The sequence below is a fragment of the Dipodomys spectabilis genome, unplaced genomic scaffold (genome assembly GCF_019054845.1).
Source record: "Dipodomys spectabilis isolate Male_0828 unplaced genomic scaffold, ASM1905484v1 ptg000102l, whole genome shotgun sequence".
Classification (NCBI taxonomy): domain Eukaryota; kingdom Metazoa; phylum Chordata; class Mammalia; order Rodentia; family Heteromyidae; genus Dipodomys; species Dipodomys spectabilis.
In genome coordinates, this window is record NW_024870779.1 from 339,030 (window position 1) to 411,118 (window position 72,089).

General features: G+C 42.4%; 1 protein-coding gene across 1 annotated transcript; it reads left to right on the forward strand.

The window, feature by feature from the left end:
- The first annotated feature begins 18,315 nt into the window (after window positions 1-18,315).
- On the forward strand, window positions 18,316-48,435 carry Hmgn3 (high mobility group nucleosomal binding domain 3). The gene is made up of 6 exons (XM_042687088.1): window positions 18,316-18,496; window positions 36,646-36,696; window positions 43,300-43,329; window positions 46,366-46,419; window positions 47,514-47,627; window positions 48,181-48,435. The coding sequence occupies exons 1-6, from the start codon at window positions 18,482-18,484 to the stop codon at window positions 48,217-48,219; spliced, it is 303 nt and encodes a 100-aa protein (XP_042543022.1). The 5' UTR covers window positions 18,316-18,481; the 3' UTR covers window positions 48,220-48,435.
- Window positions 48,436-72,089: the final 23,654 nt, after the last annotated feature.

Here is a 72,089-nt window from a genome sequence, read left to right on the forward strand (position 1 = left end):
AATTATTTGAAGTTCCCAAGTAGTATGCTAGACAGGTAGATTAGCACCACTAAACCATAAAGAGGAAGCAGGCTCTTTATTACCTAGTGACTTTAATCTGGAAAATGCTACTAAATTTTTTGTGTGGCAGTATCAGGGCTTGAACTCAGGGCCTGGTATTGTCCCATTGCTTTTTTCTCAAGGCTGATACTCTACCACTTTAGCTACAGCTCCACTTTTGGCTTTTTTGGTGGTTAATTGAGGATAAGCTCTTACATACTTTCCTGCCTGTGCTGGCTTCAAACTGGAATCCTCAGATCTCACATCCTGAAAAACTAAGATTACAGGCAGGAGCAACCAGCACCCAGCTTAATTCTATATTCTTAAAAATATTTATCAATGAGATTTTCAAGCAATTTATTTTAATATATAAGAAAAAAAATCAAGCTTACCATAACTGAGAACAATCGAAATACTGTCCACTAGATAAAATTGCTTCTGTTCTTTGTGATGTGTTTGTGTCATTATATGGCACGCAGTCATTAATATTGTTCCCAGTGCCCTGTGAAGAACTTCACATGTTTATCACAATTTCACCTATGACATCATAATCATTTCCAAACTCAAGCCATGAGAGAACTACAGCATGGAAAATATGTCAGGGTGACATGGGATATAGAGGACTCTTTAACATCCTCGCTGTAACTGTGCTAAGATGGACACCTAAGTTTGTTTTGCCAATGCCAGCTGACTCCTCCAATTTCATTCCCGGACTTCAAGGCTTTTCCCCACTGTTCTTCTGCTCACACCTGCTCTGCTCCAGCTCCAGAAGCTAGCCTCTCCCTTTCAAACTACCCAGATCTCTTTGGGTTGGCAATTTGAACTCAGTCTGACCCGTTAGTTATGATCCTACACTTCCTTAAGAAGTAATTTCCAGTGTTGGGGATTTAGCTCAGTGGAGGAGCACTTGTCTAGCAAGTGCAGGGCCCTGAGTTCAGTCCTCAGAAAAGCAAAACAAATAAAAATTAAAATTAAAAAAAGAAGAAAGAAAAGGAAAGAAAATCAAAAGAAAAATAACCTAAAGCAATTCTGAATAATTCTCTTTGTCTAGATGCCTAAGCCCCTGGGTAAATTGTCTCGAGATCCTCATCTGTGCCAGGCCTGGCTGGAATTCCTACCCCTGAGCCCATCCTAAGCTTGCGTTAGACACACAGGAATTAGAAATGTGACCTACCACATGGCCATAACAACAAATTCTATCTCTAAAGGTACTGGTTTCTCTTTGCACAGTTAGGCTTATTAGAAAACTAGTAAGAACATGGCATCCATATCTATGTCCTGGTAGTTTCTTCCTGATGGTCCTGGTTCTTCTTTGTTGTCCAAGGAAGCTCAGTTCCTTTTCCCTGTGACAGCATCTTGAGAGGGTGAGAAGTCCTCCTGACTTTTATCTCTAATGTTCCAGCTAGGTAGAAGCATTCCTCCAATAACCTGGTTTTTAGGTTTGGCTATTTTGGTTCTCCCTTTCTTAGAGCCTAATCTATTGGTGTAAATAATAGAGGAAGCTGATTTCAATGTCGATGGAACATGGCTAGAAATGTATAGAACAGAAAGCTGGAAGTACAGGATTGTTCTAAAGGGGGAATCAGCTCCTCAGATTCAAATTACTGCTGGGCAAAGTGAGCCCAGATTTGCCAGATCTTACCAGGTTTCTTCGAGAATCAGAATATCATCATGTGAAATTCTTGATTTTTTTCCTATTGACAATAATTTATTTTGGGGCTCTTACTCTGTCTCACTCCAGGATCAGGCAAAGATCTAGCTTGTAGCCATCCATTTGAAACATTTTTTAAGAAATACCTCAAGGACTTTAGGTTATCATCTGAACAGAGCAGAGAGATTCTAGACCACTGGTTCTCAACCCATGCAGGATGGGAAGATTTCTAAGGGCCACTGTGCACAAGGCCTATTCAAATATTGGAAAGGAGAAAATTGACAATGTGTAGTTTGTGGAAACTTAGGTTACTTTTATATGCCCTTCTCTGAGTTAAAAAAAAATTACTGGACACTAGTCCCTCCTGCTCCATAAGGAATATGCCCCCAAACCCTTGGGAGATACCTGAAACTATGGCTAGAATTGAGTCCCATGGGCTCAATAAAAACACATATCTGTGGCAAAGTAACAAAGTTTAATGTATAAATCAGGCAACATACAAGATAAGCAATAACAACGAATAATAAAATAGAAGAATTACTACACTACAGTATAATAACTGTCATAAGAATGCAGTCTCATTCTCAAAATATTGTGCTTTTCACCTTTTCACTTCAAAGAAGTACTTCATAGTTTCTCAGTGACAGACCCAAATTGCTAGCCTCATTACTTTGTGGTTTGAGGCCACAATTAAGTAAAATAAGTAAAGCTAGAAAGGGATAAAGAAGAGGTAAAAAGGGCAGACAACATGTAGTCCATCATGGTGCTTCTTCATCCTACAACGCTGTGGGTTCCCACTCAAACACTTCCTCCCACAATGCTCTGGGTTCTCTCTCAACCAATGGAAATAGCCAGGGAGGTACAAAGACATGCCATCACCCAATCAGAGCAAAGCCATGGGGAGAAGATACGGGAGGAGCCCCATATTATAATGTCAGCTTCCTGAGAGGACCTCATTGGATAACCAGCTTGGGGTGGGGGGGGGGCGGGCCTCTTTCTATGGAAAGTCTATCTTGCTGCTTTCCTTTTGCTTTCCAATCAACTCCTTCTATCTGCTTTGACCACTTTGTCACCTTTTTAATTCTTTAATGAGCAAAGAAAAGGAACACATGTCCTTAGATGCATCATAAGGGTTATGTGAGCACAAGCACTGATATCACAGCAACCTAATAACTGAGATAATAGGCAGGTGGAGTATACATTGATATGCTGGGTAAAGGATGAGATGTGTCTCAGGAAGAATAGAGCAAGATGGTGCAGGATTGCATCATGAGCCACATTCTATAATGGAGAACTCATAATTATTCATCTTTAGAAATTTCCATTTAATAATTTTGGCAACTAAAATCAGGAAGCCCAAAGTAGAATGAGAGGGCTTCTGTGTATATTTTCCCCCTTTTGGGGAGGGAAATGAGAGTGTGCTTGGATTTGAACTCAGAACTTGGTACTTGCTAGACAGGGACTCCACCACTGAGCCAAACTTCCAGCCCCTTTCACACTGGTTAGTTTTGAGGTAGGGTCTTACTTTTTGCCTAGGCCTGCACCTGGACCCCAATCCTCCTATTTTATACTTCCTACCATAGCTGGGATGACCTGTTCAAGCTACCACACGCAGCTACTTACTTGAGATGGAGTCATAAGAACTTCTGTTTGGGAGGAGGCAGGGATTTAGGGCTGGCCTAGAACTATATTTCTTCCAATCTCGGCCACCCATGTGACTGTATATAAAAACACTATATAAAAACAGGGGTTGAGAAGGAGGGGTTCTCAAAATTTTTTCCTATCTGACTTCAAACTGCAGTCCTGATCTCTGCTTCCTGAGTTGCTAGAATTATAGGTATAAACCACCACATTTGGCTTATATTTCTTATTCTTGACAAAGACTCTTTCTTGACAAAAAAATAGTCCATTTCTCTGACTCATCTGTTTGACTAGGCCTGAAGTCTCAATGTAGGTTGAGCAAAAGTCCATTTGTTTAGGGAAAATTCCCCATCTTTTCATCCTATCCTGTCCTAATAATTAATAATCCCATCAGGTGGGCTTAGCTAGAAGCCCTTCAATGTACCCTACCCTGTCCCTGCTCTTCACATATAATTTGTACCCCTTGCTTCCCCTTCACTGAAAACTCCATTGCAATAGTCTCCAAGCCTATTTTCCTACCGCTCACTATAAAGTCTCCCTTGCTTTTTTTTCTTTGGCATTCCAATCCTATTCATTTGTTCTAAGATTCCACTGCATATTGGGATCACCTGGGAAGTTTTAAATCTCTACTGATGAATGGGTCCTGAAACCAAGTCTCAGTGACCCAAGCAGAGTTCAGAAGTCCCACATGACGCCCAACCACTAATCCCCATCTACCAAATAGAGACACGATTGAGTGCAAAGAAAGATTTATTCCATGGAAACCATGGGAAGACAGCGCTTCTGGGTATCTTCAGCCATCTTCGGGGTATAGACATTGGCTTCAGGTTAGATGAGGAGAATTAGGGGTACATGAAGTGATTAAGGTCTACAAAGTTAAAACAGTCCCACATCAACAGATATGGCCTGATTGACCATTAGTGTCTCAGTTTTTGTCTTTGGAGCTGTTCTGGAGAATTGTTATCATTGGATTACTGAAACTGAGCAAGAACATGGAGGTCTCCTGAGTTTCTGGGCTGTTTTAAGATGATGAGAAGACATTGCTTGTGTGAGGTATAGCTCACCTTCCTTCTGCATAAGATGTTTGCCGGTGAATCTGGTCTTTTCCAGAGCCTGAGGTGATTGCAAAGGGACTGCAGGTAGGAATAGTTCAGGTCAAAGGCCACAGATAGCAAGTTATGGGACTTTCAGTTCATACTTTCAGCAAAAGCATCTCTAAGTTGGCTCTCGCATTCCCAACCCAGCTAGTTTGAATGAGTTGCTATGGAGTGTAGCCAGGGCAGAAGAAGTTGGGAAACTTCCCCCAAGGGATTCCGAAGCACAAGAAAGTGTGAGAATCCCCATCCTAGATATTGTACTCCAACAAAACCATCCCATGTTCCCCTTACCACTTTTTGACAGCCACTTCCTAAAGTGAGCTCATGCTAAGTTAATGTCAACTCATTCTTGTCTCTTTTCAGTGTACAATCTACCACTAAGCCAACTTGCCCCAAAGCATGAGTTATGCCATTAAAAATTTAATCTTTTTGACATTGTATCTTACTAAATAGAATGTAATGGCTCTAGTGAATCAGGACCTTTCTCCTATCTTCCTAACTACTTGGGAGACTGATTACTGAAGATTGTGGTTCAAAGCCAGCCTGAGCAAGAGTCCTTGAGACTCTTTTCTCCAATTAATGACTGAAATGCTGGAAGTGGGACTATGGATCAAATGGTATAGTACCACTCTTGAGCAAAAAAGCTCAGGGACAATGTTCAAGCCCTGAGTTCAAGCCCTAGAACCAGCACACAGTCTCTCTCTCTCTCTCTCTCTCTCTCTCTCTCACACACACACACACACACAAAGTCAAACATCTTTTTGGAGGTATATCTAAGTGCTAAGTTCTATTCCTATCATGCACTGGGACCTGGGTTCATTCCCCAGAAACAAAATATATAAATACAAATAAAACATTTCTTTCTCACAGGTTGTTTACGTGCTGATATGATAGCTCTCATTTGAAAAAAAATTCCAGCACACTTTTCAAGCACTCAATATGGACACAGATAGGTAGTGGAAAGAGAAGTTCGAGGGCTTGTGATTATTATGCAAAATCCAGGTCAGCACAAGATCCAGGACTCATGAAGTCCTTCCCAGACCTGAGCAGAAGCTAGTGCCAAGGGTGATCTAAACAAACCTTTTTACTTTACAGTGTTAGCCCATTGCAGGTATTTTATTATAGTAACAGACATAGACTAATATACAGTGGGATAGGACCTAAAGGAAGATCACAGACAACCAATGGCCCAGAGCTTTTTAAGAACTGGGAAATCTATAAGCAAGAGAAATGAAACCTGGAACTCTTAGCTCCTCGCTATGCAGTGATGTATTTAAACATCCTTAATTTGAATGGGCAAGAATGGTCCTCAGAGAGCTCCCACAGAGCAGCCCCCTCTGCCAGGACTGGCTGCATCCTTCTCTCTGAGGCTCCATGATTGTCTGGGTTGTGTTTTGGTAACCGTATTGCTTTGTTTTTAAATTGCTGATTGTTGCTAGGCGATTTCCCTCAGACTCTCTCCTGGTTGCTATGTTTCACATACTCTGAGATTTCCATTTGTGGCTAAATGGTCACATTTCTTTTTTTGAGATCAGCCTCTGGAATAGAACAGGGTCTCAGGAGAAGCTGAGCTGCAACCACACACGTATCTGCCGCGGCAGGAAAGGCGCTTGGCAGGAATTGTCTTATCTGTGCCAGAGTCATCCCTGGTGTCTGTCTGCTCCCTCAAAAAAGAAAAAAATAATCCACAAAACAAAACATCTCACTTTCTCACTATTCAACACTTCTTGAAGGTTTATTCCACTGAGAATGGACCTATAAACTACAAAAAGAAAAAGTCTACTAATCTCAAAATTAGAACAAGAGATAAAGAGATAGAAGCTATTTTTAAGCTTTTATGAGATGTCTCTTTTTTGCTGTTTTTCTTTAATACCAGATACTTTGTGTCAATAGAAATCTTCTATTCAGACCAAGACTTTGAGGAATCTAGATTATTTTTCTTTTCCAAATGTTATAGTGAACTTCCTTTATCTAGAACTATTGGGAATGAGGGTACTCTAATTAATTGAATACCCCTAGTTAAGCAACCAAAACATATTGTTTAATGTAAGAAACAATTACTAATAGTCCATTTTCAAAGTTAAGTATGGGACCTGACCCTGAGTTCATAGTGCTATACCTAGGTAGTCCCTAAGCAAATAGGGTTTTAGAAGAAGGCTAGCTAGCAGGGGAAGGGTGGACAAGGATGAAATGAAAAAGTAAGGAAAAATTGTGTGTGCCAAAAAGCACATACCCAGAGAAGCCTTCCTGCCACAAGAGGAAGAGGTGGAGACAACAAAAGACCCCTTGTAAAATCCAACCAATCCCAAGAAGTGCATCTATTACAATTACCCAGTCAGTAGGAAACATCGACATTTAAGTGATATTGGAAAGATTGTACATACCATAGTGCTCAACCAATTGAGAAGTCGGGAGAGGGACCTACTCGCCAGGAGGATAAAATGCTTGCTGTGAGCACTCTTCATGCCTCTGCCCACCCAATCTTTCAAGGAAGACATTCATGTCTCCTTTTCACTACTTGCATCCATTCTTTGAGCTTGGATGGGTGAGTGTGTTCCTCACGTTTTCTCACAGTATTTCTCAACATTATTCTTGACATTGAGAAGAAATCAGAAAAAGAAGTAGAACACATACAAAAATTGGTTTAGAAATTAAGATGATAGTGAGCAACCAGAATGACCCTGGCCCTGGAGACTAGTGCAGCACCACTAGGTTGGTCTGGTGAAGAATGTTCCCTGGATAGATTCCATGAGGGTCTCCTGGGAGGGGCCCCTTCCTCCATCCATTTCCCTTGAGGAATGTCTTCCTTTGGCCTTGTCTGAGGTGAGCAGGGACCAATATGTCTGCCTGGGAGGTTAAACAGCCTACTTCTTTCCTATAGGCCAAAGTCTTTATGAGGCCAAAGGTCATTTTAAGTCAGGATACATAATGGCACATTCAATCTAGATTGGGGCCTATTCTAGCAGTGAAACTGTCTTGTGAACTACAAACTGGTGAACTTCTTACCTAACACTTTGTAGCATATTTCTTTGTCGTATATTTTGTTTTCTTGCCCTAAGTCCTCTCTGTTCTCAATTTCTCTCTCTACCTCCTGCCCAATGGTGGGGTCTCTGAGCCCATCAGTGAAAGAAAGCTACCCCATTTTAAGTTCTTTTGATTGATCTGATCCAATTGAAAGAAAAAGACAGGCAATACACACTAACCCATAACTATGATCCCTGCTAGAAAACGGGTTGTTTTGTTGTTGTTATTTTGGTTTTGTTTGTTGTTTTGATGTTAGTGAGTGTGTGTGTGTGTGTGTGTGTGTGCGCGCGCGCGCGCCTCTACTGGGTATGAACTCAGAGCCCAGATGCTGTGTCTTAGTTTTTTTTTTTTGCCCACTCCATCACTTGAGCCATAGATCCAAGAGTCCCACTCACATTCCTGTCCAGGCTGGTTTCAAACTGGGATCCTCAGATCTCAGCCTACCAAGTAGCTGGGATTAGAGCCATGAGCTCCTGCCTGGCACACACAGCAGTAGCTTTGCTGTTTGCCCAACACAGTTTGCGTTGGAAAGACTGTTGCTTTTTTCAACCTGAATTTGTAACTTTTAAGACTTTTTCATTTCTCCTCAGTACTGACCAATGCTTCTCTGAGCAAACCTCTTTAAATATCTTGTCAAATGCAGCTAGCAACAACTGACAAATGGTAATAATAATCTTTCTTCAACCTCTTCCCTAATGTCAGGATGCTACTTATCTTCCAATTTACTTCAGATAGAGTTGCACTATGGATTTCATTACTAGAAAATATAGATTTCTACACCTGTCTTTAGTAATAGTTTTCTGCTTCCCCCTGACCAAGTATTAAACCAAAGCCATGTATCTGGGGATTTTCTTTTATGATTAAAGCTATACCCCACTCCTAAGATTCTAGGTTCTGTTCTTTCAGGTTAAGCTAGGTGATACTGTGGTTTCAAATGCCCAAATCTCAGCAGTTTCAGTGAAAGGCACTCTATCACTCATGGGGAATGTCCACTGCAGAGATCCTCAAGGTTTCTGTTCACTCCAGCCAGGCACACAGGCAATGTGTGCACCAGCATCTGCTTCCACACCGGAGCTTCCGAGGGAAGGCAGAATTCATTTCAGCTGCAGGTACTTGGTAGATGCTCAAACAGAAGCCATTCCTCTGCATAGGATGCCACCCACTCAGCTCATGGTAAGGAGAAAGAGCCACAAGGATGCAATGGCTAATGGGAGAGTTGAGAGAACTAAAGAAACAAACTCTAGGTTGTAAGGCATCGAAACTAAAGAATCAGACTAGGTTGCAGAAAAATCTCCCAAAGTCACACCCAGAACCACATCATTCATAGAACCTGTTAAGCTGGCCACTCGTGGCTCACTTCTGTAATCCTAGCTACTTAGATGGTTGCAGTGTGGAGGAGGATGGTAGTTTGAAGCAAGCTCAGGCAGAATAGGGTACCAGATTTCATTTCCAAAACCAGCAAAAAGCAGAGATGGGAGTGTGGTTTCAAGGGATTGGGTACTAGATGAGTGAGAAAACTGAGCAAGTGCAAGTTCTTGAGTTTCAATGCAGTACCAACTCCCCCTACCCCCCCACCCCCAATAGGAAGCTCTTCTTCAGCCAAGAATCCATTAGCTATCAGAACAAGAGATGTGACAATGTGACAATGAAAACACTTTCTCAGACACCAAGTCACTGCTTCACCCTCTGCCTGTAGAGTGGAGGAAGAGAGAACTGCCACCCAGAATGCAGAGAGAGCCAGGCACCAGAGGCTCATGCCTTGTAATCCTAGCTACTCAGGAGACAGAGATCCAAGGACTGAAGTTCAAAGCCAGCTTGGGGCAGAAAAGTCCATGAGCGTTTGAACTCCAGTTAAGCACCCAAAATAGCCAGAAGTGGAGCTGTGGCTCAAGTGGGAGATTGCCAAGCTTGAGCAAAAAAATCTCAGGGAGAGCATCCAGGCCCTGGGTTCAAGCCCCTGGATTGGCACAAAACAAAACAAAACAAACACACAGAGCAGGTGCCCAGGGGTAGCCTGCATGGATGTTGCTATAGAAAAACAATAAGTAGAATAACCATAAATAAATAGAATAACAATAAAGGGAATAACAATAAAAATATTTGATTTAAAAAAAAGAAAAACAAAAACAGCCAGGCCCTGGTGGTTCATGACTGTAATCCTAGCAACTCAGGTGGTTGAGATCTGAGACTGGTGGTTCAAAGAAAGCCCAGGCAGGAAAGTCCATGAGACTCTTATCTCCAATGAACCACCAGAAAACTAGAAGTGCCACTGTGGCTCAAGTGATAGAGCGATAGTCTTGAGCTGAAGAGCTAAGGGATAGTGCGCAGGCCCAGAGTTCAAGACCCACAACCAACCAAGGAAAAAAAAAAAGAAAGTAAAAGAAAAACAAGAAATAGCATATACAATGGACATAGCAAAAGTGTGGCCTTCCCCAACTTCCCACTCTGATTTCATGCTAGTGTGTTCTGTTCACCCCAAAGCCCAGCTTCCATGGATATGCCAGCATCTGCACGACAACACAAGTAAGTTGAACAACTATCCAACATTGCTGCTCCTTAAACACACAGCAAAGGGGCATGCCGCAGGCTACCATGCTATATGGCAATGTGATAAATGCTTTGAATTGGGTTCATTTTTAATCCCTGTGGATTTTGAAGTCATTTTAAGAACGTCACATGAAGTATTCGTCATCAGGCTTTCAGGGATTCAGGAAAAGGAAAATATTTCTTGGGCTATCTTGTAACCGAAAGGGAAATAGACCATATTAGCTATACACAAAAGATGTCGAGTATCAGGTTTAGACACTTAAGACTCCCAGAGTTTAGTAGCTGGGCATCCCCAGTTTCCCTATCATAAAGCAATGTATTAGTGTTGTATTCAATTGTCCTGCACAGAGGACCCCTACAGCACTTCGATCAAACAGAGTGCATACAAGAAGAGGCTCTCACTTGGCGCTGCATTCTCACAACTGCAATCTTAGCTACTCAAGAGGCTGAGATCTGAGGATCACATTTTGAAGCCAGCCTGGGCAAGAAGGCCTGTGAGACTCCTATCCACTGAACCACCTACAATCTGGAAGTGGAAGTGGGGCTCAATTTAGAGCAGCAACCTTGAGTGGAAAAGCTAAGAGACAGAGACTAGGCCCTGAGTTCAAGCCTCAGAGCCAGTATCTCTCTCCCCTCCCTCCTACACACACACACACACACACACACACACACACACACACACACACACACACACACACACACACATCAGGCTGGGACAGATTCACACCATGTTCCTTCGTCCATATCTTGTGTCCTTCATTTCTGTGGCTAACATGGCTCTCTTCTACTTTTAGACACTGTGGCAACTTCTATTTTGTAATGGACAGAGGTGGGTGTAGATATTTACACCCCTCCCTCTTGACTTCCACAGACAGCTAAGTAGTACAACTTGCCATTTAGCAGCCACTATCCTCAGAGAAGCAGGGGACTAAGGCATTTGTTTTGGCCAGGATCTATGTCAAATCAGAATTCTGTAGGAAAGGAAGTTTAGGGTGGATATTGAACACATAACTAAATATATATGCTTCTGATTGAAACAACAACAACTATTTTCCTCATAGTATAAGGAAATCAAAGTTCAAAGAGGTCATGTGATCATTGCTCAATGATAGGAGATTTGAATTTACACCTGTAAATTGACTTTATGAATGATTAAAAACTTTTTTTAAACTGACAAAGAGATGAAACAGACTTTTTTTCCTTCCAATTCTGGAGAAGTCAAATAGATGAGAGAATTCTAATGTGAATAATATGTTTTCATGCTTAAACAAAACCAAAACAAAAGCCATGCTTAATAATAGTACCCTTGAGATTGTGCCATGTTTTCAGGCTACTTTTCCCTGGCTGGGTGAAAATGTCTACAGCCTTGTGGGTAGAGTTCATAGTGACCTGGCACTCATTTTATTGCCTCTATTAACTCTCAGCTAGTGCTTTTGATTCAGAATAGTCATCAATCAACCTAACTTGAAAATTATCTCCAATTGTTCAATGATCGTTTCCAGAACAGTTCATTTGGTCTCTCGTATTCCTCCGCTAGAATGTGTTCATGTCCATTAAGAAAGGAGAAATGGCAGATCTGCCCTGAAAAGGTATGACTGCTGAGAACAGTGACATCCATGGCTCCCAGTGGCGCCTCTTCAAACTCTCAGGGATGCTGAGATTGGACAAAACACAGGAGCCAGAGCCCAGTTGACAGAAGGGTGTGTGTGTGTCTGACAGTGGCTGGCAATGATGGTTGTCTAGCGGAATGTGGAGCTTAGCCTGAGAGCCACCCCATTGATTTTTGGCACCTGGTGGCTTTGTTCCCTAGGGGGATGGGAGCCATCCTTGCTGTGTCCTCATGGTGAACCTCCGGTGATTGCCCACTGCTCATTTTCCCCCTTTTGGATCTGGCAGGCTCTTAGCAATCTGGCGGAAAAAGTTGACTCCAAGAATGTAACCCAATCCTTGATGCTTGCTACTTAGCAGGCCTAATACATCCCCAAATAGTCATTTGTGGGCTACAAAGGACGAACTAATTACACTTGGTGAACTCAAGCAGCAGAGCAAGATGGAAAGGTAAACTAAACAGAGCTTGAACCTGAAGAACTGGTGGGCAGAAAAGCTGTGGAAAATACATTTGGGACAAAGAATCCGTTCTTGGATTAAATTTGATTAAGGTCTGAGAAAGCAAAAAGTGGGCTCCTGTTGGAAGGCCGCAGGAGACACCTCTTGCTGTTAATAGTTCCAAGGTACGCTTGTACAACTAACCCTTGGCATCTCAACACAGCGAAAGGCTGCAGCTTGCAGGATTTTGGCTAAGGTTCTCTACGTGGAAGTAGAGAGTCAAGAGCTGAGAGAGGGCTGGGAAGGTGGCTCAGTGGTAGAGCGCTTGCCTTGCATGCCTGAGGCCCTGGGTTCGATTCCTCAGCACCACATAAGCAAAAAGAAAAAAAGGCGGAAGTGGCGCTGTGGCTCAAGTGGTAGAGCGCTAGCCTTGAGCTGAAGAGCTGAGGGACAGCGCCTAGGCCCAGAGTTCAGGCCCCACGGCCGGACCCCCAAAAAAAAAAAAGAGCTGAGAGACAGGCCTCCTTGTTTAAGTAGCTAGGGATAAAAAAAAATGATGGGCTGGGAAGGTGGCTCAGTGGTAGAGCGCTTGCCTCCCATGCATGAGGCCCTGGGTTTGATTCCTCAGCACCACATAAGCAGAAAAAAGCCAGAAGTGGCGCTGTGGCTCAAGTGATAAAAGCGCTAGCCTTGAGCTGAAGAGCTGAGGGACAGTGCCCAGGCCCAGAGTTCAGCCCACATGACCAGATTCAAAAAAAAAAAAAAATGGTGGACATACTGGGTGTCAGTGGCTAACACCTGTCATCATAACTCCTCAGGAGGCTGAGATCTGAGAATCAAGGTTCAAAGCCAGCCTGGGCAGTAAAGTCTGTGAGACTCTTATCTCCAATTAACCACCAGAAAACCGGAAGTGGCACTGTGGCTCAAGTGGTAGAGCACTTGCCTTGAGCTGAAGAGCAGAGGGACAGCGACCAGGCCCAGAGTTCAAGCCCCCACAACTGACAAAAAAACAAAAACAAAACAGAGGACATAACACATGAGAGATAACATATGGTCCATCATGCCACTTCTTCCCATAATGCCCTGGGTACCCATTCAACCAATGAGAAGAACTGGGACAATACATACACATGCCATCAAGCAATCAGCAGGAAGCCTAAAGGAGGTCGTTTGGAGCCTGTACTGTAATACCCTCCTCCAAAAGGATTCTGTTGGACTCTCAGCTCTAAGACCCCTCTCTATAGAGTCTATACACTACATTTTACTTTTTATTTTTATTTTTGCTAGTACTGGGGCTTGAACTCTGGGCCTGGGCTCTATCTCTAAGCTTTTGTGCTCAAGGCTAGTGCTCTACCACTTGAGCCACAGCTCTATTTCCAGATTTTTCTGTGATTAATTGAAGATAAGAGTCTCCTGGCTGGGCAAAGGTGGCTCACACCTATAATCCTAGTTACTAAGGAGGCTGAGATCTGAGGATGGTGGTTCAAAGCCAGCCTGAGCAGCAAAGTCTGTGAGACTCTTATCTCCGTTTAACCACCAGAAAGCTGGAAGTGGCTCAAGTGGTAGAATGCTAGCCCTGAGTGAAGAAGTTCAGGGACAGTATCCATACCCTGAGTTCAAGCCACACTACCAACCAAAAAAAAATTTTCCTGCACTTTCCTGCCCTGGGTCAAACCGTAATCCTCAGATCTCAGCCCTTTGAGTAGCTAGGATTATAGGTGTAAGCCACAGGTGTTTGGCTGTATACTACATCTGATTTCAAATAAACTTGCTCTGGCTGCTTTAAGCATTTTCTTGCCTTTTAATTCTTTAATCAGCATAGAAACAAACACAGGCCCCTGTGATGGAATCTGAGCAATGGGTGGGAGGATGAAGGAGGTGGTGATCTAGGTATCTGCATGTGGATGTGGAAGCTTCTCAGTCACTCTTCAGGTTGCTTGCAACTAAGGATGAAGAAGAATGTGAAGTAAGGGCTCCAGCCCAGCCAACTTGGAATGGGGAGCTGGAGGAAAGTAAAGATCTATGGTAGGAATTTTGCCCACAGGTACTTGTTTCTGCTTTTGAAATGTGTTTTTAAAAAGTCAACATACATATTTCATACACACGTTTTATTTAGACATATCTATTTTACACATATCTCACAATCCAACTACAGTGGACCCTTTCTACCCATAGGCTCCACATCTGTAGATTCAACTACCATGAACCCAAAGTATCAGGAAAAAATATATTACATCTGGACTAAACATATATAGCTCTTCTCTTGATAGGATTCATAAAAGAACATGACATAACTATGAATTTTAGAACAGTTATAGTGCATTCTGTGAAAAGTGGGATCATTTAGAGTATACAGGAGGCATGTAAGTGAATAGTGCACAATTCATAAAGGGGTATCTACAGGTTACGCAGTGGGAGCTTCGGAAACCAGGGATGACTCTGCCAAAATGTAATAGAGATTTGCTGAGAGCAAAGATCTTGTCCAGAAATCTCAAATTCCAGGGCTGGGAAGGTGGCTCAGGGGTAGAGTGCTTGCCTTGCATGCCTGAGGCCCTGGGTTTGATTCCTCAGCACCACATAAGCAAAAAGAAAGAAGCCAGAAGTGGTGCTGAGGCTCAAGTGGTAGAGCGCTAGCCTTGAGCTGAAAAGCTGAGGGACAGCACCCAGGTCCAGAGTTCAGGCCCCATGACCGCACCCAAAAAAAAAAAAAAAAAAAAGAAATCTCAAATTCCAGTGTGGCCATAACAAAAGAAGGGTTGGAGTTGGGGTCTAAAAACATGCATTCATTATCAAGTAGCTCACATGGAGAAGCAGCTCTTGATTCTCACGTTCACTTTGTAACAACTCACCTTAGTCTCTTCCAAAGTTAGTATGCAAAAAAAAAATTAGCATTCAATCAAGTTAAAAATTTGATTGTAGCTACACATGAGGTAGAGATGGAAGGACTGTGGTCTGAGGTTAGGCCGAGTGAACAAAAGTCTTCAGATTCAAAACACAATCCAAACATGATAGCACACATTTGCAATCCTAGCTATAAAGGAGGTGTATGTAGAAATATTCAAATCCAGCCTCAGGGGAAGAATTGATTAAACACAAAATAAAGAATATGCTTTTGCTATCTCTTGTAATTTTTAATGTGTTGTTACACTCCTGAATATTCACTTTGGAACTCTTTGGCCTATATAAAGCACCATGACATAGTCTGGTATTAAGAGAGCAGAGACCAACAACATGTAAATTGAACATATGATAGATATTTCTCTAAACATTACTATCTCTTAGAGAGGAGTCAAAGAAGCCTCAGAGAGGGTAGAAGAGGCAGGGGGAGAGGGAGGTAAGCTGCAAAACGATCCTTTCCTTTCAGCTTTACCTTCAAGATTGGAAGATGCAGCACCTTTATTCCGGAAGAACAAACTGTGAGGGCCACAAAAATCCGTAAGACTTATCAGCACTGAGCAGTAGAAAAGCTGCTTTCATTTTCCCCCACCAAGACTAATAGCAAACATGTATGTCACATCACAACCCAGCACATTCATAGCACTCAAGTGTATATAGTACCCCCACTGCACACACAAATGTGTGTGAGCTCATTTGTAGATATATGGAAAATGGAAATGATTTGTAAACCACTACTGGCCATCACCATGTGAGATGCTGAGTTTCTATGCGCAGCTCTTTCTTTTCTTTCCCTTTCTTGTTTTCTCCTTTCTTTTTTCCCTTGATGACACTGTGCATGATTTTGCCTTTTTGTTTGGGAAGTTCTGGGGTCTGTTAGGATTCCAGTAATTTTTAGTGGGAAAGAACAAAGGATCTAGAGATGGAAAAAAAAAAAAAAAAGCTTGCTCACTAATTTCTTCCTCGGGTAGTAACTCTTTTAATATTGCCTGTCTTAGCATCCTTCAGAGAAGCTTTAACTACCTTAGTGGTTGGTGCTCAGTAGAATGTACTAACCAGATTTTCTAATTGTGGCATGGTGACCTGCATGTGGCATGTTCACTTCTGCTCAGGTGTGTTCATCTCTAACCAGAATTCTACTGATGGGTGAAATCATTCTCTTTGCAAAATCTAACCAGAATTCTACTGATGGGTGAAATCATTCTCTTTGCAAACTACTCTTACCTTCAGTGCTGCCAGCAGAGGTTTGAGCTGATTTCCCAGATCCTGAAAAAAACCAAGAGTAGAAGGGAAATATTAGATATAGATTGAGATGTTGAGATGTTATTTTCTTAGATGGTTCCCCAGAATACCAACTCAAAAGAAACTGGACAAGGCAAAGTTTACATTTGCAGAAAAGCACACCCCAGCCAAAACATCTAGCAAGCAAGCACACAGACCAGGCAGGCTGCCCCCTTTTTATCGCTAACCCCGAAGGCTCCACCCCTCTGCTCACATTGGCTGAGCTCAGGTTCACAATCTGCAGAAGGATGTGATTTAATTCACAGGATGTAACAAACATTCAAGGAACTTCTAACAGGATGTCTTAAGTGCAGCAGGAAAAGGATGTAACTGAAATGTAATTAACAAAGCCCAAGCCACCTGGCCAAAGCAGGAACCTTTCAGAAAAACAATTCTTACAAGATTAACAGAAAAGAAACAAATTACTTTCATAGAATAGAGGCTTTTCTCATAGAAAACACTCAATTCCCCATTCCTGCTCAGTCCCCATTCCTGCTCTGCTCAGTTCTGTGCAATCTACATCAAAAGAAAGATAACTATTTCTATTTTTCAACAGTTATTTTCAGAACTTGTAAAGGAACTAAGAGACCCAAATGACTCAATGTTTTGCATAATCAACTTTGTCTAGTCACCTAGCAAGCTTCAATTTCATCACAAGTATTTTATTATGTGCAATAAAAATAATCACGAGTTTGTTTGCTGTTGTGAACTGACCATTTGGCCTTGAGAAGCATAATGAAGTCAATTGTGTGTCACTTTTCATCACACAGAAGAAAACAATTCATCTTACCCTTGTCATCAAAATCTTTACATCTCCATAAAGTAAAACGGTTCAATGTAAATTGTTCTACTTAGCATCTTTATCATGTGTCTTATTAACAGTATCTTCCATGGCTTAAGGATACTGTCAGAGGGCTGGGAAGGTGGCTTAGTGGTAGAGTGCTTGCTTTGTATGCATGAAGCCCTGGGTTCGATTCCTCAGTACCACATAAACACAAAAAGCCAGAAGTGGTGCTGTAACTCAAGTGGTAGAGTGTTAGCCTTGAGCAAAAGCTTCAAGGACAGCACCCAGGTCCAAAGTCAAAGCTCCAGGACTGGCAAAAAAAAAGTCTTCCCAGACTTTGGGCTGGGAAGGTGGCTCAGTGGTAGAATGCTTACCTTGCATGAATGTGGCCCTGGGTTCGATTCCTCAGCACCACATATGCAGAAAAAGCTGGAAATGGCGCTGTGGCTCAAATGGTAGAGTGCTAGCCTTGAGCTAAGAATACTGTCAGATTCTTGGCAAATTAACTCTCTTCCAAGATACTTTCATGATTACTATTATTTTAATGGGTAAAATTACTAACCTCAGCGTTTTTGCAGCTCTAAAGTAATAGATTGACTTTTATCATAGTTCTTCTGAGTATAATCACATTGTCACCTAGTGAATGCCTGAGAGTAGGTATCTATCAATCACAAGTGGGGAAACAGACATTAATTTGAATAGATTCTCATTGACTAGACAGGACAACATAAGCATTAAAAATGACAATAATGATAGAATTAGGTGCTGTAGCTCACGTCTGTAATGCAAAATATTCAAGAGGCTGAGATCTGAGGATAGAGGTTCAAATCTGAGACACTTGTATCTCCAATTAACCACCAAAAAGCTGAAAATGGAGGTGTGGTACAATGCTAGCACAAAAGCTAAGGGAAGCACACAGGCCACTAGTTCAAGCGCCCCCCCCCACACACAAAATTAAGTATAAAGTACTTGCTACACATACATTCACATTAGAAAGTTAACGTGTCCATCCTTACTCTTTTATTTCCCTTCCAATGAAATTGCACTCTGCTCCCATTAATTGAAGAAAAAAAAAAAAAGGAGCTTAAAACAATGACACTGGGCGTCCAGAGGCGCCTAGTTGAACTGCGCATGCTCAGTCGCCAGGCAGATTTGTCCGCGGAGTGGAAATCACACCAGCGCGTACGGGGGCGGGACGGACATGGGCGTGGCCTCGTGGAATTTAGAACGGGGCCTCAGCCAATGGAGCCTCGCGTCCGGCGGCCGGAGCTCCTCATTGGAGGATCGGCCGGCGAGCGAGTGGAGGGCCGGGGGCGGGAGGGAGCCCTGGGGTGCGGGTCGGGAGGCCGGGCTGCGCGGTGCCACGTGCGGGAGGGAGCGGCGGACTGCACATCCAGGCGGCACCCGGCGGGGCGGCGGCGCCCGCGGACCCAGCCAGCGGCTTGTACTTTCCTCCCCCCCGACCACACAGTCATTATGCCGAAGAGAAAGGTAAGTCAGCCTAAAGGGAGAGTCGGGGAGAAGGCTGCTGCCCAGGCCTTCGGCGGTGCGCACGCACGGCTGGTGTGGTGGCGTGCGCGGGAGCAACTCGGGCCGGGCGCTCCCGGATGCCTGTTGCGGCCCTCGCCCGTCCCCGCTCCGTCCGTCCCCGCTCCGTCCGTCCCCGCGTCCGTCCCCGGCGTCACGCCCTCTCCGGCCGGCCGCTCCCGGTCCGGGGGCCCGTCCTCCCGGGATGGGGTCCGCGGCCTCCGCGGGGCCGGGTTCTCCGCCCCCTCCGCGGGAGGAGTTCCCTCCGCGCCAACTCCGGGCCCCGCGGGCGGCGGGGAGCGGGAAGGGGAGAGAAACGACGGGACGGGAGGCGGGCTAGCCGAGGTCGGGGTGACCCCGGAGCGGGGCCCGCGGGGGAGGGCGGGAGGGCCGCCCGGACCCCCACCCCGCGCCCACACCCTCCTCCCCGCGTCCGCCAGGCCGGGCCCGCGGCGCGGGGCCTGGAGCCAGCAGGGCGCCGAGGGCGCGAGCGGGGCCGGACCGGGGCCATTGCCTCTCCGGGGCCGGCGGGGAGGCCGCGGGGCGGGCGCTCAGGGCTCCTCCAGCCTCCGAACCCAGGGAGCCGGCTCGGAGTCTCTCCTTCCGCTCCCCTTCGGTGCTCCCGCGCGGGTACTGAGGACCGCGCGTGGGGTCCCAGATGTGGCTCAGGGTCGGGGTTTCGAGCAGGCAGTGACCCAGTCAGGGAAGGGTAGGGTCCCCAAGAAAATGGGGATCTCAAGTCAGCCAGGAGGAATATTCGATTGGAAGCCTTATTGCAAATAATAATATTCTCTTTCATCAGAGACATGGTGGTGATGATGGTGGTGATGATGGTGGTGGTGGTGTTTGATTACATTATTTAAAAATATTGGAGGTTTAAAAATTCAGTACCATTTGCCTTCTTACTAAGAATTGGGGGCAAACATACCTTCTCCACTTACTATTTTTTTAAAAAAGAAGGCATAGTAATTAAAGTAGTATTTTTAATGCTTAGTATTCAATGTGTTCCTACTCTGCACCATATGACTTGGAGTCTTTTATTCATGTCTCAGAATAGGTTGATCAAGGATGGAGTTCATAAGCACAAAAACTGTCTAAATATCACCGATCATTAGTTAATAGCCAAGAAGCCGATGTAGCATATCCCAGAATCCTCTCCCAACTAGTCTTTGCTCCTCTTCCCTTGTGGAGGTGGTTGAAATTTAAGAATTAGGAAATAGGAAGGTGCTGGTGGCCTGAGAAGATGAGACTTGAGCAAACTCAATATTTAAACTTAATTTCGAAAGCCCTATCATTTTTTCTAGGATGGTGGTTTTGGAACAAGGCTATTAAGGTGATGGCCTGATTTCCAGCGTTTTGTCTGAGGATACGTGGTGGGTTGGGAACTCTAGTGGAATCAGGAGACAGTAAGTGATCAAGGTGTGAGTTAGAAGACAACTAGTTCACGTTTTCATTCAGGTATGAATCTAGATGTAACACAACAATTAAAATGAGATATGAGCACAATAAAGGGGGAAGCTGGGAGAGAAACAGTGGGAAGAGAGAAAGGAGAAGATACTGAGAGGTAGCAGGAGCAGAGTGTACACACACAACATGAAAATAACAGTGAAATTTATTACATACTCTTGAAAAAGGGAAATCCAGACGCAGGTATTAAAAGGTATAATGAGGAGATGAATCTGCTTGAAATACATTCTATGCCTCTGAGAATGTCCTGTTGATGCCTCTTTATACCATTAACATATGCTAATAAAAATGAGTTACAGGGTGAGTTGGTGCTACTTCCCCTGCCCTAGGAATGGTTACCTGTGTAGATAAACAGCAAATTAGATGTGTGTTCCCTATGTGCCAATAAGTAGACCTTGGCTTTTGAGGGCCATGCTGAGAAAATGCGGCATCCTCTGACAAAATGTGCTTTTGTGGCTAGCTGAGAGGGGATGGTGATAGCTGTCTGGTACATCCCTGGAAGGCCCATGCTGCCTACCAAGAATCCTGGCCCTGGGGAACACCTAGGTACAGGCTCCTGTGTGTGCCCTTCAGGACTCCAGTCATTCTTCCAAGAAGGAACTCTTTAATTAATAGGAAGACTTTATGCTGGTATCTGAAGCCCAGGGACCTGGGGTTGTTCATCTGTCTTAGCTTTTGGAGTACTAAGAAACTACCAAAGCATTCATAGACGACTCCACAATGTTGTTTTCCTTGACTAAAGAACCACCCTTTGTGCATTATATACATTGCTTTCAAACTGCCACCCTTTAGCCCAGCACTGGTGGCTCACACCTGTAATCCCAGCTACTCAGGAGGCTGAGATATGAGGATCATGGTTCAAAGCCAGTCTGGGCATGAAAGCCCATGAGATTCTTCCTCCAGTGATCCATAAAAAAAGCCAAAAGTGGTAATATGCTAGCCTTGAGCAAAAAAGGTCAGGGATAGTGTCCAGGCCCTGGTTTCCTGCCCTAGCACTGTCGTGCATACATGCACACGCATACACTTCCCTTCATATCTTTTTTTTTCCCCCATCTTAGCTTTTTTGTCTCACCTTTGCCTGGAAATCAAGAAATACTATTAGTTTCTAAGTTCTACAGAGCAAAAAGTGATAACAAAGTCAGGGAGATGTGGAATCCTGGCCCTGTTTTAAGGCTGTCAGGCCCCCACAGCTTGTTCTGCAGCTGTGTGCATGCTGTGAAGTATGTAGACCTGCATCACAAAGGCTGTGGGAGAGACAAGGAAATGGTTTGAGGTTGGGATAGTCCTGAAGGGTGGGAAGAACTCCCGTGCACAAAGAGAAAATCAGTCATGTTCTGTTTTCAGGCATTTGAATATCTCTAATTATATCTCAACATGACTAAATGTGTTACACAACTTCAAGGTCATATCTTCCATATTAAAAACATTTTTATGTAAGATTATATATTTAGAACTGGTGATATGTATATGCATACACCCACAACTATTCATGTGTTATATCTGTGTGTGTGCTAGTTAAACCTGATTTTATGTCCAGTATTGAGACTTGAACTCAGGGCCTGGCACTCATGTGTCATTCTCTACTCAAGGTTGAAGATCCACCATTTGAGCCACACCTCCACTTCTGGCTTTTTTTTTTTTTTTTTTTGCTGGTTCATTGGAGATAGAAGTCTCATGAACTTTCACCTTCCTGAGTAGCTAGGATTAAAAGCATGAGCCACCAGTGTTTAGCTTAAATACAACAATTTTTTAAAAAAGGAACCCTGTGTTAGGTTTTGAAGCATGGTAGAACCTAGCATTGTTTTTGAGTTTGTAAAGGCTACAGTTGCGTCTCCTTGGCTATATACTGGGAAGGGAAGGAGCAAAAGAGCAGGAAAAGGATGAATGGCAGAACAGTGAGTGGCTGAGTTCTAAGCTGTTCTGGTCACATGACCGCTAGTGCCTGCAGTGGTCATGTTATCTAGTGATGATCTAGTGTTTCACAAAGAAGCAGAGGCCAGGGAGGCCTGCGATCATTGGCTTGGCCTGAGAGCATCAGCGAACTAGTTTCCCCATCCTTTGTACTGTTCCTGTCCTTATCCTTGAAGCATTGTGCTAAGAAGGGGAGCACTTGCGGAATGTGTGTGCTGGAGAGACACACACAGTACACACAGTGTTGAGAGGTATAGACACTCTGAAGCAGTGTAGATAAGAATTTGCTTTTCAATTTGAATTTTAAGCTTTGTATTTTTTAATCAGTTGTGGGGCTTGAACTCCTGCCTGAGCACTGGCACTGAGCTCTTTTTGCTTCAGGCTAGTGCTCTACCACCTGAGCTACAGCACCACTTCTGGTTTTCTGGTGGTTAATTGCAGGTAAGAGTCTTACAGACTTTCCTGCCTGTGGTTGGCTTCAAACTATGATCCTCAGATCTCAGCCTCCTGAGTCACGAGAATTACAGGTGTGAGTCACCAGTGCCCAGCTAATTTTAAACTTTTAGAAAATCATCTTCCAGTAATTGTAAAAAGGGGTAGGCATTAATTTTTTTTTTTTTTGTCGGTCGTGGGGCCTGAACGTGGGGCCTGGGTGCTGTCCCTGCACTTTTCAGCTTAAGGCTAGCGCTTTACCACTTGAGCCACAGCACCACTTCTGGCTTTTTCTGCTTATGTGGTGCTGAGGAATCGAACCCAGGGCCCCATGCATGCAAGGCAAGCACTCTACCACTGAGCCACCTTCCCAGCCCAGGCGTTAAATTTCTTTACCAGAAAAAGATTTACTGAAGATGATCTTAACTTACCATGAAGTCCGTGTATACGTAACTTCAGCCACATGCCCTGTGTGTCACTCCTGTAATCCTAGCTACTCAGAAAGCTGAGATCTGACAATTATATGTGAAGCCACCCGGGGCAGACAAACTGGAGATGGCCACTTAACCAGCAAAAAGTGGGAAGTAGAGCTTTGGCTCAAGTGGTAAAGAGTGCCAGCCGTGAGAGAAACAGCCAAGTGAGAGTGTAGGACCCTCACTGTATCATTCAGTGGTGTGCAATAAATTAGGAAGTTGTTCAGGTACTCCCACAGTGTAGTTTCAAAGCTTTGTGGAAACCTCAACCTCATGTTTATATCCAGCATCTACTACTGCATCTCTACCCCACAGCATACTGTTTTATTCTTAATTTTGTAGATTTGCCCTTTGGGAAATTTTACAAAAAAAAGTCTTGCTCAGTGTGTATTTTTTTGAGGTCCATATGGTAGCTTGTTATTACATTCTTGGTGTGTGTTTGTGTGTGTGTGCGCATGCATGTGTGTGCACACATGTGCTAACACTGGAGCTTGAACTCAGGACCTCAAACTCTTACTTGGATTTGTTGCTCAAGGCTGGCACTTTACCAGCTGAACCACAGCTCTACTTCTTCTTTTTGGTGGTTAATTGGGTACAAGAATCTCTCATACTTGTTTGCCTATGCTAGCAGTGAATTAGGATCCTCAGATCTCAGCCTCCTGAGTAGCTAGGATTACAGGTGTGAGCCACTGGCTCCCAGCAGTATTTAACATTTTAAAGAAACTTCCAGACTGTTTTCCCAGGCATATGAAAGTTGCTTCTTGCTCAAACCTAGTACTGTGGTGTATTTCTGCCTATAGACATTGGTGACTTTTATATATTTTACGTTTGTATTTCTTTAATAATGTTCTTGTGTTAGCGAGTTTCATGTGTATCTTAAGTTCGCTGCCCATTTTAAAGTTGGATTGTTGGCTTGTTACAGTGACGTGTGAGATGAGAGTCAAATGTATGAATTTTACACTCTTTTATTTTCCTTTGGTCCGAGACTGGGACTCAAACTCAGTACCCGAAGCTGTTGGTCAGTGGCTAGTGCTCTACCAAACTGAGCCCTGCTTCCAACCCATTTTTACATACTTTCTTTGCTAGTCTTGAGCTTTACTTTTTTTTTTCTTTTTCTTGGGAAAGCTGGTACTGGGATGTGAACTCTGGGCCTCATTCTCTTGCTCTGTTTTTCACTAAAGGCTGGAGCTCTACCACTTGAGCCATACCTCTACTTTGCTGGTTAATTGGAGATAAAGAGTGTCTCCACTTTGTCTGCCCTGGCTAGCTAGGGACTGTAATTCTCAAATCTCAGCCTCCTCGGTAGCTAGGATTATATGTGTGAGCCGTGGTGCCTAACTCATTTTTGTTTTCCTGGTACCTTTTGAACAATAAAATAATCCTTATCCACTCAGTGATAAACCTAACACCACAGATATCTTCTAGAAATTGTACAGTTTTAGTTGTTGTATTTAGATCTTTGACCCATTTTGAACTAATTTTGTGGGTGAGCTAAAATATTTAATTCCCCTTTTTAAAAATGTGAATACCCCCAGCACTATTTGCTTATATGACCCATCTTTTTGCTGGGTGCTGGTGGCTCACACCTGTAAGCCTAGCTCCTCAGGAGGTTGAGATCTGAGGATCATGGTTCAAAGCCAGCCAGGGCAAAGAAAGTCCATGAGACTCTTCAGTTAACCTCTCAAAACCTGAAGTAGAGCTGTGGCTCAGAGTGGCACAGTATTAGCCTTGAGCAAGAGCTCAGGGACAGCATGCAGGCCATGAGGTAATCCCCATGACCAACTCAGTTCATCATCAATGTAAAGCTTTATTTCTAGATTGTTCATTGTATAAAATTATATTAGGTGAAGTAAGCCAGGCCCAAAGAAACATAGGTCCCATGGTTTCCCTTATATTCCATTATCTACAAGTCTATCTTGATACCAGTACTAAACTATCTTGATCACACTGGCTTTGTAGTATAATCTTACATCTGGTGGTACCAGTCCTATGCTTTGTTCTTTCTTCTAGGAGACCCTTTATTTTAGAATCGGCTTCTGAATTTCTACCCCTTCCCACCCCCCCCAAAAAAAACCCTTCTATGATTTTGATAGGGATTGATTTGAATGTATAAACTACTTGAGAATTATCTTTGTAGCAATATTGAGTGTCACAGTCTGAATGTAAAAGGATCTGACATCCATAAATAATTGAGTTTAATTGAGTTATGCATTGCTATGGAACCTGTATTTGAATAAAACTCAAAAATGACAGGGCTGTACATGTTATTCTCTCCGTGTTAAGTAAGCATTTATCGAGTACCACCTTTGTGCAAGATTTTACCACCTTGGGAAATTGCATGTAAGTACTGTTTAGTTTTGTTTTCATCGCATTTTAGAGTGAATGAGATTATCCTCTGTTAAAAGAATGTCTGGTCTGACAGGATGGGTGAGCACAAGCGACAGTATTCATAAATCATGACAAACACAGTCGTGAACCATGAAGGAGGAACACTATGAGCTATAAGCATTCAAACATCTGGCCAAACTCTGTTCAAAGAAGAAATGTTGGTAAGCTGTTGTCTTGTTAAGAGCTAGGGATGATAGCTTTTTGATCTTTGTTGTTTTTTTAGTTTGTTTTGTTGTAAAGGTGATGCATAGAGGGGTAACAGTTATATAAGTCAAGATATTGAGTACATTTCTTTTTGAAAAGTATCACTCCCTCCCTCATTTTCTCCCACTTTTTTCCCTCCAGACCCTCTGCCCCCCAGATTGTATAGTTCATTTCTAATGTTGTATCTAGTGAGTGCCGTTGTTGAATTAGCTCACCCTTTGTCCCACCATTTCTGTGCTTTCCCTTCCCCTCCCCAAATCAGATAAACTTATACAAGACAAAGGGTACAGAAATCAAAACCAGTGACAGAAGGGAATAAATAAAAGAAAAAAGAAATAACTGCAAACAGTACAATAAAAAAATGTCATTTCCATTTCTTGACTAATTAGTTTTTTAAGTGTTGTTATCTGGAGCCATAATTCTAAGTTGATGCAGATTACTTGATTGTTTTTACACAGGTTATTATTCCTGTTCCTAATTCATTTTGATTTTGTTGTGTAATCCTTCTGATCTGACATGACATCTTTTTGAAGGCTTTGGTCTTTTATTCCCCATAACCCTTAATGGAAATGCTGTAGATGATTGTTGAAAAGTTAATCAATGAATTATTGTCAGGGTAAGAAAGTAATCAGTTGAAAAATAGCTCATACTTTCCCTTCTAGAGCCCCATATGTTTCTAGCATTCCTTGTATAGTAACTATATAGGGCAGTTTACTTAACCTTTCATGAGATTTGTGTTCCTAATTTCCAAAGACATGGTATCCTGAGCTGTAAATAATAAATATCCTACCTCATAGTCTTGTGGGAATTAAAATGAAATGGTAGTGTACATGCCCAAGCAAATGAAATGGTAGTGTACATGCCCAAGCATGGGCTGAGCAGCTGAAGAATGCCCATTGTTGTGATTAGGGTATTAATTATGAAGAGAACCATAATGTGTCAGAACTGGTGACGTAAGAGGCTCAATCCTAACTGCTCAGGAGGTAAGACCTGCAAATTGTGGTTTGACTGCAGTTAGCCAGATAAAAGCCAGAAATGGAGGTATAACTCAAGTAGTAGAGTGCCAGTCTTGAGTGGACAAAGCCTAGCAAGAGCTCAAGGTCCTGAGTTCAGGCCTAATTATTGGTGTGTGTGTATGTGTGTGTGTGCTTATACACACATGTACACACACACACACACACACACACACAGAACTACAATGAAATAGTAGGCTCTAATAAACTTCCAGATTCACTGGGTGCTGGTGACTCATGCTTATTATTCTAGCTACTCAGGAGGCTGAGATCTGAGGATCTTGGTTCAAAGCCAGCCCGGGCAGGAAAGTCTGTGAAACTCTTATCTCCAGTTAACCACCAGAAAAGGAAGTGGTGCAGTGGCTCAAAGTGGTAGAGCAGTAGCCTTGAGTGGAAAAAGCTCAGGGACAAGTCCTGTATTCAAGCCCAACGACTGATGAAAACAAACCTTTCAGCTTCATCTTGCAGGACAAATGGCACCTGCATTGGAGAGGAAGCAGGCAGATCCCACCCGGGACATCTGATGGATGATAGTTATAAAAGTCCTTGCTTGATAACAACATAACTGCATTGTTTTTAGAAGAACACAAACTTTAGTACGTTTTTCACATGGTTAATTTTTCTGAGAAAAGAAAGTTGAAAAATATCTCCATATAAAGATTAAACTGCTTTGGCAAATCAGTTCAATACTCTTCCTTTCCTTTATTCTCCCCCACCCCCACCCCCCCAAAAAAAACCCGCTGCTTTTTTTTAAGCCAAAGTTAAATAAATATTCCATTTCTCTGCTGGGTACAATTTGGAGGTGGTGACTAAAATAAATAGCATTTGAATTGTCCACTTTCCTACGATCTAGTATGTTGAAGTATGATGTTAGTCTCCTGAGTAATTGAAAAATCAGAGTTGAAAATAAACCAGATCAAAATGTTGAATACTTTTTTTCTTCCTGTTCATTTTGCTTTTTCAGTCAAATCAATCGTGGGTTGTTGGGGATGGTATTTATTAAATCCAGTAGTTGTCTATCTTTTTTTTTTTGTCTGTCAGTTATAGGGCTTGAACTCTGGGCCTGGGTATTGTCCCTCAGCTCATTAGCTCAAGGCTAGTGTTCTACTACTTGAGCCACAGTGCCACTTCTGGTTTTCTGGTGGTTAATTGGAGATTAGAGTCTCATGGGCATTCCTGCCCAGGCTGGCTTTGAACTGTGATCCTGAGATCTCAATCACTTGAGTAGCTAGGATTACAGGCATGAGCCATGGGCACCCGGCAGTCTTCTATCCTGTGGGCACATCTAGAAATAAAGCCATGTAAATGTGCCCAAGGCAAAGGCCTCCATCAGTCACACAGAAAGCAAACACTGTGCCTCTGTCCTCTGGTAGGAATGGGGAAGATGGTGAAGGGTTTCAAATTGGTCCCAAAGTTTAATATTTTAGGAGGAATTAGTGGCTGTAATCGAAATATCTGTATTATAATCTTCCAAATTTAAGTAGCACTAGTGAATGTGTATGAACCAGATCTGAGCTTTGTGTTTTCCACTCATTAGGCACCTACCTTACTTAAATAGAAATGTAGGAAATTATGAGGAATCAACATATATACAAGGTATTGTGCTGTAATTGTATGTTTTACTGTTTGTGGAAGCAACCCTGTATATAGATGAAGTGCTCTCTGTATGGGAACTCTGAATCAAGTCTTCGCATTGTTCTCTTCACATTGCATTAGTTGGATGAACTGCTGACCTTGCCTAAGGTCAAGATACATTATTTGCATTGTCTTATCCTATCATTTTTATATATAATCAGGATTCATGCTCTGTGATCAGGGACTTGTATTCTCTTCAAATTCGGTCTTGATTATTTTAACTCATGAAAAGAAATAGAAAATCTACACTTGGCTTTTCGTAGGTTTTCTCTATTTTCCCTTCTCTTTAGCTGTAATTTGTGATTTTTCACTTTTAGGCAATTAAATTCTGCGTTGTAGGCATTCTGAGGAGGAGGCATGGTTTATGTGGGAGATTATGTACCGGAGAGTTGAGGTGTTTGGAATGTGAAGCTTTGAAGCATTCTAGCTGGGCACTTGGTGGTACCTGCCTGTAATCCCAGAACTCTGCAGGCACAAGCAGGAAGTCCAGGAGTTCAAGGTCACACTAGGAAACATAGGAAAATGCTATTTCAAAGTCAACAACAGGAAGATTCCTTCCAAAGTTCCTTAGGTTTCCATGTGTGCTTTAAAAAAATTGCATTATTTTAACCTACTTTTCATTGCTCATTTTACCTCTCAATTACAAGGTTTAATTTTAAATTTCTTCTTTTAGTGGTCATTTGTAGAGCTCATCACAACTACCTGACTGTTTTTGCGAAAGTTATTGAGCATCACAATTGTATTTCGTTTTTGCTAGATGGTGATTCATATCTGGACAATAGAAAAATAAAGCCTAGTACTATGTCAGATCGCTTGATTTCTTTGAATTTGTAACATGAGAATATTAAGACTGGCTCGTTTTATCTCATGATACTGAGAAGATAGCAAATGCAACAGCAATTCAAAGGCACATTGAAAATCCAGGAGCCAGGGCCTCATGCTTGTAGCTGAGATATGAGGATCCCGGTTCAAAGCCAGCCTGGGCAGAGGAATCTGAGAGACTGTTACCTCCAGTTAATTAGCAGAAGGCCAGAAGTAGAGGACAAGGCCTTGAGTTCAAGCCTTAGTTCATGTGTGCGTGCATACACACAAACAAACACATACACACACACTAAAAAAAGTGCTATAAAATGAGTTCATGTTTTGTCTTTAGTTTTGAGTGATACCAAAAAAAAAAACAGCAACACAAAATTTACATCTATATCTATGCCCATTTAACAACTCAGAATAGTAAAAGTTACGTTTCTTACCATGTCTTTTTTTCCCTGGTTTGTTGTGGGGCTTGAAGTCTGGGCCTGGGCTCTTCAGCTCAAGGCTAGCTCTTTATCACTTTGAGCCACAGTGCCACTTCCAGTTTTCTGGTGGTTAATTGGAGAAAAGAGAGACCTTCCTACCTGGGCTGGCTTTGAACCGTGATCCTCAGATCTCAGCCTCCTGAGTAGCTAGGATGACAGGCGTGAGCCACCGGCGCCCTGCTTCATCACGTGTCGTTTTAGTTTGTTAATTCAGGAGGGTGCTAAGTGAGATGCTTCTGTAAGCACCCGTGGCCATCCTGTGTGCCTTGGCTAGGGCCACAGCAGAAGGTGTTTCTCAACCTGAAAGCTCTTTACTATCTGTACCCCACATCTGAGGCCCTTGGTGAACCCCAGCTGCTTGAATGCTGTGCTACGAATAGTCTGAACTTTCTTCAACTTATCAGGAAGATAGCCGCTGAGTCATCTGGACGTGTTCCTGTGTGCCTGGCCTTGACTCTGTGCTTCTAACATGGTGGAACACTGGTGTCTATCCTCTCAGGACTGCCGTGAGGAAAGCACTGGACCACATCCATGCAGACTCCAGCTATGTTGCTCCTGTCCTCTGCTCCCTTGCCTCCTCCTTTCCCCTGAGATGCAGCTGCAGTGATAAACACACTGGAGGCACCAAGGCCCAGCTCCTTCCTCTTGTACTGGTGAAGAAATTGAGGCCCAAAGTCAAGTGTGAACCACACAGGAATTTAGGCTCAGCTGGGTTTTTGTCTCCACAGTCCTATCTGTGCAGACGCATGTACATGGGAAAGGGCACAGAATAGTTCAAGCTATTTCTCTTGTCTCAAATACATTATTCATATATTATGAATTATCTATTACTCTAATAAAATTTCACTTGAGCGTGCCTTTTTTACTTTTATCTTTTAGGAAAAGGTGAAATTCTCTCTTCTCTTTGGTTATCTAGATGAAATACATTCCCTCTAAGTAACTCTCAAAAGAGAGTTCTTGTTTTGAGTTCATCTAAAGTCTTTGTGTGTATGTGTGTGTGCACATGTATGCATATGTGTGTGTGTGCACGTGTGTGGTGTGTGCCAGCACTGGGGTTTAAGTGCAGTATTTGTCACTTGGCTTTGTTACTCAGGGCTGACACTCTACCACTTGAGCCACAGCTCTACTTCTGCCGTGTTTGCTGGTTAATTGTTCACCCAGGTGGCGTCAAACCTTGATCCTCAGGTCTCAGCCTCCAACCCAAGTAGCCAGGATTACAGGCCTGAGCCACGGGTTCATCTTGGAGTGACTGTTATCCTGAAGAGCTGGAGAGTTGGAGCAGGCATGCTGGTTTTCAGTGATCTTAGACAATTTGGGTTCATACCTGGTGAAATTGTCGAGCCAAGCTGAGGAAGAAATAGTAGTCAAGAAATATGATACCAGCCGTCTTTGTTAATGCACTATGATCTGGCACATTCAGAGATTACTTAGAAAGACAATACAGGCACAGAATAACCAACAATAAATCAGAGCTGGAGGCACAGCTCAAATGGTAGATCAATGGCTGAGCAAGGAGGAGACCCTAAGTTCAGATCCCAGCACCCTCAGAATAAGACACTTCAGGGCTGGGCATGCTGGCTCACTTATATAATTCCAGATACTGAGGAGGTGGAGACTGAGAGAATTGTGGTTCAAGGCCAGCCTGGACAATAGTTAGCAAGACACCATCTCAACCAGTAAATCCAGAATAGTGGTGCATGCCTGTCACACCAGCTATGTAGGAGGCATACATGATAGATAGTTGTTCAGGAGGGCTGGGCATACACATAAGGCCTCATTTGAAGCCTAATCAAGGCAAAAAGGTTCTCCTGCTTAATTCAAGTGGTAGAGGGCCTACAGAGTAAGCACAAAGCTCTGACCAGTCCTACAAAAAAATGAATAAAAATTAAATACGCAGTGCAACACTGGAGGATTTGAAACATGGAACCCATAGGATGAATGAAAAGCACTGTAGATGTTAAACACAGTCTGTGTGGCTTTGAATAAAATTGCCAGTGTCTTTCATATGTCCTGGAAATATTTTCATCTCAAGGGAACTACCTGTTACTTTAAAAAAAAAAAAAAAAAACTCATAAGAATTTCATGGGCAATAACTTCATTTATGAGGAAAATTTAATCTTGTATGAATCAAGTGGTTATGTGTTAAATTGAGCTGAAAGGTGACAGAATTAGACAACTTTCAGTCTTTCTTGGTGAATTTATTTGAACTTTAGTGTCCAAATAACTGGCAAGCTCATCATTGGAATGATAGGTACATTTTTTTTTTTCTTTGAAGTCTAGGCTTGGGTTTTTTTTTTTTTTTTAAAGAAATTTGGAGTAGTAAAAATAAAACGATTGGCCAGCAAGTGGGAGAGAAATCACCTTGATGTAATAGATACTTTCCAGATAGAAGAAGCACTTGAGGGCCCCTCGCCCGGAGTTTTAGCATGCTGGCACAGATGACCGGGGCTGCAGATGGAATCTGTTTTATGACTGTTGGCAAGTGGTCACTTGAGTTTCCTAAGTGCTCTGGGCTTTCAGCAAATTCACTGAAGTTGTAAAGTTACAGCCCTGGTCGCCTGCACTCTTAGAAGTACAAGTCTGTCAGTGCCCGTGGCTGATGGCTGCAATCCTCCCTAGTCAGGAGGCTGAAATCTGAAGATACTGGTTCAAAGCCAGCCCAGGCAGACAAACCTGAGAGCTTCTTAACTCTGATTAGCCAGGAGAAATTCAGACCTGGAGATGGGGCTTAAGTGGTAGAGCACCAGACTTTAATAAAAAAAAAAAAAGCCAAAGGACAGTGTCTAGGTCCTGAGTTCATATCCTAGTACTAGCATAATAAAATATTCAAGTTAGCTTCTGTAGGAATAGATCAGTAAAGGATTTTGCCTCCGTGAGCCTTAGCATTCTAGTTGTTTGAACCCTGCTGTGTTCCCACCCTCCACACGGCCTGTATGCCTTGCCTGCATTCTAACCACGTAGCAATTACTCTGGTGTATCTGCCCAAGGCTAGCCCTCTACCATTTGAGCCACACCTCCACTTTCTGCTTTTTGGTAGTTAATTGGAAATAACAGACTTTTCTGCCTGGGCTGACTTTGAACTATCATCCTCAGATCTCAGCCTCCTGTATAGCTAGGATTGATGACAGGTATGAGCCACCAGCACCCGGCCAACTTGACATACCTTGATATACATCGGCTTGCATGGATGCCACATGTTTAGCTCAAGAAGGCTCAGTGGTAGAGTGATTGCCTCATATGTATGAGGCCCTGGGTTCGATTTCTCAGCACCACTTAAGCAGAAAAGGCTGGAAGTGGCGCTGTGGCTCAAGTGGTAGAGCACTTGCCTTGAGCTGAAATGCTGAGAGACAGCGTCCAGGCCGAGAGGTCAGGCCCCATGACCCAGGGAAAAAAAAAAAAGGAAAAAAGAAGGCATCTAACTCTCCTGATTCATTGGAAGACACTAGAATCTACACAACATCGGCTCCTTAGAACCATTAGGACCCCTTAGGGCCTGGAACAAACCCATTGGCCTCCATTGGGATGAACACAAACCTCAGTGGGCTGCCACCCTTCCCTCCACCCCAGGAGCCATCACACTCTGCTTCATCTCACCTTTCTGGGAGTGTATTGTCCAGCTCCAGTCACAGAACAGAGGTTCTGGCTTGTGTCTGGCCAGTTACCTGCTTGCTGTGGGATGGCCCTGGGTCAACCTCATTCAATTTAAAATAATCCTGCCAAAGCTCAAGTCCTCGCTTGGCCAGATCTGTGTTCTGAGCCAGCTGCTGGGGGCCAGTCTCTCCCCTGTGCCCTTGCCCTCTCTCTGTGGTGACCCTTGCCAACTTGCTGGCTCTCAGGTGCCACCCAGACTTAGCAGGTAGGTGTGTGGACATTTTTGTTGGGCCATTCTGGTTTTCATCCTGTTGCCTCACCCTCCATGTCAGCCCACCAGCGGGTTGAGCTGCATCTAAATCACCTGCCTTCCTTCCCGCCTTTATTTGTCCTTTATTCCTCAGATAAAACGCAGGACAGAAAATGGTGAACGTTCCTACCATTCCTCCTCCTTCCTGTCTTGACCTCCTCGCTGTAAGGGTTCCTGGGAAGGACCTTTGTGATGGGTCAGACTGCAATGGTAAATCCTCCCAAAGGTATACCTATTAAAACCTACACAGCCAAACCAGGGGACCACTTGGTAGACAATCTGATGGAAAGAAATGTGCCAGCCGTAAGACTGAGTATAATTCCATGTGTCATTCAGAAAACTCCTTAAGAGCTTGCATATTTTCTGTCATATAACATCAGTGGACTACTTCACAAGTTACGAGATTATTTCTGCAACCTTTCTCACTTGATCCTAAACAAAACCCTCTGATTTCATTATCACCTGTCATTCATGGATGGCTGAAGAGACAGATAGCCTGTGTGTGATCAAGCCACTGTCCTGTTTCATACGGCCGTTCATATCCTGCATGTTCTGCGCAGTTGTACATGACCCCAGAGGAACTGTGCATGAGCTCGCTAATGGAAAGCCACGTGGAGAGATTGCCAGAGAACTCAGCTGTGTCTACACTTGCAGTTCTTCACATTTGAAGTCATTGACATTTCCAAAAACTGTTTTTCCCTAATCTCCTTTCTCCTCTCTCTTCTTGAGGCTTGAACTCAGGGCCTACGCACTGTCTCTGAGCTTTTCTACTTAAGTCTAGTTAGCACTCCACCACTTTGAACCACAGCTCTATTTCTGGTTTTGGTGATTAATTGGAGATTAGAGTCCCATGGGACTTTTCCTTCATGGGCTGGCTTTGAACTTTGGTTCTCAGATCTCAGCCTCTGAGTACCTAGAATTACAGACAGGAACCACCAGCTCTCCCGCTCTTGCTCTCGTTCTCGCTCTCTCTCTCCACAAAAAAGTATATGCAGCACAAACATCATTAGTTGGGCATTTAAAGACTGATCTCTTGGTCATATTGCCTGTTGTGAACCCTTAGTTTAGAAAAGAATAGAAAAATGTCATTGCCACATCAACTTTTCTGAATAGCTGTGTGCTACTTCCTAAACTGCTTAGATCAGTCCCAGCCTCCTGACCAGAATGAATGAGACTGAGCATTCATAGTACACTCGAGAGTCATGGTAGAGAGTGGTGTGTGGGGAGCATTGAGTTGGGGTTTTTTTGTTTTGTTTTGTTTTTTCTGTCAGTCGTGGGGCCTGAACTCTGGGCCTGGGCACTGTCCCTCATCTCTTGAGCTCAAGGTTAGTGCTCTACCACTTGAGCCACAGTACCACTTCTGGGTTTTTTCTGCTGAGGAATCAAACCCGGGGCCTCATGCATGCAAGGCAAGCTCTCCACCACTGAGCCACCTTCCCAGTTCAGGAGCATTGAGTTTTATAACTGCAGAACTGAGTAAAGCCAACTAACCTGTGTGGGAATGGTCTTCACATGCTCAGCCTTGCTGAGATTGCGCTAACTCAACTGACAGACGGCAGAAGATGCATGATACGAGCATTCTTGTGCAAGAATGGGGCCAGCAAGAAAGCCCTCTTCCTTCAGAACAGAGAAGTTTCCATTCTGGAGGAGGAGACAGGTGATTTGGGAAGCAGGAGCTAATGTCATGTGGGTGGTTATGGAGAGAAGATAGTCCAAGGACTACAGAAGGCTCCTAGTGTCCTTTGCCTGGAAACGTTTTTATTTTTCACAGATTATAAACACTTAATACTTAAATCTTGCTTACTATGTTATTATCTAAGCCTTTTAAACCATAGCATCATACTATGTAGTCTTTCTTCTCTTTCCTTCTTTCCTCCTTTCCTCTTTCCTTATTTCCTTCCTTCTTCTTTCCCTTCTCTTTCCTTCCCTCCCTCCCTCGCTCCTTTCCTCCATCAGAGGTTTGTGTTCTTCCTTGGCTTTTTAACTCAAGGCTGGAGCTCTAGTACTTGAGCCATAATTCTACTTCAGCTTTTTGCTAGTTAATTAGAGATAAGAGTCTTCTAGATTTTTCTCTCCAGGTTGTCTCCAAACGGATCCTCAGTTCTCTGCTTCCATAGTAGCTAGAATTATTGGTGAGCCACCAGTGCTTAGCTTTTTAATGTAGGTTTTCTGTATCCAAATGGCCTATGTTTAATGTCATTGCATTGTTACAGCATTTAAATATTTTTGCATTTACTGAATTTGTGTCTAGTTATGTTCGAAGAGTTTGTCAAATCAGTACTTTGACAAAATTGGAATTGCTGTCTCATTGTCCTGTGCTGTGTGTCTTTACTCAAGTTGTTCTTTGAGAACAACTGCCCCCCTGAAAGAGTGAATTTTATAATCTTACACATTTTGCACTCATTTTCATCAGATGAGGCCTTGCTATATAGCTGTGTTACTTTGCTGAGCCAAGTGTGGTGCCAAATGTCATTTTGCTATTTGTATTTTCTTCTAATGGGAGCTCTGTTTGTACTCATGGCCCATTTGAGCCTTAGAGAAAGAGTATTGTATTCACCGTCATATCATAAAATGTGAGAGGGAGTTTCCTTTTCTAATTAGCATACTTGTTTTATCTTACATGCAGGAAGGAACATATTGGGATATGTGAAGTGTTTTACCAACCAAAAGTAGACTTTTCTTTGAAACATAAGGGAACATGTAACAGGCATTTTTCCCATAGCTGTGTGCAGCCTTTGTCTCCATCAGGTCTGAGCTGTCATGGGAGGGGACAGACAGCTGCCCAGGGGAAGGACCAACGTTGGGAAAGGCCTCAGCTGGGGGTCGCGTGCGCCTGGCTATCTCGCCACAGCAGGGCATGCTATAGAGATGCTGGGGCCGATGATGGAAAAATACCAATCTGTGACAAATACAGCAGATCAGATCAAAAAATGGGCTGGAAGCTTTGTGGTTGGCCTGGACTTCCTTGGCCGCCTCCTATCCTTGATCTTAAAGGACATAGTGATTCAAACAAGCAAACGGATCCAGATCAACTGGCTTTCGAGTGCCTGTGCTTTAGCTGATGGTTCATTTATGACAGATGAGCGAAAATTGCTTGGGGAGACGGGAGTGCGCTGTGAATAAGGGTTTACGGCCCCTTTTCCAGTCCTGTTTTAAAAGTAGAGCAACTATGTGTGTGTCTGTGTGTCTGTGTGTGTGTGTGTGTGTGTGTGTGTGTGTGTGTGTGTGTGCGCGCGCATTGTGTAACATACTTTCCTAAACTTACTTTTCCCTGTAGTCAATCTATTGGCTTCTCTGGTCCCAGGAGTTAAAATAAGCATTGTGTATTTTTCATTTTTTTATAGCATGTAATTTCCAATTTAAAGACAATCACTGAAATAATTTTCTTTTCTAGTCTCCAGAGAATGCAGAGGGCAAAGATGGACCCAAAGTAACCAAACGGGAGGTAAGTATACATATATATTATACACACACACACACACACACACACACACGCACACACGCACACACATATACACATCTGACATCTTCCATTTAATTCTGGAAAATGGCAGTGTTTAATACTATGGAGAACATTTCTGTGTGAGTGAATACTGTTGTAAATAAGATGGCTGAGACTGCATAAGCTGGATAAAGGGTTTTGTGTAGTCTCTCTTGCCTGGATATGATTCACTCAGTATATTGATGAGGTATTCCCGATTACTGCATTGTTTACCCATCCATCTGTTGGTCCTGCTGTCTGTTAGAGGGAATACTGAGAATTCCTTCTGGACAAGGAATGAGATAATAGGTAAATTCATCAAGGAGAACAGAGTGAGCGCCATTCATAGCAGGAAACTGAAAAGCTGTTGATCTCATAAATTTTCTGCTCCGGTAAGTGAATTATCAATTACTTTTTAGATGTATTGAGCTAAAAGGATCCGTCCATGTCTTAGGTAAAAAATAAATAAAACTATGAAAGGATATATAATACCTCAAAAAAACACAAAAGCTTTGTTTAAGTTAGGAAAACTCTTTAGGGCTTTCAGATAACTAATTAGGCAGTGATTCAAAATTAGGTAATGATTCAAAGACACTGATTAAAATACAGAAAGCTGCTGAAGGGGAAGCACCTCGCAGAGATGCTTGTATTTGACCCTTTGTAGTAGAATTACCAGCATCTGAAAGGAGACGGATGAGAAAGGAGGACATGAGATGCATTTGTATCTGTGATGACAGCCATTCCCTGCTGTAGAAACCTTTACAGTGCGTGGCAAACTACAGCTCTTACGCTTGAGCATATAAACAAAAAGGGGTCAAAGGACAGGCAAAACCAGCATCTAGTCTCTGGTTCTTTTGATTGGGTGATTCAGACTGTGGTTAATAATTCAGAGGCATTTGTCCTTCTACCTAAACCCTTGCACAGGATCTATACAAGGAAATTCATTGTGCTAAAGGGGAAAATCTTTACCAGAAGCTACAAAGAAGTAATTTAAAAGCAGAAACAAAACTGCCTGTTTCTACCATCTATGGACCAAGCATCCACTGTCTGACAGAATTTGGGATAAACATGAAGTTGGTAATCCAAAGTGTGTAATCACAGAGGTGCTAAAAACATCTGAAAGATGACAAGTGCTTACATAGCCTTAGAAAATGGCAAATGTGACTTTGAAGAGAGTTGGCTTAATATAACCTTAGAGGTTTAAAATTTGGACACGTACAGATTTGGGTTTCTCCTCAGGAACTGGTATTTAAATTGATTATATGCAGTAAAATTCAGCAACAGTAATCTTTTTTATTCCTCTACACTGAAAGCAAATCAAACTGGTTAGAAGAGACATAAGACAAACATATATATTATTTTAGCCTAAAGATTTTTCTACATTATAGTTTTAGGTTGTCACTGGTTTTACATTTTATTTCATCTTGTTTCTGTATTTTTTAAAATATTATTAGTAGCAAAAATCTTCTCTAGACAAGATCCTGTCATTTAAATCAACATCAGTTTAAAACTCACAATCATGTCTTGCGGTCATTGACCTTGTGAGAAGGTCAGTCTTTTGGCTGGTAGCTTAGGGTAAAAAAGCACTGTCAAAACTATATGGTGATTGATCCCTTCCCCCCCCCCCCCCCCCCCCATTGAATTGGGATTTATTTCAGGCTGAGTTTTCCAGTTCTGTCTCTGGGCTTACACAGCCTTGACGATGGTAAACAGATAGTGATTTCAGAGGTCTTTCCTCTTTTGAAAACCTTCCACCAGTGCTGAGTATTTGAATGGCAATGCTCAGTATATATTTCTGCAGAACACTTGGGTAATGAATGATTAACAATATATCACCATCATTATCCTCAGCAGTTGACCAAGCTCTTTCAATCCATTATTTTGTCTGATCTACACAATAATTTAAGGTCCAGTTCTCCTTGGAATTTTTTGTTTTCGTTCTTCTCCTTGTACTGGGGCCTTGTACATGCTAAGTTCATGTTCTACCATTAAGCAATAGACCAGTGCAGACTTTTCTTACCAAAAATCTATGAGCACCTACAATACGAGAAGGTTTACAGTGAAAAACATGCAAAAAGCCCTGTCTTCAGGGAACCTCCGTTGTGGTAAGGAAAAAGAAAATAATTGGATAAATAAAATAATAGGTGTGGGGCCTGAGCCACCAGCTAGGATCTTGTGATCCTAGCTACACAGGAGGCAGATGTCTGAGATTTGTAGCCATCTCAGGCAGGAAAGTCTGTGTGTAAGACTTTTCTCTACCCACCAAAACACTGGAAGTGAAGATGTGCCTCAAGTGGTGGTAGAGCTAAGGAACATCACCCAGGATCTGAGCTCAAGACCCCTACCAGTATAACAATAACAGAAAAGGGCATTTTCTATCAAGCAAAGATAAAGCAAGGGACAGAAATGGTGCACATCAGAGAATGGCTGTGACTTGATTACAGATAGGTAAGTGTTATTCCTATTTTAGCTAAGAACAAACAAAAGATCTCTGAAATAATATAATTTTGCTCAAGTGTGACAACTGTGAAGTAGCAGAATCCGGGAGAAATGTCCAGATCTCCTCATGCAAAATCCTGCTTCCATGTGCTTTTCCTGTACTTAGAAAAATCTGACAAAACCAATTTCTTGGTCTTTACCTTTGTTCATTGGAGGCTTAACAATATATATTTTTCCCTTCTTGCCAGATTTCAGAGGAAGACAAACTCTACTTCTCATCTGTTTTGACAATTAAAAGCAATTTGTCTTTTGGTTTTTACTTGGAAATACATGGTCAGGTTCAAAAGCAAAAACACAGCTCATAAAGATAAGCATACTTTCCAAGCTAGATGCCTAGTGGCTTAATGCCCATAATCCTTGCTACTGGGGAGGCTGAGAATGTAAGGAACGTGGTTTGAGGCTCGATTGGGCAGAACACTTCATAAGATCACTCACTTCCCACTCAAGTTGGGTGTGGTGGTGTGTACAGCTATGTGACAGCTGGAATGGGAAGATCACGGTGCCCAGCCAGCCCAAGCAGAGAAAGAGTATAGGATTCGGCCTTCACAGAGAGAAGCGACCATCAAAAGCCTAGAGTAGGTGATCATGGCTTAGGCATGTGCCCCAAAGCAAGACCCAGTCCTAAACATAACCAGTGACAAGCAGGGGCATGGCTCAGCTGTGTTGTGCCAGCTTAACCATTGGAGGCCCTGAGCTTAAACCCCAGTATCTCCCTACCCCTTCCCCCAATAAAAGACTTAATTCCAAATTCCAAGGAGATGGCCCAGATATTTTTAATGCTAGTTAGTGAAGTCCAGCATTTCTACTTGGATCCAGCTCTCCTTGAGAACTTTGTCCTTGTAAGATTAGACTTGTGTGCTGCTTTCACTACGTGCTAGGAGACAGAGAACCCATGCCTTTCTACTGGTGGCCTTCACCAGAATTGTGTCCGGCCTGGAGAGATGATAACAATCAGTAAATATTTCCTGAGATCATTCTAATGTCCCCAGCACCTTGGCAAACGCTTGCATCGCATGTATTGTGTGGGTCATTGTAATGGGATTTGTTGTTGTTAAAGCCTTTCTTCCCTCCTATGCTTTTTGGCCATTTTTCCTGAGGTTTCACACTGAATAAACAAATTAAGAGAAATTCTTACTTTTTTTTTTCTTATTCATCCCTAGCCAGGCTGAGTCTTAAATGGGTACTTGAGATGCTAGAGTTGTTTTAAAGAGGGGGGGAAAATAGCAGTCGTGTCTCTTTCATGTGCAATAAATATAGTCCAATCATTTATAGATTTTAAGGCTGTGGAAGCTGATGGAACTTTCCAGGAAGGCACCCACACTTGCATGCATAATTGGTCCTGCTGACTTAGTAAAATGTTAGTCTCAGCCTTGTCTGTATGCACTGAAAAAGAAAATATCTTATGGTGGTTATTACCGGATAGGAAATTTCAAGGTGTCTGGTTTTTTTCATAAGATGGTTTGACAGTAAAAATAGCCATTTGTAAAGGCTGGCTGGTTTGGATAACCTATAGAGAGAAGACTTGTTTTTGGTTTTTCATTAATTTCCTAAGGTTTCTAGTTTGATCTCTTGTCCCGGTCGAGCAAAGTGCATTCGATGGAACAGTTGGATGCTGTGTGGAGGAATGCTTTGATTGGAAAGGGTTTTCTGACGTCACTGAGCCTGTTGAGTTGCACGTTGGGTGGTCACGTGGGGAGGGAAGGACCAGAGCCAGAGTGTAGTAGTGGGTTTTTTCCCCCCACAGGGTTTTGCTTCACTTCCATGAGATTTTTTTTTTCCCCCCTAACAACAATTGACAGGCAGTGCTGAGTAATGGCTAACATAGTTGGTCTTTTCTCAGGGTTAAGCTAGAGACATTAGAAGAGGAACTAGTGTTTACTTCTTCCATTCATGTCAATATTGATTGAAGACCCCTGCTAGGCACTGGAGGTTCTGAACTAGAAGAGAAAGGCTAGCCCAGGAAAAGGGGAAATAGACATGAGCCAGGTAGGATGAACAGTAAAGCCAACATGGTGCGCTTAGGTTGACCACCAAGCAGGTGTGCGGCCACTCCTCTCTGCGGGCTGCCCTGTGAGCCGATGTGGGTGGTCGTTGAGCCCACACAGCAGCTCTAGAGCTGGATTCTGAGTGGTGATTGGCAGCTATTCTTTCTGTCCAACTCAGAAAGCGTCTTGATGAAGCACAGGATACTTGATGTCAGGTTTAAATGAGGATGTTGTATGTGTGCCAGTACTAGAGCTTGAATTCAGAGCCTGGGTACTGTCCCTTAGCTCTTTTACTTTAGGATGGCACTCTACCACCTGAGTCACAGCTCCACTTCTGGCTTTTTACTGGTCAGTTGATTAAAAAGTCTCAGGGAGTTTTCTGCCCAGATCTCAGCTTCCTGAGTAGCTGGGATTACAGGCGCCCATTTCCATGTTGCCTTTTCTTCAAGTGATGGTTGACTTTCGTGGGAAAGGCAGAGACTGGATCCTGATTCCTAGGGATTTGTGGGTGCCTCGTGGTGAATACATCATGACAACCACGGTGTTTCCTGCGGAGGCTCTGCCACATGCCCGCCTCCTTGGGGGCTGTTTCCAGCTGTGTGCCGACCAGTACCACCTCTTGCTGTGTGCAGTGGCTCTGTCCCAGCCAACCACGCAACCTGCGCCGTCCTCTCATCTCAGCATATTCCGTTAGCTGGCCTCAAGCCCAGCTCTGATCTTTCTTCAGAGACCCCAGGGTTCACATGCTCCATGGAGAATCAGGCCCTTCCTTTCTTTCTGTAGTTTAAAGGAAAATGAGTTTAGCTTCTCTGATGTTACTCAGCGAGAAAGTTCTTAGAAGTGGAGATGGCAAGACATAAGTCTTCCCAGTTGGGCCTGACAGACTCACCTAGACTGCCTTAAGTGTAGGTTCAAGATTTCCCATGATTCCTCAGCATCATGGCACATGCTCCAAGACCACACCTGCTGCCTGCTTGGCCCCCTTCAGGAAGTGATCTGAAGCATTAAAGCATCTGAAGCATTGAAGCATTAAGCATCGTGAGGCAAACCCTGCAGAAAGTAGCAAGAAATAGGGGGATAGCTTGAGTTCCCTAATTCAATAAGTGTTAGTGAGGATGGATGTGTTGAGCACTGTACTCTTTCTCTCGAGAGGAAGCAGCAGGTAAGACAGGAAAAGTATGGTGCTGGAACGGTTTTTAGTTTTTTTTTGAACGTTTGTGTTTTAAGAAAAAAAAGCAGTGTGGTTTTAGAATATGAATTCCTTTGAGAAGTCAACTTCTGCTGGATAATAAATGAAGTATCAATTCTGCGTGCGGTTGTGGAATTGTCTAGGATGGTCCAATTATTTTTACATTTTCGTGACAGTCATAATTGCTATTAACTGGTACTGTCCTTGAAGAAGTTTGCTGAAAAAAATATTAACCTAAATTCAGTATCAGTGTTTAATCTTTCGGTTTTCTGAAGTTTGAAATTAAAAGACTAGTGAACCTTTTACTCTAGTCAAATGATTGAACATACATGCTTTTAGTAGATAAGTGTTTTATTTTATTACAGGCTAAAAAAAGTCTCCCTTATTAACTGTGGGCGATTTATAGTGATTCTCCAGCCCAGCAGAAAGATAGGGAACTTACTCTGGTCTCTATGCAATTAATATAAATCTCTTTTATTAACTCACGGGCTGTAGCTTCATTTGAAGGAACAGGAGTCTAGATGGACACGGTTTCTCCAAGGTCCCGCAGTGGTCCTCCTGTCCATTATATCTTGAGATTCGATATTTAGGTTTAGGAGTCTACGGGAGATTTCTTCCTTTTCTTAGTCACTGAACCTTAATTGGGAAAGACTACTCATTTAAACAGAATGCCTTGTGTTACACATCTAGAAAATCTTTGCAAAGTCAGTAATCACAACTTTTCTCTGAGAGGATGGCCGGGTAAGGTCTGTTTTACTGTCGCTTAACGTGGACAGGCTGATGGGAATTAGACCTTAGATTCTTTTGACAAAGTAAGATATGTCACGATGGATTTAGAAAATCAACCTGGTTTTATATAAGTACATACATGTGTTTTTTCTTTCCATTTTGTAGCCCACAAGACGGTCTGCCAGGCTATCTGCAGTAAGTATCTCAGAGCCCCCGGAGTTTTACCTTGGGGGAGGGGAGGGTGCAGTATCCATTCCCTTGGTACAAAGCAGCAAAAGGATGATTAAGATGGCAGATGGCAATTTCCCTGGGGAATATTTTCTTGTTGACAATCACCTGGGGTCACATCTCCAATAGGCCTGACCCCTGTTGCTGAGCAGGTCACCTGATGAGGTGTCTGAGGAGCAGCAGCTGGCCCATGGCCAGGAGCACAAAGCCCAGGGCACTTAAGGTTCATTACCAGAGATCTTGACAGGAAAAACATCCATGAGGCAGAGTCCTCGTCTTCAAATGCTGCACCCATTTTCACGGCTCATACTGTTTATTCCAGGGCCAGAATGTTCCTAAAATTGTTACTCAGAGTGTCCTTCTACAGGCCATCTCCAGGAACGTGAGGAAGGTTAGAGGTGCTGGGGCAGGTGGGCGTGGCCTGGTCTCATACCTCCACCACTGGAAATGGAGGCTCTGTCACAGAGAGCGTTACAAAGGAAATGGTTCGATGAAAATCGAAGACACTGGTATATTAATACATCTGGACACAGAATATCAAGTATATGTGTCAATGAGAGTCAGAGAGAGAAAACAGCAATGAGGCTTCAACTCAGGGCCTCTTATTCTCAGCTTCTTGCTCACTGCTGACACTTAAATCAGAAAAATTTAGGAGCCAAAGCCAGAAGCCAGTGACTCATGTAATCCTAACTACTATTCAGGAGGCTGAGATCCTAGGATCCTGGCTTGAAGCTAGCCTGGGCAGGAAAGTCAGTGAGATTCTTATCTCCAGTAGACTACTCTGAAAAAGCTGGAAGTGGCACTGTCGCTCGAGTGGTAGAATGCTAGCTTTGAGCAAAAGAAGCTCAGGGCTTTTGCTCAGGGCAAATTTTTTTTTTAATTAATAAGTTGGGAACCATAAAAAGTTGTATCTAGAGAATAAACTTTAGAGTATTTAAGAATATTAATGAAAATATTCCATGTGTGTGTGTGTGTGTGTGTGTGTGTTGGTCATTGGGCCTGAACTCTGGGGCTTGGGCACTGTCACTCAGCTCTTCAGCTCAAGGCTAGTGCTACCACTTGAGCTACAGCACCACTTCCAACTTTCATGTGGTGCTGAGGAATTGAACCCAGGGCCTCATGCATACAAGGCAAGCACTCTACCACTGAGCCATCTTCTTAGCCCCCTTCCTTTCATTTTTTTTTTTGAAAAGTAATTTTTTTTCCTTTTTGCCAGTCCTGGGACCTGGACAATTGCTGTTCCTGAGCCTCTTGTGCTCAAAGCTAGCTATGATCCTCAGATCTTAGCCTCCTGAGTAGCTAAATTATAGGCGTGAGCCACTGGCACCCAGCTGAAAGTTGAAAGGGAATTTCTAACAGTCATTCTCCCAGAATTAAACTGTCTCCAATTTCACTTTATGCTCTGGATGAAAAAATCTAGACTCAGTGTGAAACCTGAGCCTCTTAGGGACATTGGAGGGTACCATGTATTTTTTTTTAATCTTTAAAACATTCTTTATTAGTCTATGTTACCATTAAATAGGAAGAAGAACTTATGCTATTGTTCTATAGGATGACTAGAGATAACAATAAAACACTGAATATTTTTTAAAGCTAGAAGAAAAGATTGCTATTGTTTTCACCATAGAGGAACTTGACAAGTGCTTTGTGATCTAAACATTACATAGTACACACTTGTGTTTTTCCCCCGTGGCTGGGGAGACCCCTGGCCATTGTTTTCTATTTAAAAACATGATTCTAGTGACAGGCAAGATTTAGAGTGCAGTATTTGCCCTACGAGCTCTATAAAGAACTGTGCTTTACACTGATCACCTTCCTCCACCCCCACGCAGGGGCCCCCTGCTCTCTGGCACACTGGCCAGGGCATCTGGGTTCTGTTCCCTGGGGGGTGGGAAGAGAACCACATAAGACAGGAAATGCTAGGTGGGAATACTGATGGCTCACACTTTGTAATTTAGCTACTTGGCAGGCTGAGAACAGAAAGATCATGGTTCAAGGCCAGCTTAGGCAGAAAAATGCTCAAGACACCTTCTGAACTCACAGCTAGACACATTGGCCTGTGCCTCTCACCCCACGCTGTGAGGGAGGCTGAGGCCATAGGATCCAGGTGCCAGGCCAGTGCAGGCAGAAAAAAGTCAAGAGACTCCCATCTTTGCTGAAGGGAACCTGGACATAGTTGTGCACACCTGTAGTCCTGGCTGCAGAAAGACACAGCAAAGGCAGAGCACAGCTCAGGCACACACTGGGAAGCAAGACCCTGATTTTGAATAAATAACCATTGAACCAGAGGGCTAGAAGTGTAGCTCAGTGGTATCATGGCTAACCTAGCAAGCGTGAGCCCTGAGTTCAAACACCAGTACTGTCATAAAGACAGGAGAAAATCAGAGAGCTTTTTGGCTAATAGTATTTATAAATGTTAAATGTCAGGAATCAACAGTGGATACATCACTATAATTGTGTTTTTTATAAGTTCTAGAGATAAAACCAGCCCATAATCTGGGCGGGGTAAACTACACATGCTGACATTGAAGAAAATAAAAGTCTAAAGATGGTAGGGTACAGAATTCAGGATCTACATCTAGAGAGGAAGGATTTACACCCCCTCCCCCCCCATTTGAGAGACACCACAGTGGGCCTTGCTGTGATTTCTAGATTGTTGGGAATGCGCACTGAGTCATGTGGCCAAGGCTCTGAGCCATTCCTCTTGTTTCTGGACTGGGATAAAAGGAAGAGCAGAGATACCAGAGACAGAAGTGTCTTATCTGTTTCCTGAGAGCTATTCTGGACCAGTGACTAATGAGTTTACTTTTCTGTCTCACCTGCCGTTCACTTGTGAACCCAAGATGAAAATAGCCGTGAAACACGGATGTCTTCATGCCGCTCCCCAGTGCTGAAAATAGTACGAGATCGTGTTTAAAATGAGCACCATCAGGAGTTGGAGCGGATGGTAGTGCTTTACAATCCTTTCCTGCTCTTTCTAATTCATTCATATCGTCTCTACAGAAACCTGCTCCGCCACCCAAACCTGAGCCTAAACCAAGGAAGACATCTGCTAAGGTAAAGGTGGGAATGCCCAGGCTCCCACCTTGGGGTTTTTAAAGCGATGAATAAATGATCATTCCACATCCCAAAAATCATCTCGAGAAAAAGTCATGTGTAATGATATAGGCTAAAGTGTATTGACTGCCACTCTTAGGGTAAGTCTCAAAGGACATAAAGCACAGTTCTGTGCCTTAGCAGGAATGGTTTCCCATTTGCTGAATGGGGATCAGAGCAGGTCAGGCTAAGGCCTCCCATGAGAACTTGGGCTGGCAGCTGCCTTAGAACTGGTAATCCGTGCTCTTGGTGCCCAACTAGCAGGGTACCAGCTGGCTGGGGGAGGAGCTTCCAGACTCCGGTACTGGATACCTGACGTTGTTCTACCCTGGTAGATCTACCCTTGTGACTGATTCATAAAGACAAGCCCTCTATGCCAGCCACTATTGCTCGCTTTTCACATAATCTTCACATTATCTCTATTGAGGTAAATAACACATACACTGATGTGTCAGCGAAGAAGCTATAAAGTACATAAATTACCAGGAATAGAACCCAAGTGAATTTTCCGTACTCTGCCTGTCAGAGCATGGTCTTGTTCTGCATTGTCTGTGAGTGTGTGTGTGGGAGAGAGAGAGAGGGAAAGTGTGTGTGTGTGTACACGCACATGCACACAGAGCTGACTTCCGTGGCTTAGTCTTAACAGGGTTGTTGTCTCGTCTGGTGAAGTGCGCTGGATGTACTGGAGTGGAAAGCGTCATGTCTCATGCATGAGAAGCTGCTCCTGCCCCCGTTCTCCCAAGCACTGCCTTGGACCAGCCGTGGCAGCTCCACTTCTCAACCCAGAAGAGAGGTGGTCCATGAAACAAATCCTTAGCGGGTGGTTAATAGGTTTCCCACAGAAGGGCAAGCCCAGTGGGCTTGCTTTCTTTGTCACCATGTCATAATCTCAGAGTTACTCCATGGAAGTCTGAACTGGGTTGGTTTTCCCCTGAAAATTACCATGGCCACCATCGGTCCATTTCACCAGGTGTCTGGATGGAGGCGAACTGATGTCCGCTCCCATCACTCCACATCTTCACGTGCTCTCTCCTTGTGCTTTCATCTCCCATCAGAAAGAACCTGGAGCAAAGACTAGCAGAGGAGCCAAAGGGAAGAAGGAGGAGAAGCAGGAAGTTGGAAAGGAAGCCGCTGCCCCATCTGAAAATGGTGAAACCAAAGCTAAAGAGGTACTTTCTGCAAACACCTCCCACTGACTGACTCCATGTCTGACTTGCTCGGTCCTGCAGCCTGTGATGACACACTCAGCATGTCTCTCTTTATTACCTGTAATGTAATTACAGATCCACATTTCTCGCTCAAGTGTTAATGTCTCATCCTCCAGAAGTCCCCCACCCAGCAACTTGTCGGTAAAGGGGCACGTTGAAACAGTGAGAGTTAAGGGTACAGTAGAAAACTTGGCACGTTTGCAGTGACTAGAATCAGATAGTGGTGTGGTGTATATTATTATTGTTGTTGTTGTTATTTACTATAAGCAATGGGACTTTACAGGTAAGGCTGCTGTGGTTGTTTGAAAAGCAGAAAGCAATAAATGTGGCCTAGCATTGGCATAATGTCTTCCCACCTTGTCTGTTCTTCACCCAGAGCTGAAATAGATTGTACAGAAGAGCTGCAAAAAAATGAATGGTTCTTGTGTGTCTGCACATGGTTGGACATTGCTTTGATTATAGTCATTTTCAAGTGCATTGGACTATATCACTCTCTTCTTTTTCTTTTCCACAGGCACAGAAAACTGAATCTATAGATAACGAAGGAGAATAAATTGCCATGGAAAATTGGGGGTGATTTTATTTACCTCTTGGGACAACTTTTAAAAGCTATTTTTACCAAGTATTTTGTAAATGCTAATTTTTTTAGGACTCTACTAGTTGGCAAATAGTATATATAAAGATGGATATTCGACCCTCTTGTAATCATGCTTTTTTGGAAATTTTCATCATTCTCAAGTAAAATAAATACCTATCTAATAATTGGAAATGTATGTTTAAAGTTGATCCATCATTCCATGCCCTCACTTTAAAAAACTTAGTCTTGTGCAACCTGTGGTGTTTTTACTGTGCATATTTGAATTTTTCATGCAGTTTTTCTAGAGCAATAATCAGTGGTGCTTTTGTACCTAGGTTTTATGTGATTTTAATGAGACATGGATAGTTGTAGCTACCTGCTGATTATTTGTGGTTTAAAATAAAAGATTTTCTTGTCTGCAAAATACTTGGCTGTTATCTTTACTTGATTTAGGAAGGATCTCATTTTCTTAGTGCAGATGACATAAAGAATTTCTATAGACTTAGCTGGGTGATAGTGGTTCATGCCTGTAATGCTCACACCTGTAATCCTAGCTACTAAGGAGGCTGAAATCTGAGGATCAGGTTTGGAACCAGCTTTAAGTCCATAAGGGACTCTTTATCTCCAAGTAACCAGCAAAAAGCGACAAATTGGAGGTGTGGCTCAAGTCGTAGAGCCACCAGCCATGAGTAAAAACTAAGGGACAGCACCCAGGCCCTGAGTTCAAGCCTCAGTACTGGAAAAAAGGATTTCTGCAGTCTGTTCCATGAAGATAAGTGAAATAGAATTGTTTCTTAATTTCCTGGCTTTCCACATTGTTGTTACTAGTTCAGTGAAACATCTGTGACAGTACAGAGGAAAGACATCCAACTCACAAAGAAGTGTTCAGCAATGGGTACCATATATAATAAAATGTAACAAGTCCTAGGAAAACAGGTTTGTTCAAGCAGAGCTAGTAACTTCAGGCTTGTCTTTGAAAATCTGCCACTTTGCACATAACACTCAGTCACATTTGTAGTAAAGGCCTTCTTACTCCCTGGAAGAAAGCTCCTCACCCCACACAGCCACCCTGCAGTCGTGTGCCAGCCTCAGAAGGAGTCTGTAAAGATATTATTAGCACTCTTTTTGAGGCTAGGAAATGGGAGTGTGGGTAATGTGTGACCTCCCAGAAGGGAGAAGGTCAGTTTTGAACCTTTTGAATGTTACACAATGTCCTTCTGTCTGCGAAAGAACTTGGCAGTGCTAGGATCAGATCTGGTACATAAAATTTGTTATTTGTGATAATCTGATAGCCGAGTCCCCAGGAAAGCTGAATTCTTTGAACTGTGTTTAGATGAAGATTCACATAGCTCAAGGTGGAGAATAAAGCTCCACCGTGCAGAGACTGCTGTCTGGAAGACTGTGGCCTGTTAGGAGTCTGAGATGTTTTTATGTTCTGGTTATATCCCTTGTCCAGCATCTAATTTAGGACTAAGAACTTAAGCCTGCTGTGTCACTGTCTCAAGTCTGCTGTTATCCTGTTGTAAATACTAACTGTACAATTGGCCCAGGCTGTCCTCTCCAGATGAAACATCATCTTTGGTTTCTCATTATGGAAGGTATCACGATGCTTCTTGCATTTTGGAGATGCTAAAATCACCTTGATCTCAGAAAAATATTGGGTGTCCTGTGAATACTTTCAGTTTTGTTTTTTTTTTAAAAAGGTTTAATATGCTGTCAATACGTAATGGAAAGACATTGCTGGCTAGTTTCCAATTCAGAAGTGGATGCTCATCTTTGCAAGCTTTTGGAAAACAAATCGCACAGCTGATCGACCTTTCATTTTTTTTTCAATACCTACCTTGTGGTTATTGTTGCACCTAGAAATATGTAAATTCGAACGAATGTATAAACAAATGATAGTATATAACACAAGAACTCAGAATCTCCCCTATTTGTATATCTGAGAGGTCATTACTGCACACTTAGTCCATATATGTGCACATATGCAAGCATACACAAATAACTTAGAGATGTTAATGTTTGCATTTGTCTAACAAGGTATAGTTGGCATAGATTTCTATGTTTTCCATATTTCAGTACTACCAATGAAACTAGTTAACCTGCTTACAGCTACAGCCCTGCCTGCTTGCAGCTTAGTTGAGTCACACTAACTTCTTCCTTCGACAGCATGAGAATGCCATTTCTCCCCACCTTTGACAGCACTTTTCATTTTGGCCACTTAACAAATATAAAATTGGTTCCACTGCTTTCATTGCAAATTCCACTAGAATGACTAGTAAATTGGCAATTGTTCTAATGTTTACTGGCCCTCTGAGTTTCTTCTACAAATTCTGGTTTTTGTCTAGTTTTCCTTTTGAAGAATCAGTCTGCTTTAAGTTTTTCATAACAGCCATCAATGCCATTACTTTACTGTGTGTGTACTGGTACTGGGGTTTGAACTCAAGGCCTTGCTCTCTCATCTTTTGGCTTTTATAAATCAAGGCTGGCACTCGACCACTTGAGCACCTGGCTCTTTGCTAGTTAATGGGAGGTAAGAGTCTCACAGATTTTTTTGTATGGTCTGGTTTCAAACCTTGATCCTCAGATCTCAGCTTCCCGAGTAGGATTACAGATGTGCACCGCTATCACCTGGCTTAGTGCCTTTTATTTCAGCCACAGTGAACTGTAGATCATTAATACATGTCTGTTACAGTGTATGAGTATGTTCATTATCGCATTGACCACACATGTGAATGCTGTAGTGCTGATAGTTTACCCTAAACACTTGGGAACCTCACATTGACCCGATCAATAAAATAAGGACACGCTGCCTGCAACCACATGAAAGACACAGATACCACCCACTGCCCACCTCTATCTCTTGCATAAGTGTATGGTATGTTAGACGCTTCTTCAAAGTACTTGCCTGCTGATCTACGGAGAAATTCTGGCCCTCCAAACCTACAGTGACAGTCACAGGGTGCCCCCCATGTCCCAGAGCTGAGCTACATGGATGGTGATGTGCACACTTGGAAGTTTTTCCTGGAGGTGCTCAGTGGTTTCCGGTACACATGGTACCAGAATTTCCAATTTTAAATTCTGTGCTAATGGAATCTGAGCCAAAAGTCACAACTACCTTGTTCTAAGACTATATCAACCACCCCATAAACTCCAGTGTATGTTTATATAATACATCTGAAATGAGACATGAAATGAAGGTTTCTTTCTGTCCCCTAAATTTACGGGACTTTCCTCTTGGCTACCAGACAAATGTCCCTTGGGTTGCCAACTGAAAAAGCTTGGCAAGCCTTTGCAAGGCTCAGCACTTGAGAAAGTGGCTGCTCCTTGCTTTTTCCTCCAACATGAATTCCAAATGTGTGTCGTTTCCTATGAGTTGATTCAGCATATTGATGTTTAAATATCAGAATAATAATGGCTAATAATAGGCAGGACTTAATGCTTTTTAATAAGCCCTTCAGATAAATTACCAATTTTGGAGGCAATTGTTTAATAATTATTTTGGCCAGGCATCAGTGGCTCATGCCTATAATCCTAGCTACTCAGGAAGCTGAGATCTGATGATAGCAGTTTTAAGCCAGCATGGGCAGGAAAGTACAAGACGTTTATCTCCACTAAACTACTAAAAAAAAAGCTGGAAGTGAGCTGTGTCTCAAGTGGTAGAGTGCAAGCCTTGAGCAAAAAAGCTCAAGGGACAACACTCAGGCCCTAGTTTAAATCCCCAGACCAACACACAAAAAATCATTTTGTTAGTCTATTCCTAATGCAACAAGCTCAAATTTTCACCGTCAAGTAGTGACTGGCCCACTTTTACAGTGACAACACTCAGGCCCTAGTTCAAGTCCCAGGACCAACACACAAATCATTTTATTACTCTATTCCTAGTGCAACAAGCTCAAATTTTCACCATCAAGTAGAAAGTGGCCCACTTTAAACTGCATGATACACCCTTCCCTTCCCCTCATGGGAGAAGAAATCCTTTGAGAGTTCTTTTTACAAATCTTTATATGTAAAGTTTCATGGCTTTAAGCTGGACGATTCCTGTGATGTGACACAGAGATGCAAGAGACTAAATCAAAGGTAAGTTGGACAACATCAAAATTGAAAACAGTTAAGAAAAACGCACAGGATGGCAGAGAAGATTAAAATGTGTGTGTACCAACAACAAGCTAACAAGGATCCAGATTTCAGGTATAAAATTACTTCAAAGATGCTGAGCTTTCAAGATGAGCACAGGATTTGAGCAGATGGCTCTTGGAACCTGTCAGTGGCCAATAAACAGTGAGAGGAGGCCACCCCTTTGTGAGATGAGTTTATACCTGTGGGGGCTGGAAATCATACTGAAAAGGAAATACATGTTGCTGAGGATAGGGGAGTGGAATTTGAGCAGACAGTCAACGCTAGTGAAAACGCAAAGTAGCATGGTCCTTTGGGAAACAATTTAGCAGCTTCTCAAAAAGTTAAACAGTAGCTTGCCACTGGTGGCTCACGCCTGTAATCCTAGCTACTCACAAGGCTGAGATCTGAGAATCACGGTTCAAAGCCAGCCCAGGCAGGAACATATGTTAGACTCTTTTATCTCCAATAAACCACCAGAAAACGAAGTGGCGCTGTGGCTCAAGTGGTAGAGTGCTGGTGTTGAGCTGAAGAGCTGAGGGTCAGTTTCCAGGCCCAGAGTTCAAGCCCCTCAACCGACAAAAAGGAGTTTGTTGGTCTCACCCAGTACTTCTGTTTTGATACCCAGTACTATGGAACAAACCCTACTTAGGTAAAAACACACACATGTAATCACAACTATTTTTCATCATATTCCCCAATGGAAACAATTCACACATCCATCAGTGAGTAAAGGAAAAGTGTAAGTCCATGTAAAGAAGTACTATTGAGCTCTCAAAAAAGGACACAATACTAATATGCTCCTACACAGATGACCCTTATAAACACCATGCCAAACAATTGGAGCTAGCTATAAAAGGCCACGTGCCATTTCCATTTATATCGGCTGTCCAGTGTGCGAATCCATAGAAGCACAGAGTTGACTAGTTGCGAGGGGATGGGTAGGGAGAAATGAGAAGTAGCTGCTAACGAATGCAGGGTGTCTTTGGGGTGATGATAGAAATGTTATGGAATTAATGATGGTGCTTGCACAACTTTGTAACTATTCATTACAACTCTTCCTGAAAGTTAACATTTATCAGGTTACTCAAAGCATAAGATGTGGAATCAGTTGACCTACAGTTAAGCATTGAGACTGGGTACAGTGGCTCCCACCTGTCATCTCAAATACTCCAGTGGTGGAAGTCAGGAGGATTGTGATTTCCAGGACATCACATGCAGAAAGTTAGCAAGATCCCAATGTTAGCCAATAAGCTAGGCCTAGTATCGTGTGCCTCATCCTAGATACAAATGGGGCTGGGGGAGGGAGTTGAAGGGATCATGCTCCAGGATTCCCTGAGAAAAAATAGGAAACCTTGTTTGCAAGTCCTGGAGACATAGCCCAAGGTGTGGAGCACTTGCAAAACTGTGAGTTCAAGCCCCAGTACTGCAAGAAAAAAGAAACAAAAGTGAGCATTGTTCTGTTATTTAACTTCCATCCTTCAATTTTGTCACCTCTTAAGTAGAGTCCCAACTTAATAAAGCTCTTAGGCATGAATGACATGATGATAGAAGCCTGTGCGTGTAGTGTCTGCCGTGCGGTGGGCTGTCCCTGAATTGGGTGAGTACAAGTGGCTTTGCGAATCGTGTATGTTGGTTGCAAGCAATTGCCTTTGTCAGTGAGCCTCCCTTCAGGGCAAACGGGAAGAACTGTTCTTCACTTAAAACACAATGGTTGAGTTTGTGAACTCTAAAGCCACGTTGCCTGGGTTCAGTCTTGGTTACTCACTGGCTGTGTGACCTTGGAACATCCACACGTTAGTTTTCCTGTCCATCGATCGGAATTAAAGTAGTACTTGCATAGCTGGGTATAGAGGTTCACGCTTGTAATCCTAGCTATTCAAGAGGCTGAGAACTGGGGATCTAGGTTGAAAGCCAGCCTGGGAGAAAAGTCCAGGAGATACTTATCTCCAATTAGCCAGCAAAATGCTGGACATAGAACTGTGGCTCAAGTGGTAGAGCACCAGTCTTGAGTGAAAAAGCCAAGTGAAAGCACAAGACCCTGAGTTGAAGCCCCAGTACAAAGTGAGAGTTAGGGGAATACTGACACTGGTATTCAAAATCAAGAGCATGCAATGGTGGCTCTGTGGGGTGGGCAGCATTGTTTTAGTGTCCCTTCATGCCTCTGCAACCTCCCAGAGAGGAAAGCCAGTCAATGTGTGGGTAAATGAACGTGATCTGCAGTGTCCAGGGAAGAGCCAGGCTTAGGAAAGGTGCTACCACAGCTGTGTCCATCTCCAAATGAAGCTAATTGGTTGGTATATAGGGTTGTATAAATGGTTGTATAAACAACCATTGTTGTTTACAGGCACAGAAACTGTAATTCTGCCTAGTATTCCTTGAAATTATCCCAAACATGAAACGATCTTTATCTTGTTTAGTTATTATTTAGTCTTTTGAATGCTAAGAACAGAAACTTGAACACCTTCTTGTATGGGATTATTCTTGTGACAAGAATTGCTCATTCTCTTAATTCATGTATTTACTTTTGATTTCTCTTAACTCACATATTTACTTTTTTTTTCTTTGTTGGTCATGGGGCTTGAACTCAGGGCCTGGATGCTGTCCCTGAGCTCTTTTGCTCAAGGCTAGTGCTCTACTACTTTAAAGCCACAGCTCCACTACTGGTTTTTGAGTGGTTAATTGGAGACGAGAGTCTCACAGGGACTTTTCTGCCCAGACTGGCTTCAAACTGTGATCCTCAGATCGCAGCCTCCTAAGTAGCTAGGATTACAGGTGTGAGTCACCAGCACCTGGCTGCATATTTACTTTTGATCTAAGTCCAACTTGACTTCAGGAAAATTACACCACCATTGCTGGTACCTTCCTTTCTAGATCATTGAGTACTTAGTGGTTGGAACAAATGTTCACCTATAAACTTACCCATATGTAGATCAATGGGTCTCCTGGGCTCCTGGAGACCAAGTCCTAGACCACACTTGTGTCAGCCACTCCCTTTGGTGTGGCTTACATTCCCTACTACAATAGGACCAACAGAGTCGCTCAGACTAATTGAACATATCCTGCTTTCAAACAGCTCTGAAAGTTAGTGCTTTTTAATTGGTGAGTCAAAAGCAATCTGTCTGTCACAATCATTGATTTCAGCTCCACTAGATTAGAGACACGTGAATCAATTTGATTCTGACCCCAGCAGCATTTCAAATACCTGGAGATGCCTAGCACAGCCCATCTGAGGACCTGCTCTGCCTCTTGCTATCCTTGTAGAGTATCACAGGACCTAGATCTCTTTGGAGCCCCTCGACTTCAGACATTTGAAAAAAAAGAGCAGGAAATTTTCAAAATGGCGTCGGTGGCTCACGCCTATAATCCTGACTACTCAGGAGGCTGAGATCTGAGGATCAGGGTTCAAAGATAGTTCAGATAGGAAAGTCCACAAGATTCTTATCTCCAATTAGCCAGCAAAAATCTGGAAGCGGAAGTGTGGGTCAAGTGGTAGAGCAACAGGCTTTAGTGAAAAAGCCAAGCAAGGAAGCTTGAATTCTAGCACTTTCTGGGTCTTCTTTTGTCTCTGTCTCTGTCTCTGTCTCTCTGTCTCTCTCTCTTATACACACATACACAATTAGCATTAACTTGAACACAGGAAGCACCTATTTTCAATTTAGACTTGTGCAAAAACAACAATGTTATATGACTTAAACTACATTTTCCTCTAGTTTTTATTTTATTATTATACTTTCTGTGAGTTTATCCGGATCTCTAAAGTGTATTTTACTTAGCATAGAGCACTGCAGAAGTGCATCAAAGTATGTCTTTCAAGGTCATTCATGCATGCATCACAACTATGTTAAGGGCTGAATGTGTAACTTAAGTGGTAGAGGGTCATCTGAGCAAGCAAGTGAGCAAGCCAAGTGACTTTGAGGACCTGAGTCCAAACCCCAGTACCACCACGTACACATGCATGTGCATGCATGCATACATACATACACATACATGTGCACACATGCCTGCATATTGAGCATCTAAATATCAGACATTTTGCACGATACTAGGGTCAGTTTCCTTGCTCTGCAAAGCATAGACTAGTAGTCAATATTAATTACATCCTAACCCAAATAAATGTACATTTTCAAGAGCCATTATAGAACCCTGACCTCTTCCACAGAAAGCCATTAATGTTATTTCCCTAATGCATTTTGAGAATTGTATCTCAACCAACCTAACAGATGTTTAGTCATAAACATATCCACAGGAACTTACCAAATAGCATTCTTGAAGTGTCATTCATCTGGTTGCCATAGAGATCCTGCCAAAAATGGCCACTGCATTTGGCATAATTAAGTTTGAATTCTACTTCCAAGAAATAATTAGGTATGAGTTCTTATGGTCTTTTCAATGATTGTCTTTTCAGATGGAAAGCTCAGTCTGTCATACATGTGATGGGTAGAGTTTGAGTGCCCTGACAGGTAGATAAGGGTTTAGGGGTCATGGAGGCTGGGAGCCAACCCCTCAGGTGTAAAGAGAACTTAGGCTGGCCTTCGTGAGCATGTGATATTACTTTGTTCTTAGAGTTGAGTCTTAGTGTTCCAAAAGAATTGGTTTTTTTCCCTGTGATATATGTGTGATCTCCTAAGAGTAGAAAATAAATCAGAATAATCTGATTAAAAGGTATGCTTTTGCTGGATGCTTATGACTCACATCTCAGGAGGCTAAGATAGGAGGACCACTGTTCAAAGGCAGCCTAATCAGAAAAGTCTGTGACATTCTTCTCTCTAATAAGCCAGCAAGAAGCCAGAAATAAAGGTGTGACTCAAGTGACAGAGCACCAGTCTTGAATGAAGAAGCCAAGCTAGAAAGCCCAGGGCCAGTGACTCATGCCTGTAATCCTAGCTAATCAAGAGGCTGAGATCTGAGGATGGTGGTTCAAAGCCAACTCGGAGAAAAGTCTCCATGAGAGTTTTATCTCCAATTAACCACTCAAAAGCCAGAAATGGTGCCGGGGCTCAAAGAGGTAGTGCACTAGCCTTGACAAAAAGAGCTCAGGTCCTGAGTTTGAACTCAGTTTGAGCTCAGCCCCAGGAATGATAACAACAACAAAAAACAAAAACAAAAACAAAAAAACAGCCAAGCTAGAGTGTGAGGCCCTGAGGTCAAGCCCCAATAAGCCACCAAAAACAAAACAAAAAAAAAAAGGAAGGAAAGAAAGAAGAAAAGAAGGAAGTGACTCTAAAAATACGCATTCACCCTGATGAAATTCAAAGTGAGGGACTGGTAATCATTCTTAAAAAGTGACTTCTTAGCCAGTGCCAGTGGCTCACCCTGAAATCCTAGCTCCTCAGGAGAATGAGATCAAAGGATTGGGATTCAAAGCCAGCTCAGGAAAAAACCTCCACAAGACTCTTATCTTAACCACAAAATAAATCAGAAGTGGAGCTATGGCTCAAGTGGTAGAGTGCTAGCCTTGAGCATAAAAACTCAGGGACAGTACCCAGGCCCTGACTTCAAGTCCCAGGACTGATACACACACACACACACACACACACACACACACACACACACACACACACACACACACACACACACACACACACACACACACACACACACACACACAGAAAATAAATAAATAAACAAATGAATGAAACCTGGCTAATAAGTGAAGGAAAAGGGTGATGTTGTCCCAAAAGATATGAACTCATGGGCTGGGAAGGTGGCTCAGTGGTAGAGCGCTTGCCTTGCATGCATGAGGCCCTGGGTTCGATTCCTCAGCACCACATAAGCAGAAAAAAGAAAAAAAGCCAGAAGTGGCACTGTGGCTCAAGTGGTAGAGCGCTAGCCTTGAGCTGAAGAGCTGAGGGACAGCGCCCAGGCCCAGAGTTCAGGCCCCACGACCAGACCCCCCCCCCCAAAAAAAGAAAGAAATGAACTCATTTTCTGACTTATAAAACTGTAACCCCTCTGAACAACACCGTAATAATAACAATAAAAATACTTTTAAAAACTGGCTACTCACTGTATACAAAGCACCATGCTATATATGTTTCACAGACGAGTTAACTGTTGAGCACCTGTGGTGTTCTGAGTCTTTTGTAATCATCACTTTAACAAGAAATGTCATTTTTGGCTTTGATCGTAAGAGACAAGACAAGTGTTTGGTTAGATGCAATTCTGGAATTATTTTTTTTTACAGTGAAGATGGATACTGATTTATCAAAACTAAGAACTAAACCCCTGTCAGTCACGCATCCACAGGGTGTCTCGGAGGCCCAGGAACAGAAGGTGAACCTTTTGATCTCTGTGTCACCACGAACTGACTTTGTGGTTCAGGCTCACAGCACCATTCCCGGCCTACAGAAGAATGTTGTTTTCTTATTTGTTTCCACGGGTGGAACTTGAGCCTCGAGTGGAAGCCGGCAGCTAGTTATTCATCCTCGTAGTCTACATACCTGACGCATGCCGGCCGCATGATTATTCAATGGATCCTTATTGAATTATTCACGTAGACTAAATGAAAAGTCTACCTTTCAAAGAAAGAGGAAACAAAACTAAAATATAAAAAAGGAAAGGAAAGTAAAAAGATTTCCTAGGACTACATATTAGATATTGAGTTTATTTTGTAGATAATAATAATGAGATTTTACAAAAAAAAATCCTGGGCTGGGAAGGTGGCTCAGTGGTAGAGCGTTTGCCTTGCATGCCTGAGGCCCTGGGTTCAATTCCTCAGCACCACATAAGCAGGGGAAAAAAAGCTGGAAGTGGCGCTGTGGCTCAAGTGGTAGAGCGCTAGCCTTGAGCTGAAGAGCTGAGGGACAGCGCCCAGGCCCAGAGTTCAGGCCCTGCGACCGGACCCAAAAAAAAAAAAATCTTATTCTTCAGACAGAAATGGATGCTAAAGCTGTAAGATAGAAAAATATTACATTGGCTACAAATAAATTAGTAAAAATAATGTTTGTTCATAATTAAAAACCACTGGTTTTCATTTAAAATGTGCAAAAGAAGGCTGGTGACTCACGCCTGTCATCCTAGCTACTCAGGAGGCTGAGATCTGAGGATCACGGTTCAAAGGCAGTCCAGGCAGGAAAGTCTGTGAGATTCTTATCTCTAATTAAACACCAAAAAACCAGAAGTGGTGCTGTAGCTCAAGTGGTAGAGCACTTGCTTTGAGCTGAAGAGCTTAGGGACAGTGCCCAGGCCCAGAGTTCAAGGCCCACAACTGACAAAAAAAAAAAGGTGTAAAAGGAAGGAAAAAATGTTTCCTAGAACAAAAAAAATGTAAAATGTGTGTAGTTCACGCTAAAAAAAGGTCTAGGAAACAAGGAAATCATCTTAAAGACTTTGTTAAATGTCAAAAAATTCAATACATAAACTAAAAATTAAGAAAAATGAGGGAAGGGGTGGGCTGAGAATATTGAAAGAGATGGCATTGATCAAGATGTATTGAATTCATAAACGGCTCTGTTGAATGGACACTCCTTTGTACAGATGCTTAAAGATAATTTAAAATATACTCAAAAAGAAAAAAGTTTGAGAGAGTTAATGATGGAGAAAGTGCAAATCCTCCCAATTCTTTCAATCGGTGTGAAGGGTCAGGGTGTCAGGGGACCAGGGAGCAGAAGTCATACGAGTTCCAAAGGCTGGAAGGAAGTATGTAGTCTCAAATATTCTTGGATTGGGTTCTTGACAAACTGAGCTCTGGCTACCTGAGAAAAATCTATTCATTATGTGATTCCATTTCTTTTGAAAATGGTTACACTGAATTTGATTAGTGACTTTTAAAACCACTAAAAGCAACCGAATGCCAATAATTATCTCCTGGTGGTAGTGTGGGAACTTCAAGGAAGGACCATGATCCACCCTTTAGCCATCACTTTACCCAGAGGCCCCTAGAGCCCATGGCTGAATGGTCCTTCTAAGCAATGATTCCTCTAAACAATCAACACACAAGGTTTGTGCATTAGAGAGGAGGGTTGTTGGTGGGGACCAATGACAATGAAGATTATAAAAAGCACTTAACACCATGCCTGGCACACACTAAAAGAAAATATTATGGGAATGTGGACTAAGTCTGTGAGACATATGGTTTCCATAGGGGAGAGACAGCATAAGCAGGATGTTTAGAGAAAAAGAATCTGGGAAACAAAACAGATCACTTAAGTAACTCTTGTTTTTTTTCTTTGATTAAAATGCATTCTGGATAGTACATATTAGGGAATTATTGTGAGCTTTTCAAGTTTGTATGAACACTTAATGATTTTGTAATTATTGTTCAGAAATACATTCTGAAGTTTTTAAGGATCATTGGTGTGATAGCTATGACATATTTAAACATGATTCAGCAAAAGTATGACCCATGGAGGTGGGAGACCCCAAACAGCAAAAGCAATCCTTAACAGGAAGAATGGTATTGGCAGAATATCAATACCAAACATCAAACTCTATCACAAAGCCATAGTAATAAAAAAGTTTGGTATGGGCACAGAATATGCCTGATAATCAGTGGAGCAGAATAGAAGACCCAGAAATGATCCCACAAACCTACAGCAGTCTAATATTTGATAAGAAGCCAAAAACACAGGTTGAAAGAGAGACAGAGCCTCTTCACCAAATGGTGCTGGCCACATTGGCTATCTACATTGCAGAAAACTGAAGCTAGATCCTTATGTATCACCTTGCACCAGAATCAATTCAAAATGGATCCAAGATGAGGTGACACTGTTCAAAAAGAAATGTATTTTTGCCTGACTTATGTAACTGTAACTCTTCTGTACATCACTTTTACAATGACATTTTTTAGAAAGACCTCAATAGGGGCTAGGAAGGTGGCTCAGTGGTAGAGCGCTTGCCTTGCATGCATGAGGCCCTGGGTTCGATTCCTCAGCACCACATAAGCAAATAGAAAAAAGCAGGAAGTGGTGCTGTGGCTCAAGTGATAGAGCGCTAGCCTTGAGCTGAAGAGCTGAGGGACAGCGCCCAGGCCCAGAGTTCAGCCCCCACGACGGACAAAAAAAAAAAAAAAAAGACCTCAATAGAAGGCCAGAAACCATGGAAATATTACAGAAAGCATGGAAATATTATAGAAAGCATGGGAATATTACAGTAAGGGGTAGGATCAACACTAGGGCTGCTAGGCATGGGTTGAAACTTTCTAAGTGAAGATCCAGAATTACAACAAATCAAAGAAAGACTAGATAAATGGGATTACACTGAGCTGAAAAGTTTCTACATGGCAAAGAACATAGCTAACAACCACAGAATGGGAGAAGAGTTTTACCAGATATGCATCAGATAAGGGACTAATGTCTAAAATATACTTAGAGCTCAAAAAATGAAAACTGCCAAAAATAAATCCTCAAAGAAACAGCAACTCAATAAATGGGCTAAAGAGTTAAAGAGAGACTTCTCAGAAGAAGTAAGAATGACCAATAGACACAGAAGAAATGTTCCACCTCTCTGGCCATCAAGGAAATACAAATCAAAACAACATTGAGATTCCACCTCACCCCAGTTAGAATAGCTAATATCAAGAAAACTAACAGTAACACATGCTGGTGGGGACATGACCAAAAGAGAATGCTACTGCACTGTTGGTGGCAATGTAAACTTATTCAACTACTCTGGGAAGCAGTGAGGTTCCTCAGAGCTAAACATAGAGCTCCCCTATGACCCTGCAGTTCCACTCCTGGGCATTTATTCAATAGACCACAAACCAGGCCACACTAATGCTACCAGCAAAATCATGTTCATTGCAGCATTGTTTACTGTAGCCAAGATATGGAGTCAACTCAGATTCTTCTCAGTGGATGAGTGGATCGAGAAAATATGGCTAATATACATAATGGAATTTTGTGATTCCATCAGAAAGAATGACACTGTACCATTCATAAGGAAATGGAAAGATTTGGAGAAAATTATATTAAGCCAAGTAAGCCAGACCCAGAGAAACAGAGGTTGCATGAATTTTCCTTATTTTTGGTAGTTAGAATGTGCCTATAAATCTAAGTAAACACACTGGATGGTAAAACAGAAATTTCATGGGGGGCATGATAAATTATATAAGACTCTAGGCATTCACACACATTGATACCAAAAGACAGAACACAAAGGTGCACCTATGTGCAGATCTGATCATACAAAATAGTATTTATCAAAATGAGCTCCAAGAAATGGAAGCAAGAAGGGTTTTTTCTTTGTTGCTGTTTTTGTTTTCTTTTTGTATTGTTTGTTTGTTTATCTGTCTTTGGGCAGGTAAGGGGGGGGGTATAGAAATGCTGGGACAAAGGGTGAACAAATGCAGCAGTGGTATGCATGAGACACTTTGTTGAAAAGGAACTATACAACTTGTCAGGATGGGAAGGAAAAATTAGGAGAGAGGGAGGGAGGGAAGGGGTGACATTGTCCAAAAGAAGTGTATTCTTTATCTGACTTACGTATTTGTAACCCCTCTGTATACCGCCTTGTGATAACTGTTTAAAAAATTTAAAAACAAATATATTAAACTTCTATAATACACCTAAAAATGACACGTAGGAGTTGGAGGCATGGCTCAGTTGGTAGAGTACTTGCTAATGAGCAAAAGCATCAGGTCCAGAGTTCCAGCTCTACTCTCAGACCTAATTTTTTAAATGAGGCATATAAATAATACATGTTTTATATTTACGTATATGTACCCATAAACTCACCTAGAGAGCTAAAAATAAATGTAGCACAATTTTCATTGTTGGATCTAGCAGTGGGTATGCAGGTGTTTCTTGCAATATTGTCTCTGCTATATGTGTTCATTTTCATAATAATAAATGAAGTGAGAAAATGTTATTCCTTGATATCTTACAGAAGAGAACAATTATTAATAATCATGTACATTAGGAGAGTGCTTATCATGTTTCAGATTTTATAATAAAGAATTTGACTTGACCAAAGAGAGCTGTAGATCTTATCCATATCCAGTAGTTCATGCTAGCAGAGTGATATCTAGTTACCTTCTGGTCATCTCATAGCAGCTTAACCTCAAGACTGAGCTGGACCCACAGGGGCAATCGACTAATCGATTAATCATGCCTAGGCAGTAATGTGTCCATAAAGTCTGTGGGCACTGAAGTTCAAGTAAGCATTCCAGGCTACCTTTTCTCCATTGTCAGACATTGACACCTCGGGAAAACACAGCCTTCAGGACAGGAAGGCTTTGAGACTCAAACTCTCCTAATTCTGCACTGTGTGTCTCTTCCTTCAGTTGGTTCTAGTTCATACCCCTTTGCTTGGTGGCAACCATGAGTTTGATGGTAATAAATGAGTTCTAGGAACTCTTCCAGTGAGTTATCAAAACTAGAAATGGGTGTGGAAACTCCTGGAACTTGACAGAGCTGTCAAAAATGAGCACCCACTCTGGGAACTGTGTTCACAGTTTGTGGTTTGACGAATTCTCCTGGCCTAACTATGCTCTTTAGTGCTTTTATAAAAATAATACTGCATGAGTCTGAATGGACTCTACTAAACCCTCTGATTTTATCTAAATTACAGATGAAGAAATCTAGGAAGAGGGCTCTGATTTGCCCTACACCATACAGTGAGTCAGTTGTAGAATGAGAATTTAAACCCTGACCAGGGGCTGGTGGCTCCCAAGCTGTAATCCTAGTTTCTCAGAAGGAAGAGATCTGAGGAACACAGTTCAAAGCCAGTCCAGGCAGAAAAGTCCATGAGACTCTTATCTCCAAGAAAACCAACAAAAAGCCAGAAGTGAATAGGTGGTTCAAAGGGTAGGGCACCAGCCTTGAACAAAAAAGCCAAAGGAGAGAATGAGGCCCTGAGTTCAAGTTTCATGACTGGCATATACACATGCACACACACAAATATTAATAATAATAATAATAATAACGTAAGCACTAACAAGCTGCTCTAGTGCCTGTGTACCTTCTTGTTAAGAAATAAACATGTCAGGGATCTAAGTGAAAAAAATTGCTCAGCAGATAGGGCCAGGAAGCAGTGTGGGTCCTGTCCCCTGTCCCCTGCAGTTCTGTACTTTCAGAATTACAGTGAGGCATAGAAATACCATATTCTTGGAACAAAAGATTCAATGATGTTTAGTCCTCTCCACGTTGTTTCCTAAGGCCATTAAGGGGCCTAATTAATTTCACAAAGAGCCCAAGAGTTCTAAGAGAACGGCTCCCTCACAAACCTCCTCTATCCATGCCATCAGATCTCTACTTAGCTGGCCATGCCAGTTAATAGCAGGCTTGCTGTGAAATTGCGGTGTTATGAAAAAACGTTGGAAAGAGGAGAATAACCCACACCTCTCTCCACTAATTGATAGTTGACAGTAATTCAAATCTAAATGGCACAGGCTTCAGAATTCCAAACTAGCAGTGGTAATAAAAAAAAAAAAAAAAAAAAAACCTGCATACCCTAAAGAAATTCTGTGAGGTAAGACCTATCTAATAATTCAAGTTTCTGTCTACTTATCTTTTATGAAACCCAAAATGTTCTAGTAGGAAATCCTAATTTTAACAGACCAGAAGTGTCAAGTCTTTGTAAGCACTCTGCTAATTTTTTAAACTAACTAGCTGACTACGCTTTAAATTGTAATCAACTCATTAGGAAAGCATGCAGATCATGGTACTATGTAGGTGCAAGCAAAACGTATAAATGACTTACTGCAGCAGCTGTGGAGGCTGGACATTTGTGCTTTGAATATGGGCACTGGTGTGTGAACAATGCTCTTACACAGGTTGCCACCCCCCAAAATCCTGGAGGTAAGCAATTCACTAGTGGGGACAAAACCGGCCAATACCAGGAGCACACAGAAATAAGAGAAGTCCAAGAGAGTAAAACCTCCACTGGCTGCTTTATTCTGCTAAGTTGGGTCTAATGGCCAAATGAATTTTCACAACATTTTAGTTACAGTTTTCTATGAAATATGTTAAGTAGCTCATATTTTACTTAGAAAAAAAAGCCACAAATCCAAACACTGCTTATTTGGGGTGGGGATGAGGAGTTTACTTTGAGCTCTATTATAGTCATTTTGTGATTTTTTTTTCCCCATCTTTAACATTTGGGAGCATGAGTTGAATAGACACATTGAATTAAAACCCTTGTGCAACTACCTAAAGGTATTATTATTATTATTATTATTTTGTCTGCTGTGGAGCTTGAACTCAGGGTCTGGGCACTATGCCTGAGACTCTTTGTGCTCAAGGGTAGAGCTCTACCACTTGAGCCACAGTGCCACTTCCAGGTTTTGAGTGGTTAATTGGAGATACAAGTCTCACGGGGACTTTTCTACCCAGGCTGTTTTTGAACTGCGATCCTCAGGTCTCAGCCTCCTGAGGAGCTAAGATTACAGGCGTGAGCCACCAGTGCCCAGCGATATATTTTTTTTTCTTTTCAGGAAAAGAAAGAATAAGACAAACTAAAAATGCTGGAAAGAAAGTCAGAAATGGTATGTGTATATTTCCACATCTATATAATAAAAATGTATAATAAATCAAGTATAAGTGGAATAAAGGAAATGAGCATCAGAAAACCTTTCTTGTCTTCCTTCCAGGTAATTAAGTGTCATAGCCTTTGAGGGTCAGAGAGGACTGTGGCAGAGTGGGAGAAATGTGTGTCCAGCAAGTCTCAGCAGAGATTATTTGGTTTGTTTCCATTATATGAGTTTTTGATTCCTGCATACTTTGAAGTCTGCCCCAGGGAAAGTGTTGAATTGGGGCCTTTTGTGGCTGGAATCTTTGGCCTGGAAGGCTGGCGCCTTCAGCTGTGTCTCATGCCAAGCTTTTGAGATTCTGTTCTCGTTCCAAAAGCTGACAGGAGCTTCCTTGCAAAGTCCTCTGAAAAAAATGAATGAGACGAAAACCTCCAACAGATTTCTGCCTCTCTGGGCCCTTAACTAGCCTAATTAGCTTGTCGAGCTCGCAGTGCAGGAGGGGAGAATGCAGTGTGTAGCAGACCCAGCCAGCGCTGGGACGGAGGCTCATGGGACACCATGGAAGGCAGGAAGCAGAACCAGGCCTGCAGCCCCTAGGGACACTCAGGAGAGGCGACAGGGACAAGATGGCTGACAAGCTGCTGCCATCCCAGAAGACCTGGATTTGGAACCTTGAGCCATGCACCATCGTATTTATACACTTTGCAATAGCAAACCTAGTGAGCATAGGATAGTCCATTCCTTATCGACACCTCTTGGACTTAAAAGAGGAATGCAACTTTTAAAGTGGTTCTGAGGAATTCTTTTCCAACTTTAAAGTGGGGGGAGGCCGTGGAAGTGATTGAAAGTAAAAATGAATATTAACTAATGATAAGAGAGATCTAAGTCAACTGTAAAGAAGAACTTCCTGGTCATCTTAAAATAGAGCTGTTCTCAACCCTACCAGACTGGCTTGCTTTCTATGGCAAATATTTGTTAACATCACCTTTGCTAGCTTGGGAGGCAAGTCCTAGATCAAGTAATATGCTTTCGGCATAATTTCAAACATCCATTACTCTGATGGATACCTGCTTTGTGGCAATGGGTTAGCCTATCTGGAGCCAGGTACCCTGTGGCTCATACTTCAAATTCTACCTAATTAGGAAGCTGAGATCTCCAAGATTAAGATTCATAGCAACCCCAGGCAGAAATTTCATGAGACTCCATCTCTAAAATAACCAAACCCAAGCTGAAGGCTTGGTTCAAATGGTAGCACACCAACTGAGAAAGCAAGCTGAGCAAATGTGAGGTCTTGAGTTCAAACCCTGGTACTAACGAAACAAACAAAGCACGCAAAACTCAATGAACTGAGCAACCAATGTATCTACAAGAATCACTGCTCTTTGCTGGTGTTTGGAATTACAGCAAGCAGCTTTACTGGTCTTCTCTGAGGCAAACCCAACATCATTCAGTTATGTAGTAAGCTAGAAAATCCCAAAGAAGCCAACATCTCATGTACAGGGGAAGTTTCTGGATGAGTGCCATAGGGGCTGCTTCAGGGTTGTTAACACCAAAGTAAAATTATTTCAGTGTTAGTTTGTCTCAGAGAACCATTTTGAATCAGATTACTGACTGGGCATAAGATATTGAAGAAAAATGGAAGGATTCTGCATGAAATATGCAATTTTTCTCCTTGGCTTATGTCAAGACAACAGACATGATAGATACTGTCTGGCTGGCCATTTTGCTCACAGGATAATTGCAGAATTTGACATGAGAGGAAAGCTGTCCCCAGAAGCCATATATGACACTACAAAGATCAGGACTTGTTGGAGAGACTTGTTTTATCAATAAAAACAAAACAAAACCTTGACCTGAGCTTCGTGGTGGCTCACACCTGTACCCCTAGCTACTCAGAAGGCTGAGATGTGAGGATTATGGTTCAAAGCCAGCCCATGCAGGAAAGTCCATGAGCTTTTTATCTCCAGTTAACCACTAAAAAGCGAGAAGCAGAGCTGCAGTAGAATACTTGCCTTGAGCACAAAAGCTCAGGGACAGAGCCCAGGCCCTGAGGTCAAGCCTCAGGATCTGCACAGAATAGAACAAAAAGAAAAGAAAAAATAACTTGAGCTTGCATTTGAAAAGTCAAGTGGCCTTCCCGCTCATGGAGCGCCAGCCACAGTGGCTTACAGAAAGAGCTCATTGCATTTGTCAAGAAAGAACGGAATGGTTTCCATCCGGGTCCAAGTGACTTCCTTATGTGCCACTGCATCACACACCAAGAGTCCTCTGTGCAGCCATGCTAGCAACACTGTGGCATCAGCAGTAGGGTCACGTGTCATTTTGTCAAAAGCAGAGGGCTTCGCAGCCACCAGGATTCGTAGCTGCCAAATGATCTCGAATGGGTATGATGATCTTGACTGTCACTGTAAGTGCCAGGGCAGACTCATGGAACCAAATTACAACATGGAGTCGGCAGTTCACGGAGACAAAGGGGAAACCTGACAAAGGGCTGGGTGATCTAGAGTTTATGGTGGACGTTACCAAGTTCCTCTCAGAGCTAACCATCAAGCTGCAGGGCCTCCACCAGATTCTCAGCTCCCTGCCGTACAACATGAAATCAATCCTTGGATACTAAATCAAGACTGGAAAGTTCAAACCAAAAAGAACAATGCAGTACCCATCTTGATTTGGGAAGAATAAAAAGCTTCCTAGGACACTTGAAGATGTTGGAGAATGTGCAAAACTAACGGAGGCATTTGAAAAATTTAGAGACCTGGAAAGTAAACAAACAGAATTGAACATCTTTGCTTCACCATTCAACGTGGAACCAGCTGACCTGCCTGATAACCTACAACATGAAATCATTCACCTGCAAAGTGATGCTGAGCTTAATGCTAGGTGACACATCCTCCCCTGCTTGAGTTCGGTAAACTTCATGTGAGTTGTGATGGATTTCCCACTTGGAGGAGATATATGTGGTTTGAACAACTTACTGCTTAGAGCAGTTCTTTTCAAAACTTACCATCACAAAATGTCCACAGCCATCATTCAGCAATCTTGATTGAAAACTGACAACATTTGTTTTGTTTTGTTTTGTTTTGGTGGTCGTGGAGCTTGAACTCTGGGCCTCGCTGTCCCTCAGCTCTTCAGCTCAAAGTGAAAGCTCTATCACTTGAGCCACAGAGCCACTTTCTAGTGGTTAATTGTAGGTAAGAGTCTCATGGACTTTCCTGCCCAGGCTGGCTTTGAACCACGATCCTTAGATCTCAGCCTCCTGAGTAGCTAGGATTACAGGTCTGAGCCACCAGCTCCTGGCAACTATCAACATTTCTTATGTAGCCAACCATCTATATCTGTCTAACTTTTAAAAACTCCATAATTTTATACATGATACCTAAATTCTGAGGTTTAATTTATTTTTTTGTTTTTTATTTTTTATTTTTGCTGGTCCTGGGGTTTGAATTCAGGGGCAGAGCTCTGTCCCTGAGCTGTTATGCTCAAGGCTGGCTCTCTTCCACTTGAACCACAGCTACACTTTTGGCTTTTTATTGATTAATTGGAGATGAGAGTCTTCATTGACTTTCCTATCTGGACTAGCTTTCAACCTTAATTCAAAGATTGCATCTGCCTACTCAGGAGCTATAATCCCAGCTATTCACCTGAGATTACAGGTGTGAGCCATCACATTCAGTATGAGGTTTAAATTTTAAGTTAACATTCAAAAAATAAATAAAAATTCATCTGTATGCCAGGGATTAGTGTTTTTTGTTGTTGTTTTGTTTTGTTTTGTTTTGTAGGTCATGGGGCATGAATTCTGGGCTGGGCACTGTCCCTCAGCTCTTCAGCTCAAGGCTAGTGTTCTACCACTTTGCACCACAGCGCCACTTCTGGCTTTTTCTGCTTATGTGGTGCTGAGGAATCGAACCCAGGGCCTCGTGCATGCAAGGCAAGCACTCTACCACTGAGCCACTTTCCAAGTCCTAGTGTTTTGGGATTTTTTTTTGTTTTTGTTTTTGTTTTTGTTTTTTTTTTAAAGGATAAGCGATGGCTTTATTGGAAGAGAGAAGTGAATATTTCTTTCATTTTCTGTTTGATGAGAAGTGATGACAGTGAACACAAAAGTTGGAATTCTAATGTATAATATACAGGTCATAGCATAAATGCCACTAGACGGCATTTAAATTGCCACTTTCACATTTATTTTCTTTTTCAACCTATGAAGGAAAAGGAATTCTCTTTAGGTATTGAAATAACCATGTCACAACGAAATATAAACAGCATAGAAATATCTAAGTAAATCACTAAACAAATAACTATAAGATGCAGCTTATTCCAGAAACCAAGAAATGGGTTCTTGGTTCTTACCTCTTGTCACATAGACATCCTGATGAGCTATGTAGGGCAAAATTAGTCTTGCCTCTTCCCAGGAGCTCCTTCTCATAAAGGATGTATATTTGATATCTCTGGTTGCTTTTAAAATGGGAGGCAGAAAGCATCACCACCTGTACCTGCGGTCGGTCTAGCCTATAATTTTAGCTACCCCAGAGGCTGAGATCTGAGGATTGAGGTTCAAAGCCAGCCCTGGTAGAAAAGTCTGTAAGACTTTTATCTCCAATTAACTAGCAAAAAGACAGAAGAGGATATGTGGCTCCAGTGGTAGAGTTCCATCCTTAAATGAAAAATCCAGTATATAATGCTAGGCCCTGAGTTCAAGCCCCAATACAGACACACAAAAAAAAAAAAGGAAAAGGGGGAAGAACACTTGTCTTTATTCTCAGATAAGACATGTATATAGAAAATCTTAAGGAACACACAGATAGAACAGGAAGAAAATATTAAAAACTCATATAAAGCTATATGAAACTCATAAAACTATGTAAAACATATAGACAGATATCAACATATGAGAGCAGTATATAAAAATCAACTGCATTTCAATATACTAGCAATCAGCAATTTAAAATATTCTAGAACTAGATTTTGGTAATGGTTCCATAACTTGATAAAAATTAGTCCCCAAATAATTCAATATTTGTCTATTTTTCTGGTATGTAAATAATTCCTCTATAAATTATTTTTTCAAATCAGGGCATATCAAAAAACAGATATAAACAGTTATTTTTTCCAAAAGAAAAAATTAAAAGAATTGTTTCATTATCTATGCTCAATTTGTAACAATCAATTTGTTGTCATTTCTACTGTCAAATACTCTGATCTTAAAAAATGTAGTCCTACTCAGGGTATGTCCAGATCACTTTCAGAACAGAAGTCAAATATACCATGTCATAAACCTCCACAACTGACACTACAGGCAGAACTTGGATGGTCACATTAGATTACTGTTTATCTGGCAAAGCACCAGTGAGCCTGGCTACAGCAAAACAGGTGAAATGAAAGGACTAGTCAGTCAAGAATGGCTGTGGGAGGTCAGAGTCTTTCTCTCTGGATTGATTGATTGCCTCTTGGTCCAAGGGTAGAAGCCACCCTGGGTGCTTAGAAGGAAACCAATATCTTAGCTTCCTGGCCTTGATCCACCTTTGGGCCCTGATAAAGAACCTGCCTTTGATTAAGTCAAAGGGAACTGTCAGAACTCCAAACAACTCTCCACAGCTTTGCAGGTGCAGAGGAAAACACCATCCTGACATCCTGCAAATAATCAGTGCAGAAAATCTCAGTGTCCCAAATCCTACCATTACCCTTTGCTACACATAAAACATTCTCAGTACCGAGGGTTTGTGCAGGTAATCCTAGCTACTCAGGAGGCTGAGATCTGAGGATCGTGGTTCACTGCCAGCTCAGGCAGGAAAGTCTGTGAGATTCTTATCTCCAATAAACTACTCAGAAAAAAAGCTGGAAGTGGAGCTGTGGCTCAAGTGGTAGAGTGCTAGCCTGGAATGCACTCAAGCTCTGATTTCAAGCCCCACAACAAACCAAAATTAAAAATAAAAATTCCAAGTATTAGCCATAAAATATTTAAATAGTTGCATGTATAGTTTGTATTTCCTGTCTAGAAATATCTCAGGAGTAAGTTTAGATTCTGGCTCAAAAGCAAAGTGTCCAGCTATAATCTCCCAGGCTTTGGTGATGAAAATAAACAAGGTGGGTCACTTGCAAGGAAAAGTATTTTTGTGTATGGCCATACCAGCCAGAATGTGCCAAATCTTGGCTGATCTCAGAAGCTAAATAGGGTCAGTCCTCAGTGGGAGGGTGGTGCAACAATAGAGTTCATGAAGTGATTCTGTAACATTTAGATCTGTAGCTCGTTGTTTAACTTTCGTTACTTTGTAATCTATTATATTTTAGTCATTTTAGCTGTATAGCTGTACAAAGGAATTTC

What these genes read in the sequence shown, in the direction of transcription:
- Hmgn3 (XM_042687088.1), top strand. An exon ending in GGTCTGCCAGGCTATCTGCA is followed by an intron (nt 43,330 to 46,365) that starts GTAAGTATCTCA and finishes TCGTCTCTACAG; the next exon opens with AAACCTGCTCCGCCACCCAA. An exon ending in CAAGGAAGACATCTGCTAAG is followed by an intron (nt 46,420 to 47,513) that starts GTAAAGGTGGGA and finishes ATCTCCCATCAG; the next exon opens with AAAGAACCTGGAGCAAAGAC.